Source organism: Melozone crissalis, unplaced genomic scaffold, assembly GCF_028551555.1.
Source record: "Melozone crissalis strain CALT ecotype California unplaced genomic scaffold, PUWL_Pcris_2 ptg000027l_1, whole genome shotgun sequence".
NCBI classification, from domain to species: domain Eukaryota; kingdom Metazoa; phylum Chordata; class Aves; order Passeriformes; family Passerellidae; genus Melozone; species Melozone crissalis.
Window position 1 is genome coordinate 62,308,440 of NW_026535805.1, and position 72,089 is coordinate 62,380,528.

The window sequence follows — 72,089 nt, forward strand, 5'->3', positions numbered from 1 at the left end:
CTTGTAAAATACACATAGTTAATCTCTGTCTTGTTGTCTTTTCAGACAGAAGACAGTGGCAACAAGGAGTAGTTGATGGAGTTTCTGACAGCAGATTTTTTTTTAATTTGACTGCTATAGGGGTCTTCAATATACTGGCATGATTTTTTTTTTCTTGTCTGTGAATTCATATGAAAATGAATTATGGAGCTGGACTGCATTAGGAAGTTGTTGTGCTTTAAATTAATTCTACAGTCAAATGGGACCTTTGGATGTTTGGAAAGTCCAACCACTAAATGCTTTTCTGTTTCGTATACTATGGACGGGAGTTCTCATCTTCATTCCTGCTCCAGAGATATTGACCCGCAGGATGAGGAGGTGGTTAGTTTTCTGTCATATAAGGAAATACATTGTGGCAAACTTGAAAGCTCATCTTCTTTTCTAACTTTTTCAATAATTTTACAGCTAGACAGGTAAAAATAGGCTGCTTTCTAGATACTCCTAGTCTCCAAATTGTGTTCATGGGTATTCTGAGCTACAGCTCACAATAACTCTTAGCATTTTGCAGTGTATGGGCAAATGGAAGTAGGAGATTTTGACTTTTTATGACTTTTATAAGGAGTTGGCACAAGGTTATATAGTTTAATTTGGTATATTTTGCTAGCTTTCGCACATATGGAATAGCATCTTTCTCTGCAATAATCATACCTATATAATTCTGTCAGAATCTGTCCTACCAGCTGGAGTGAGCTATTTCACACTGTATCTGATATTGTTTTCTTTTTATCTGTTGAGGCAGAGAACTTTGCTGTATATCCTGATATCCCATGACTCCCCTTTTGGGGCTCTGTTCACACATCTTGATTCCATCTGTACTCTTGAAGAGTCCTGCTAGGTGGAACATGTATCTGTCAAACACATGTCCATTCTGGACAGCAGCCCTTTACGGGTCACGCCTTGAAACATCGCTAATTTGATTTCAAAGGGAGCTATTACAAAATGCCTTTTGTGTTGTTAGCCCTCAGGAGAAGGACCTCAGTTGGACACAGTGAAACACTGCAACTGCTTTAGCCGTGGTGTTCCTTGTTGGAACAGATATAAGAATCAGTCAAGTCTTTGTCTTGGAGCACTGCACCTCTTCAGAAGTCCCCTGATGTGAGAGGGGATGGCTGAATATGTGCTAAAAGGTCCAGGGGACAGAATCTTAGTGATCCACAGCATCCATCAGATGCTGTTGAACAACCTCAGGAAATGAGTGGAAATCTGACTCTTGTTTGACTACCCTGCGTCCTGAGAATGGCGCAGTGGGTGCAGAGGGTTGACGTACACATCTGTGCGCTCCCTGGCAGTGCTTTGAAGATCTGTGTTGCAGCCTGTGGCTTTTTATGATGCAGTCATGTGCATTTTTAAGACTTAGAATTAGACACCTTTGTGCGTGAAGTTAAGCATGACTGTGACTCATTCAGCTGTCACTCTTACAGACTTGGTGTGAGAACCATATGGAAGGGAAGAAGTATCCCAGGCCCAAGATACAAGTTTATGGATTGCAAGACAGGAGGCCAAACACCAAAACAGCATCTAACAAAAGTGAGTACTTGGTAAAAATTTTAACTTCTAGTTGGTCAAATTTCCAACATAAAGTAAACCATTTTCTCGAAATAGTGGCTTTTCCCTTTGGTAAGCTGTGAATCTTCCTCCACAGCTAATTCACTATTTCAGTTAGTTACAGTTAGTGCTCATTGGCTGCACAATCTCTGAGCACATTAGAGCCATAGTAGTAGTCTATCTGGCATTTGTAAACAGGCAACACTTGGGACTTCGTAATACTCTAACTCAGTGCACTAGTGTGCCAAAATAAAGGTCATTTCAATTCCATATTAAGTCACACAGTTTTGAAGTGACATGTATTTAATGATTTTTCTCCAGTAAATGAATGATAGCAAGTATTAAACTAATATACTTTGATGATATGCCCACAAAAAAAGGCAAAATCTTTTCAAAAACATTAAACTGATATTTTACCAGAAAAAAAACTCCACAACCCATAACAAAGACTCAGACTCCTACCCAAAGCTTCTGCAATAAAGACAATCAGACTTCTCGGACCTTTCCAGATGACAGTTTGCACAAGTTTCACTGTAATTTTTTTATGCATGTCCATCACTGCAGAATGAGGCTAATCTTTTGATAGAGGTAGAAGAGCATGAAGGTTGCAATTTGAGCTTGTCACAGAAGCTGTATCACAAAGCTCATAACAGCACCACTAAAGGAGTGGTGGGAAACTGGTCCTTATGTGTATGAAGCCTGTAATTGTGCATAGACATGTTTAAAGTCTTTTCATTTAGCAAAGCCTTCTTGTGTTCCAACTCCGCATAGTGTTCCAGGTAGTTTCTCTCTGCCATCTTTCTAGCAGGCTATGGGCTCAAATAGGCACAAACTGGAGCACAGGAGGTGCTGTCAGAAGATCAGGAAGCACTTTTTCATGGTGAGTGTGGTCACTCACAGATTGCCCAGGAAGGCTATGAAGTCTCCATCCTTGAGGTATTCAAAAGCCAGCTTGACATGGTCCTGGGCAACTTGCTTCAGGTAGCCCTTCTTGAGCAAGGTGGGTGGGTGAGATGACCCCCAGAGGTCCCTTCCAATGACAACCATTCTATGACTGATTCTGTGTCTGCTTGATCTGGGCTGCTGACATCTAGTTATTCGAAGGCCTAAAGGCATGGAACAAAATCTGTTGGCCAGTCTTGGTTTTGGGAATGTTGCTTTTGGTGTTAGCAGTTGGTTGTGTGTCACTTTTAAGAAACTAACAGTTCCTTAAGCACAGAATGGGCGAGAGAACTGTTTTGATTCTTGGTAGTGTAGCTCTTGAGTGTGCGGGAGGAAAGGTTTTACTGGGGCTTCCTCTCCTAGGAGGATGTGTGAAGATTCCAGGAAACAGGATGAACACTAGTGAATGGCTGGTAGTGTGAGCACTGGGGATGTACACCTCACAGCAGTTTGTAACAAAGCCTTTATCAGCTGGTGCTTGCAGAAGTTGATTCTTAATACTCTATGTTGTGTTTAGTAGTCCGAGGATGAATTGTCTCTTGAGCTGGTAATACACCTAGGTGTGTCTTCTGTTTGGTCACTACTCCCATTGAAATAAAACTGATGATAAACTGTAGACCAAGAAGTCAATACTGATTGCAAAATAGATTACCTGTCCCCTTCAACCTCCTGTCTGACCTCACTGAGCAATGGGAATAGGAAGACATCAGGGAAAATTTGTTATTAGGCTGCAATCCTAGAATGAGACAGCTAAATTAATTCCAATTAATTTCCTTTGGTGACACATTTTTCTGAATGGCACTTTAAGTACTCCAACTACAAAAAGTCTGCAATGTTGCATACAGATGATAAACTTTCCTATGTCATTCAACTGATCAATTGCTTTTTTGGGTGAGTGGTTATATGGCATTGTTTAATAGAGGACAGCTAATTCCATATAAATAATCATTCAAAAACCAGAAAGAGATTGTGTACTTGCTGTCTTAAGTCCACTGGGCCAATGATGAAACTTAATAATACAACCATTCCTTACCACTCTTAATTGTTCTTACAACATGTCCTAAAATGTTTTACTATCAATAATCATGACAAATATAATATGATATTCCTGTTTTTCCAGTGCATGGGCATGGACACTTGCATGAGCTTCGATGATGATCATATTTGGCTTAAAAATTATTTTAATAAATTTTGAATTGTTTCTAGTCATATCAGATTCAATGCCAAAGGATAAATAAAATGGTTTCAGGAATACTTTTGATGCTGTGCTTAATGCATTCATAGTAATAGGAAACCAAAGTTGTTATCTTTTGAATGCACGTGTCATGGAACTGAGAAATATCTTAAGATAACAAAATACTATATCTTTGTTACTTTTTGACTGATACAATCCAAAAAAGTTGGTAGAAGCCCTCTTTTGAGTAGAGATAGCAGGATAGCACTGCCAGTTTTCCTTTCCACGATTTCTGTATAGGTGCACACACATCATATCACTGATTTTAATTGTCTCTGTTGTCTGTCAGGGTAAGTTAAGCTTCAGGTCCCGTTTTCCAGTCCAGATGATGTCACGGTGCCTCTGTACTGGGAACTGTGGCTGCTCAGCCCCCGGCGCTGGAACCGGGGCTGAGAGGCGAGGAGCAGCACAAGGGCCAGGGGTGTCAGAGCGCTGGGGCTGAGAGGCGAGGAGCTGTGCAAGGGCCGGTGCCGGGGGTGTCAGAGCCAGGGGCTGAGAGGCGAGGAGCAGCACAAGGGCCGGTACCAGGGGTGTCAGAGCCAGGGGCTGAGAGGCGAGCAGCAGCACAAGGGCCGGGAGTGTCAGAGTACCGGGCTGAGAGGCGAGCAGCAGCACAAGGGCCGGTACCAGGGGTGTCAGAGCCATGGGTTGAGAGGCGAGGAGCAGGGCAAGGGCCGGTGCCGGGGGTGTCAGAGCCATGGGCTGAGAGGCGAGGAGCAGGGCAAGGGCCGGTGCCGGGGGTGTCAGAGCCAGGGGCTGAGAGGCGAGGAGCTGTGCAAGGGCCGGTGCCGGGGGTGTCAGAGCCAGGGGCTGAGAGGCGAGCAGCAGCACAAGGGCCGGGAGTGTCAGAGTACCGGGCTGACAAGCGAGTAGCAGCACAAGGGCCAGGGGTGTCAGAGCCAGGGGTTGAGAGGCGAGGAGCAGGGCAAGGGCCGGTGCCGGGGGTGTCAGAGCCAGGGGCTGAGAGGCGAGGAGCTGTGCAAGGGCCGGTGCCGGGGGTGTCAGAGCCAGGGGCTGAGAGGCGAGCAGCAGCACAAGGGCCGGGAGTGTCAGAGTACCGGGCTGACAAGCGAGCAGCAGCACAAGGGCCGGTACCAGGGGTGTCAGAGCCAGGGGTTGAGAGGCGAGGAGCAGGGCAAGGGCCGGTGCCGGGGGTGTCAGAGCCAGGGCCCGCCCGGCCCTGCGGGCTCGGGGAGCGCCCCCGAGATGCTGCTGCGCTGCAGGACCAGCGCAGGTCGGGCTGCAGAGCAATGCTGAAGGGCTGCCTGTGCTGCCAGAGTTTTGGGTTAGGAAGTACTTAGTGGCGGCTTCAATGGCTCGTGGGTGGTGGATTTTGAGATTAATGGCAGGATAGCGAGTGTATTGATTTCAAGGCCGGTCCAGGCCATAATTCAGTGGTTACTTGAGATAGTAATGGTTGTTCCTATGAGTAAACTAGTGATGAAGATTAGTTTTGCCTGGGGGTTCATTAGCAGGGGAAGGATTTGAACCATCATTTTTGGGGAACAGGCCTGATAGCTTGTTTAGCTGACCCTACTAGAAAGTAATATAAAGGAAGTATGGAGGGTTTTGATTCCTCTAGTGTGGCTTCTATTCCTGCTTTTCTAAGTACTAGGAAATGAGAGGGCTGGTATACCTCCATGTTCACTTTATCATAGTGACCCTTAGTGTTCAGGCACATTTCTGGGAGGGCCTCAGGTAAAGGCGTAGGCCTGCGTTGCAAATTGGCATGCTAAGTACTAGTCGTGGCTCGTGTTTCACAAGAGAATTGCATGCAGTCTTTGGGCCTTTCATGTCTCGTGTTTTATCCCAAGACCCATCTCCTTTTGCAAATACTTTTAAAAGGTTCTAGTATGTAGGTGGGTAGCATTCTGTTCCTAGTAGGAGAAAATTTTTTCAGACCTTGCTTGCAGATTTTTAGAAAGAGGGAGCACACTGTTACATAAACTTGGAGCATGAGAAATGTGAATATGGTTTATAAATGATGCATTTGCTCGAATGACTGATCACAATCAAACAATTTTAATTGTTGTCTTTTCTATAGAGTAATCTTGCAGTCCTACAAGAAATAATAACATCATGAAAACAGTCTCTGAACTATTGTTGAGCTTTAAGACTTTAATGAGAATATGTACATACAGTTACTGTTACAAAATCAAAGCTATCACTTCCACAATAACCATAACTTTATAAAAAATGTAGAGATCCTATATCTATACTAATGGCTTAAAAGACTAATGGTGGGAAATGCTCTTAATTACTTGCCTGTAAAAATATGAATCACTGCCAAAAAACTTTTTGGCCAAAAAAAAAGTTTTGCCAAGTAAACTTTGGCAGAAGTTTACTTTTGACTTTTGCTGTTACGTAGAACTACTACTGAGTTGGTGCTTTATTTTAAAAATTAGGTTTTTTGGAGGGGATTCCCCAAACTTTCTAGCTTGCAGTAAATCTCTGTTTCCCTCTGTGTGCATCCTCTCCTCCTTAGTGGTTCTTTTAAATTCCAAGATGCTATATGCTGCCCCTGGCAGAAATGTGTATCTCCCAGTGGAACTTTCATGACACCTACATGCTGGTAGGTTTTGAGAAAAGGCAGTGCACAGTCTTTGTAGACTTGATCTACATGGCAGCAATTGTGACATTGGGATACATATCTAAGAAAATAATTCAGGTGGTATTGTAGTGTTGGAGGTGTTTTTGTTATACAGATTCATTTTCAGTACGTTATAAGAGGAAGAGACTGTTTTTAGTACTCAAGGAGGGATGACAGATTGGAAGTTATGTTTGGGATGGGCTCTTGTTGCTACTGAAAATAACTGTGGAGTCTCCAGGGAGTCTATTCAACTCTGCCATATCTATGTTAAAAGGAAAACACGTCAATTGTACTGAAGAACTTGGATAACTTTCACAAAACCACTTCAGTGTGACTTAGTTTTTTATCAGTTTTAAGGAGTGATGTACCTTTTTCAGACAGGATAAGGATATGAAAAGTAAATAAACCATTCCTGTATCCAGAATGAAGGAAAAAAACCCTGGATTAGCAGGAGCATGGAAAAATATACTGTAAATATAAGTTTTACTGCATGTAATATCTGCAGTGCTGGCTGTGGCAACCAGCTTTCCACTGTGCTGCTCTGTGGGCTGCAAAGTGGCTGTAAAAGTCTGCTCAGAGTGACCATGTTTCAGTCTTTGCATGGATATAAATACCCATTATGTGAGACAGCAAAGACTCAGACCAAGGTATGGATTGTATACAACTACTCAGTAGACTCCCTTCTAGATGCAGGGAGTTTCTCTGCTCAGGGCAAAGGAACCTCAGCTCACTAAGTAGCTGCTCCACTTAATTGTTCCATACTTCTCTTGGCCAAAATATTTTTCCCTGCCTCGGAAAGTGCACCTTTAAGAATAACCAATGAAAATGATTTTTACAATGCTTAATTTGCCCTTGACAGAAAAGCTCTCTACTGGAAGACATTGTCACAAAATGGGAGCTGTGGTTTAGGCTTGGTCATGCTGCCCCTGACTTTTCCCTGCATGACTGCATTGTAGCCTGAATTGATCATGGCAAGCAAGCTGAAGCTGTTAGTTCATTTAATTGCCAGTTCTGTGTCTGTGCAGTAAGTTAGTCAATGATTCCTCTGAAATGGCTGCTGCTACACCACACAGCAGCTCACGTGGTCAGTGGATGTGTATTGATGGGGCTAATGGAGTCACTGAGCCAAGCTCACATCTAGCAATGTCACAGCTCTCCAGATATTGGCCATGATGGTGACTTGTTCGGCACAGTGTCCTGAAAGCCCAGGCAGTATCAGAATCCAGTGTACTGGTTTGGATGATAATAGCTGCAAGACTGAGGAGGGTACATGAAACTTGAAAGAAGAGAGTAAACAGCAAAACCAATGGTGCTGATGGTGGTGAAGGATGCACAGACTATCTTTAGAGTAATTTAGATACAGCATGACTGGGGATACCTTGAGGAGTGAATTTAGTAGTGATTTTTAGAATATTGAACTTAACAATGACATTTTAATTAAAAAGAACTTTATGATGAATTTTGCTGGCCATTCTGAACCTAGCAAACATAGATGATGAATTTTTTATGAAACGGATAAAAGGGGAGTTTTGATTAATGTTAGAAAGACCAGCAGCAATCTTAGAAGTTAGTCTAGGGAAAATTTAATTTGCCCTGAGTGCAGCAATGGACCTGTTACTCATCTGAAAACATCTTGTAGAAAACAGCTGTTAGGTCACTAGTTCACCTCATCCTGAAGATAGGATTTCTCTTAACCGTATTCTCTCTTGAGATGTGTTAATGTTATTTTGAAAGTTAATATTTATTTAACCCTATTTTCCCTCTTTTGCATCTCTAATGCTGGTGTTAATAATCTCTGCCTCTAGGATGTTTTGCAGCATTTGCAGACTCACCACTTCTTATCACTGACTACCTTGGCTATATCTGAAGTATTGATATAGAGATGAAAACCTATGTGTTCCACTAGTAACCAGTCTCTGCCTCCTTTGCATCTAAAGAAAATTATCTTTTTTTAATGCCTTCTTTTTCTTCCAAGGTTGCTCTCTCTTTGCAATCACTTTCCTTAAAAATGTCCTTGAGACTTATCTGGGGGACCATAATGATCATCTTCATCAAAAAACAAGAAAGCAGAAGTACCTGTAGCATCAGAGAATTATTCCTCACATGTACAGTTGGATAAGTTGGGATTAATGCAACATCTCAAATAACTAATTTTTTCAGAGCAGAGTTATTTGATTGTTATTTACATTGATAATCATTCCATTATTCTAAGAATTTTTCTAGAAAACAGGATTCTGTATATAAACTGAGAACGTTGTATTCCTGGGGGAGAGGTTGGTGATGATACTTAGTGTTGTACAAACGAGCTGGGATAATGATAAGGAATTTGCAACCACCTAGTACTGTGTGAACCAGCCAGAGAAACGTGCCTGAGGGGTATTAGAGAGAAATTACACAGCTGCATTTTTTTTATGCTGAGATCAACTATGGGGCCTTGACCCAGAATTAGTTCTTTCTCAGAATGAAGAAGATTTAAAAAAAACCTGTGTTCCATTGGGCAGCACTGGAGCAGCACTTAGCTAATGAAGGTGCTGTAAGCCTGTGGAAATGTTGGGAGTTAGTCTTGTTTCCCTGCTGCTTTTTGCAAGGGAAAAAACCTGAAGCAAGACCATTATAGGACCAGTGCTGTGCATTCATGGGAATGTAAAACTCAACTTTAAGAAGCTCTTAAGAAAGAAACTGGGTTTTTTTAAAAATTTTTTCTTTTAAAGTAGTATTGGCAGAACTTAACGAACAGTCTAAAAATGCTACTTTATTAATGTATCTAGGGAACAATAGGTGTGTAATGGTACTTAAACAGGATGTTACATCTGGCTCACCCAAATCAGTGTTCTTTTGTAAGAATAAGGTTTGATAATATGAATAAGTATTTCAGGATCAGATTGCACTCTGCATTGGAAATTTCTCACAGTTAATGGTTCTTCCAGCTAGTCATTCACTGCCAGGAAAGGCCTCTTTATTGATTATTTTTGTATATTAATGGATCTATCAGATCTTTATTTGGCAAGTTTCTTGGTAAAATTTTCTTTATTGATTTCTCCCAGGGATAAATGAGCTGCAGAAGTGGAAATAGGCGGTCCTCTTCTGCTAGATCTGGATATTTAAATGTATTTTCAAAGTATCAGCTCTATTACAGGAGCATTTGGAACAGAGATTTGGATTCCAATAATGCAGTGGATTTCGAGACTTTTTATTATATAAGGATTAACTCAGAAAACAGATGGATGGACTATGTCAAGAATCCTAGCATGTAGGGAATCATAGGAAGGCAAATTTGCAGCAAAATTCTAGATTTCTCTCTTCAGAAATGTCTGTGAAGAAGTCAAAACTATGTGTGCAAATCAAACTGCACATTTTCAGCTACTACTGTTGTGTGTGCAAATGGAAGTTTAGGAAATGTAAGTTTAGTAATTTCCTTGAAATTGATTGAGCCAATGTCTGAGAGGTGATTGGATGAATTTATCAGTGTTCTAGATGTAGCTTTTCACGTTATAAACAAAGCCATTGACTGAAACATAGGTACATTCACTGAAATGAATTTCATTCATTGGAGATGTTGGGGCAAATTTAATGTCTTTTTGCTTTCTGAAAAGATGGCAATACATTTTTCACTTTTGCTAATATTTAAATCATGCTTCAAAGTTAACTCAAATGGCTACTTTGATGGAGGAGCAGGTTTTGTGCAAACCAAACCTTTTTTTTTTTTACATAAACATTTTTTATGGCAGGTTTTTGATAGCACCTTGTAAAAAGACATTTCCTTCAAGAAGAAACATTGGAATTTGAGGATTGTTTGAAACAAATGTATATGGATATGTTATATGTCATGACTGTGCAGCCTTATATGCACCTGGATCAAATGGAGTTACAATAATAATGGACCAAACCTGCAATAAAATTCTCTAATATTTCAGTGGACATGATTGCATGTGAAGCTACTTCAGAATGAAGTTCATGACCCTGGACTTCTTTTCTGAATATATGTATGAAAATGCTTCATTAAAAAAAATCATAGTAGAGGACTTCTTACAGTGTAGGGAATTACTCCCACAAGGCTGCACAGTAAGATGTAATTTAACCTTATACATGTGTACCAGAATTTGCATGATTCATTTTTACTGCAGTTAAATCTGATGGTAAAACTAACCTGTGGATCAAACAATAATTGCAATGAAAGGGGAAGTTCATGCAGTGTTTTTGCTACCTTGTCCTGCAATAAGATAAAATATCAAATGGACAATATTTGCAGAGTTACTGTCACTTCTTATTGGTTGATCATATTTTGGTTACAAACCTGAGAAATTTAAACTCAAGGTAACAAATTTTGGCATTAAAAACTTGTGTTTTTAATGTGTTTACATCTCAGTAATTGATCCAGAATAAAATATAATTTTGAACTGCTAGAGAATTAAAGCAGTTGTTCAGAATGTGTGAATTCACTAACTCCTGTTTTGGAAGCACTTGTCAGAGTTACTGTTTTTTACACAATCAGTTGCCACATAAAGGCAAAACAGGTTCTAAAAATTAAGCTAGTTGTTACCTAGCAAGAATTGCTGCAACTTTATGCCCACATTATCTTTATGCCCACACTATGAACTTCAGTATTCTACTTTTCATACAAGTATTTTATATGATTTTTCAGACAATGGGCACAATAATTCAAGGCTTGCTGCCTTCATTTGAAAGTTAATTTGGATGAAATTAAGGTTTGTATTTAAAGCACAAAAGCTCTTCCTGCAGAAGTGCATGTGTGGACAGTTCGAATTCAGGAATCAAAATGTCTTCTGGTTTCACTTAATCTACTTTTAATAGTAGTGTTTAGCTTAATCCTTCATTGAACTGGAACAGGTCTACATACCAGTCCAGCTCTAAATTATGTCAGAAAGAGAATAGCTTTTCTGAATAGCTACTATTAATGTTGGAAATATTTTTGCAATTATTTAGGTGTAAGTTTGATCTCAGCATGCATTGACATGTACTGCAGCCTTTCAAATCTCAAGTCTAAAATTTTCAACTCATCAAATAACAGGCTGCAATTTAAATGCTCAGAAGACTGGCCTCCAAAACAGAATTGAAGATGTATTGAGTATTTGTGACAGAAGTGTAGCTTAGATTTGTGGCTTTTACCAATCTCAAGCTACAATTGGTTCTCTGTTGGTATGGGTATAGTAATAGCAGTATTTAACTGAAAAGGAGGCCATGATGATAGTCATTAATTTAACAAATTGAACCACTGATTGTTTTGATACAGAGGAAATAAAAGCATGGGCACAAATCCCATCAATCTCACTTACATGGCGCTATGACTTAGGAATAATTTCTTGTGTCAAAACTTAAGGCTGTCAGCTCAAAGGAGCAAGTCTTGTTATCTCCAAGTGTCTGAACTGTGCTTAACCAACTAGAACTGTTGTATGGTTAAGAGCTTTAAACATAAGGGCAAAATATTATATAGGCATCTTTGTGGCATTTCAGTAGATTCTGAAAGTTAAAAATAAAATCTTTGCCCTTAGACTTTTGGGGAACTCAATTATTTTTCTTTTTTTTTCTTTATTTTTAAATGATCATTTATATTCCTTATGCAGCTTATAGAAAAGTGATGTGTATACCTGGGTTACTCTGAAGGTCAAATACTCTGCATATTGAACGTTTCAAGCTGCTGTCCTGCTTAAGTTCCAAATCATTAGCTTAGCAAATGGGAGCCTAAATATAAACAAAGTCAATAGGGAGAAAAAACCCACTGCATAGTATGTCTATTGATAGAAAAAGCTACAGAATGCAAACATAAATTTTTAATTCAACATTCTTTAATTTAAAAAAACAACAAGCCCACACCACCTCCACTCCCCTCCCCCCTGACAAGCTTGCAAAAACTAGGTCTGAATTCCCAGTGGGAATAATGAGCAACAGCAAGAGTGAATGCTGGGAGAGTAGAATGCGATTGTATTAGTCTCCATCACAATGGGAGGTAAACCCAAATCATTTATAAAACGTAAATGCTGGCAGAACACAGGGAGCTCAGAGCACCACACTGCAGGTGTGATTTATGAGGCTGGGGACTGGCTATAAATCAAACCCTTTTGTTTTAAATAGTACTGCTTCAACGCAGGAGATCATTTTACATGTAGAGGAAATGATGAAAAAAATGCAGTACATTGCATCCCAAGAATATTAGAGAATCAGCTTTACAATGTGACTATCAGGACCATGCTCAGACAATGGGTATCTGATACTCAGTTTAACGAATTCTCCCACTGCTGAACAGAGTGCCCTAATCTAGCAACTCAGGTTTGTTCCAAATGTATTAATCATGGGATCTATTTTGTGAGACCAGCTGTTAAAATTGTTGCACTTAGGATCAGGAATACATTTGGTGTTCTTGTTAACTAGCTAGAGGTGTCCTTTCATGCCACCAAAAGCCCTGCCTGTTTCTATGTTATTTGTATTTTTCTTTAATTCCAAAGGTTGATGGGCCTCATTATTTAGTGGCCTTGTCCTATGAAAATGGGTGAACAAAACAATTCCTAAAGATTCAAATAGAGAGTAGGCATCCTGCAAAGTTCTGCTCAATTGCAGGAAAATGCAGTCTGGCAAGGAGAAGTGCTTTTCTCCCTCTATTGGTTGTATAATTATCAAATGGAAGAGATTTTAAAGGTAATGAGAAAAGTGATTTCTTCTGCTCTGTTTTCTGGATCTGCCAGAGTTTATCTTGGCTGCATATTTTGCATTCATTTTACATGCATGCCACTAGAGCCTATGGTATATGCATAAAACCACACTTTATATATCGTGCAATATGGGCCAGAGAAGCACTTTAAAAAGCTGAGCGAACGAAAGGCCCACATAAAGGTAGGTACAGCAGTTATATTTGTTTTCAAAGAAGTTTATAGTGAGACTAAAGCTGCCTGTATTGCACTTGTGTGTATCTTGACCATTTGATGTGTTGGCCTTATCATGGAATTGTAGAATGGCCTGGGTTGGAAGGGACCTTAAAGATCATCCAGTTCCACCTGCCCGCCATGGGAAGGGGCACCTTTTATTAGACCAGGTTGCTCAGAGCCCCATCCAACCTGAGTTGAAATGCTTCCAGGAATGAGGCATCCACAACTTCTCTAGGCAACCTGTGACAGTACCTCAACCACCCTCACAGCAAAGAATCCCTTCCTCAATCTAATCTAAACCTACTTTTTTATCAGTTTGAAGGCACTCCCTCTTGTTCTGTCACTTTATGTCCTTATAAAAAGTTACTCTCCATCTTTTTTCTAGTCTCTATTCAGGTACTGTAATTTCACAATTAGGCCATCCCTTGTCTTTTCCAGGCTGAACAAACCCATTTTTTAAAGCCTTCCTTCACAGCAGAGTTGCTCTATCCCTCTAGTCATCTTGGTGGCCCTTCTCTGGACTCACTCCAACAGGTCCATGTCCTTCCTGTGCTGGGGAACCCAGGGCTGAATGCAGCACTGCAGGTGGGGTCTCAGCAGAGCAGAGCAGAGGGGCAGAATCCCCTCCCTCACCTCTTTACACACTGCCTTTGATGCAGTCCAGGACATGTTTGGTTTTCTGGGCTGCAAGGGCACATGGCTGGGTCATGTCCAGGCTCTCATCCACAGCACCCCAAAGTCCTTCTCAGCAGGGCTGCTCTGGATCTGCTCATCCCCAGCCTGGATCGATACTGGGGGTTGCCCTGACCCAGTTGCAGCACCTTGCAATTAGTGATGTTAAACCTCATGAGATTCACTAATGATTTAGCCATGTGAATGTAAAAAGTTGCACTGATTAAGTAGAGTGCCTTTATGTAAGCAAGGAGTCAAGAAACATCCTGCATTGAAATGCTTTATTATTTTCTGAGAGTCCAAACTCCACACACTATGGAAACACATGTGCACAATTTCCAGGTTCTGATGTTAATAAAGGCAATATCAGCTATTGCCGGAGGCATTAATATCAATTGCTTGAAAGAGGAAAGTATCATTTCACTGAAATAATTGGTTTTTTTCCTTACTTATTATTATAAAAACACATCTAGTGGCACATTTGTGGGGCACTCTATAAATGTAAAAACATATCCCCTGCTCAGTAGACCTTGCAGTCTAAATTAGGCCAATGCATGAAAAAGATATATTGATGATGAACAGAGAAAAGAAACAAGTGACTAAAATTGCTTTTACCAATTTCTTTCCAGCTGATATTGGGCCAGACTTTTAAAGGTATTTGGCCTTCTGTTTTCTGAAGATTAAAGTGCTTAAGTGTCTTTAAAAATGCAGTCATTTTACATGTAAAATCTAATGCACCACAAAAAGCACATTATGTGGGAGTTGAGTAAAAATGGCATTGTGTTTTTTGAATCTTACATTGTCCTGAACACTAGAGTCAGTTTGGATACACAGCCTTGAAAGAGGCCTGCCCCAGTTATGTAGTCCTCTCAGGTTGCAATGCCATCTGTAATCTTTGTATCTTTGGTGGTAGTGGTGTGGGGTTTTTTTTTCCCCTCTGCTTGTTTTTTGGTTGTTTTTTTGGTTGGTGTGTGGTGTTTTTTTTTGTTGTTTTTGTTTTGTTTTTGTGTGAGACAAACACTCTGTCTCTTTCTTTGTCTACTGTACCCTGTGAGAGAAATAGTTCTGTAGGTCAAAAGTAGTGTTTTAAAACCCATTTGTGCAAACTTTTCTGCCTTTTAGACAAGTAGGTCACTCAAGGGACCTTGTTGCAACACTCAGGAAAATATATAATTAAAGCTGGTTTAAATGTTGAGTTTCTTTACCATTATAAAGGTTAAATACATGAAAAAGTGAAAGAACATTTATATATCAGAAGTGATAATGAAGGGTTTAGATCTGCAGTCTCGATGAACAGGGGAGGTTGTGGCTTTTCCTATGTAGAATCATCAGGAATAGATAGTAATTACCAAGTTCAAAGCCTACTGTCTCCTCTAAAAAGCCAACTTGTATTTTTGGGGTTGTTTCAGAATGACATGATGTCTGATGGCTCTATTCCTTTTATAGGACTTCTTGATATGCGTTGAATTCTGACCAGGGATGGAAAGTAATTTTTGGGAACATATTAACAAAATGATGTGTAATAGGTCTAGCAAAGGTTGAATACAGATAATGGTGACTGGTGTAGTACCACAGAGAAAAGAAATCTGAAGTCTGTTCTCTGAGGAGGCCAAGGGAGGAGTGAGGTAATAAGAGGTTTCATTGCCCAGTTGGGGTTGACAGAAGGCAAATTGTGCTCAAATTGTGCTCAGAGGATGGGAGGTAGTGTATATTTACATACATGTGGTAGGTGATAGGAGAGACTTGTCCAGAGATGTAGGAGTCTTTGTGATACATACAAAGGTCTCCTGCAAAGCTGATGAATACTTTTTCCTGTTGTGGAGCTTGACACATTGAATGCCTCCTACAAATCTTGAGTCCAGCCTTGATGTGTTTTGCTTGCTATATAATCTCATTAAGCTGATGAGTATGGCACTGAGGTAAAATCAGAGGAGAATTTTTTGTGTTCCGTAGCTGACAAAGGGAATGTTCTGGACATTTAGAATTTATTCTAATGTGGTTATAATTTCTGGTAGGTGTTGGCTTGCACAGCCTATTTCAAAATGTCTGCTGCAATGGCTGCAAGCACAGGCTGTTCCAGGGGAGCTTGCATAGATGCACCTGCTGTCTGTGGGCAGGGTGTGTAGTGTAAAGTGGGCGATTTGTGACCTTTACTTTTTAAACCATGCCCTTCCACATAGGAAGCTCAAGTAGGTCATGTACTGAAGGGAGCCAGGAAATGTACATGCATATGTAATGTGAATCTGATAGCCTGTCTAGTAACCAGGAGTGGCCACAGATGTACATCCCAGTTTGGCAGATGTGTTTATACATTTTCTGAGATGTTGCACATCTAAAGTGTATATCAGAGCTTACAATCTGACCTTAAAAAGTAGATGCCTTTAAAGATTGTATTCAAGTTCCTTGTGATACAAATTAGTTTTCCAACAATCAGCATTTGTGAATTGATTCAACAAAGATGTACTTATGGCAATCACCATTCAGCAAAATTTTAAACTTTAAATACATGCTGTGGGAACACAGCTTAAAATTAAATATGGGTTTACGTGTGTTGCAAAGCTGGGTTTCGACTTTGAGCCTCTGAATGGGAAAATTAGTCATGAAAGTTTGGTTCATAGTGTGGGATTTCTCCTTTCTTACTCAGGAGGGAAATGGCATAAGAGGTGCTGCTGGAAACCACGGCTACTGGTGAACAGTTAGCAGGATGTTTTAGCATCCCTTTCGAAATAGAAGCTAAACATGTGAGTAGGTATAAATTAAGCAGAAGCAGGTTTATTTTTTACATTTGGATATTAAAAGAAAATTTTTTTTGAAGACTGACATTTCAGTTTCAAAATTAAATGAAAAATTTGTAATTCAGAAAGTGTGCTGTCATTTGCAGCCCTCAGGGTCCATATGCCTGCAGACAGACGCTCCTTTTTTAAAGGCATTTTCCCAACATCCTGGGTTTGTGAAACTATGAAATGTATGAACAAATAAAGGCACGTGTGTTTTGATATGCTTCACTCTTTTTCTGATGTTACCCTGTAGGATGTAATAAAGACATGGAATCAGGCTAAAGAGATCAGAAGTATCAGAGATAAAGTCTTTCTTTTATTCCTTGTTAGAAATATAGACCTGAATCAGCTTCTTGGAGGGTGCCCTGTTATTGGACCCTATTGCAAAATGGGAATGCCATCTTCAGCTCAGCTGCTAGTGAACTTCTGCAAAGTCTGCTCCAGAACGTTGTTTACAGGCTGAGCACAGAACCTCATTTCGCTTCAATGTGCCATTGGCAGCAGCAGTATCTTGTTACCTCCCCTGACACCTGCAAACCAGAGTCATCACTAGCTCCTAGCCAGGAGCAAACTGGAGAACCTGGTCATTGTTACCTGTTCTCAAAAATGTGCACTGTGAAGAATGTCACAGAATTAGTAACTTGTTGAAGTAACTCAAATGCTCCATCCTGTCATCTGCAGATGGCTCCTGAATTTTTAAGCATTTGTACACTTTTCTTTAGCATTGATACGTAAGGTGTTCTCTTACAAAAGAAGTTCATTAGTTGAACAGTGCTCTTTTATAGCACTGTAGTAATTAGTGCTCCAGATAAGAGCACTTTCTGGCCTGTTGCCTATTTTCAGATTTGCCAGAGAACATCACTGTGTGGCAACAGGATGATTCTTTCTTATTCTGTCTTTAATGTACCTCTGATAAATTATTATCATAGTCCAGTGATTTAAAGTAGGCTGTCTGATGGGGACTGTGAGAAGCATGGAAAATCCTACTGGACAGCCCATTTCAAGTCTTCTAAGTTGCTGGAAGTAAAGTTTCAGAGTAGGAGTCTGAGTTTTTTCATAATTATGTATATACATTTTTAGTTTAATAGGTATGAAGAGTATAAGGGAAGGTAAGCAAGCTATTGCTTCAAAGGGAAGTGTTTAGAAAAAGTTTGAGAGCACCTGTTCTAATTATTGTGTATGACATTTTAATTTCTAATTAAACTCAGAGCTAGAGAATATCTTACACATATCTGTTCTGCTGGTCACCCTCACAGTATGGGAAAGAGCATGCGTTGCTATTTTTACATGATTTTTTTTTTAAAAGTCCTTGTAAAATTTAATTTCTCTGTCTTTAGTTCCAACCCTGGTAAGAATTTATGTTTTAAACCTCATAAAATAGAGGAACTTGCTATTAATTCTTCAGTCATATTCCATGTTAGTAATACCGGTCCTTATGTATTGTGTAATTGGAGATTGATCCAGTTTGGTTCTAAGTATGAGAAGAAGCAGAAGTCACTCTGATATCCAGAGGCTGCTCCACAACTTTGTAGACTCTGTATATTCCAGTCACAGTTTCTATCTGTGCAAAGTTTGGAATAAATGTATTGAAGTCAGCAAAGCTGTTTTAGTTTAACATAATTTAATAATATACTGTCCTCAAACTTCATCATCCTAGCACTCATTAGGCATTCTGGTTTTGTTCACACTAGGACCCTTCATAAAGAAATTTATTTCCCTCTGTTCTCTCACCCAATTTATTGCGGGAGAACGCCATGTTCATTTGCCCACTGCACAGTGTTTTGTGGGGTGAGAAAGAAACAAGCCAAAAGAAATCAGCAGAAGAAGTAGTTATCGTGTTGGATGAGGCTCTGCTCACATTTATTTTTGGTATAAATGCAGAACAGCTCCACTTCTCCAAGAGAAATTTATTTGCATTTGGTGGGTGAGACTAAATCCAGATTAATACTCTGAGCCCCAAAATTCACCCTTTCTACCCCTATTAGCTGCTCTGAGTTACAAAAGAGACTGCTTAAGATGATGCAGCATATATTTTATGATTTCCATTATTTCTGCAGTTCCTCCTCCTCCTTCATTGCTAGTTGTGTTCCCCAAGTTGGGCAGCCAAATAAAGTGACCTCCATGGCTGTTAAAATTGCATTATAAATAGGCCGGGAAGAAATATTGTTGGAACAAAGCAATTGGCAAAGTCCCTTTTCCTCTCCCCAGTGTCAAACTGTTGATGACCACAACACAATTGGTGTCTGTTATCTGGAGAGTGTGACCATGCTGTTGTTTCTCTGGCTGGGTCCCTTGCAGGACTGCACAAAGCACAAGCATTTCAGTCAGAATGCCACCATCAGTGTGCTGGACATTGTAGAATGACAATGACAGAAAATGAGAGCCCTCTCCTCATGCATTGCTCCATGCTGTGAACAAAATGGCATTCTTGGTGCAGCCGAATTGAAAACTTCTGTACACTTGGCTCAGTTATGAATTTGCAGTGAGGAGCGTGTTAGCTGGTAAATCTGTAAGCTGTGAATTGTGTTGAGACTTGATATGACATTAGATTAAGTGTTCCAGTAGTAGTTTTGTTTTCCTTCTGTGTCACTCATTGTCTTCCTGTTTAGCTGCCCCACATGAAATATTCCCAGCTCCATATTCAGGGCCTTACAGATGTTGCCTACACTGCCAGGTCACCTTCCTATACTAGTTCAGCAGCTTAATTTCTGTCCCCTGCCTACACCTTTATGCTTTGTCCCATATATTTTCTATCCCTGGTACAATTTTTCCCCAGAAGACTCTCCTGCTCTTGTGTGTCAGTAATTCTTTGCTCATCTACCATACCTTTTGTGCCTTCCTCATCTATATCATTAGAACTTTGAGTAATGAAATAGTTTATTTTGGCTTGTCATGGATGCTATATATTTATACATGTTGGGTGGTCTAAGATCAATACTATTCTTGTAGCATTGTGCTTTTGAAAGCTGTGTACAGGATCTCTTTAGACCATAATAAAAAAACCTCTGAATGTATCTTAATATCAATGATGTGAGGACAGGGCCTAAGACCAGTACTTTGTGGCATGATCTGCAGCTAGATTAATTACAGCAGTCCTTTGCAGCTAAACATGTAGATATTGTAGATAAAGTGTTTATGCATTTTGTGTGATTCTGGGACCAGTATCTGTTTGGAAATTTGGAAGAACAGTTTTGATTAAATTACTGTTGCAGAGACTTTCCCTTTGGAATGATTTGTCAGTGGCTTAGAATGAATCAAGTAAGAATTTTATACAAATACCATACTGTTATTTAAAATGTGTCACAGCATTGGTAGGGCACCTCTGAGCTGGTGCTAAAGTCAGCTTTCAGACTTATGGTGAATTCCCAAGCTCCATTTTGACTGGGTGGTTTGAAACATGGTCTCTTCTTTTGGCTCCCCTGGCTGTTTTCCAATAAACAGTCTGGCAGCCTGTTATGCTTTCACAGCTGTATTAGCCCCTTTGGTCTCCCCACCAAGCTCCTGACTAGTGTCAGCTCATCTTCGCTGAGAATGTTGGCCCTACTGGAAAAGTTAGTTTACAATTTTTTCTTTGGGCATGTGACAGCTGATAGCAAACAGACAAACACTCTTTGCACTCTTTGCACACCAGTCACTTATTTCCTGAAATAGCACAAGAAATAACACATGCACTCACGTACATGTAAGGATATATGGCTGTACATGCATGTTTGTGAACACAAAAATGTGTATTTATGCACAAAACGGTGTATGTGTATATTTCTGAAATGAAGAATATATATGATCCTTGCTTTTTCTTTCCTCTGTTTTCCCTCTGCTTTCAGGAGCTGTCTATGTCCAAGCCTTCCTGTGGTGCACAGCTCTTCATGGGCTTGGTTTCATTTGGTCCCTACTTCCTTAGCTGGCTCACTGCCCTCTCCATTTTTTGGTCTTGATTTCTTTCTTACTCAACTTGCCCTTCCCAGCTTCTTAATCTGTGAGATTTTATCAAGGCAAAGTATGTGCGTCTGTAGGACTGTATCAATGCTTCATTTCATTCTTCTGCCTGTAGGAAAATTCCCAGGCTCTAGCTCTGGCAGCCAGTACAGACATTCTGCCTTTCCCTAGATTTGAGTCTTCTCAGTGGCCTGCCCTTGTGCCCAGACAATAACCCTTACAAGAGGCTTTTTCAATGATAGATTTTTTTGGCCCCACTTCCCTGATTATTAATACAAACTGTAATGAACCAAGGTATGGTGAAGACAGATAGACATAAAAATACAAGTGATGCCTACATTGAAGCCAGGCTTTTGTACAGTGTGTGGACATGTCCTGAATAACTCCTTAGAGACAGATATGAAGCTTTTGGAAAAAAGACTAACCTAGGGGAACTGAAAGGCCCAAACTAAGTTAGCAACTCAGAAAAAAACCTCTGAGTTTTGAGTATTGAGGTCTCAAATTACTAAAAACCCCAAAGTCTTAAACAATACAGCAGAAGGATAGTTTTCATTTTCATGCAGTAAACAGCAGTTTCAGGAGTCACTTGGTTTCAAATGAGCTGTATTTGACAGAATAACTCAAACTGAAACCAGAGTGGACTGTTTGTGAATGCAAAACAGTCTTGGGCTGAAACTGAAGAAAAGCTTTCCATGAATTGCTATAAGTGGAAACTACTATGTTAACCTAGATGAGTGCCCTACTTCCCAGCTGGGGCACCTGTCTACTTACTCCCTGTGGACTAGCAGGAGAGTGGATGACCCTGAGTAAAGGGCTCTGCCTCAGATGAAACAGTGTGAAGGAACTATCCTTCAAACACAAACCACTTTTTGCTCTTCTCCCCTGTGGGTTGGAAGACAGGGGAAATATAAACCATTCTGAGATGAGCTCTTTCTTTCCTCTGCAAGGTGTTCTTGTCCCCACCCTGCTGATGCTCTTGGGTTGTGCAGCCTATGTGGGCAGCAAATTTCCATACAAGCCATTGGCTAGACCTCCCTTAGCAGACCTCACTCATATCTTCTCTCCCTAATTTTCTGGCAAGTACCTTCTCAAGGATATTTTAGTCTCATTTAATTCTTTCACATCTTCATTTTTTTAGAAAAAGTAGAAAGGTTACAAAGTGCTTCCCACACCAGCTGATTTCTTGCAATCTGAAGCCATTCCCCAAAGCACAGCCACTCTTGGATTAAAAAGTGGGGGTAGTTTAACAATGCACAGAATCCTCACACCATCTTTATTGCCATGTTGCTAAGGAAAATTGTATCTTGTACTGTAAGTCTATGGCATAGCAAAGGATCTTTTTTTCTAAACTTATGGCAAATTTTGATTTTTACATAATTTTTCAAACTTGTAGAGTTACTAGATAGCTAGATATAGTTTTTATGTTTTCCATTGTTGGATTGTATTTCTTTCTGATTGAGAATTTAGGTATTTGTTTCATGGAAGTTTGGGAACTTCTAGACCTCCAAGTGATTTCGCTGTTAATTTTCATCAGAACAGACTCCAATATATGTCAGTTGTTCTGATTTGTGCTGGTTGTTGAACACCAGCATCAGTGCTGACTGAATGAAATGGAAAAAAACTCAAAAACTGATGACTTTGAGTGCTGTGATAGTGACTGCTTTATTGCTTCCTCTCTTGCCCCATCAAATCCCATGAAATCTACCTGAAATTAGATATCCAGCCTGTTGTTGATCAGGCTTCACCCCAGGTTCTATTGGAGAAATTGTTTGAAATTTGTATGTGTTTCCTCGCTACTGTCAGCAAAGTCACAAAGGGAAAATCTGGGACAAAAGAAAAAAAAGTCAAAACCCAGTAGTTTCTGCACAACTGGACTCCAGTCACTTCACCATCTTTGTGACTCTGCTGGATGTGCACCAGTATGTCTGTTTCTCTTGAACCCGGGGGCCCAGGACTAGACTCAGCACGTCAGATATTTTTCACCAGTGCTGAGCAGAGAAAGATCATCTTTCTTGACCTGCTGGCGAAACTCTTCCTGATGCAGCCCAGGACATTGTTCACCTTCCTTGAGGCAAGCGTGCATTGCTGGTGTGTGTTCAGTTTTGTGTCCTCAGCAAGATGTTTTCCTGCCAATCTACTTTCAGCTGGTCAGCCCCCAGCATATCTTTGCACATGAGGTTGCTCTTCCTCAGCTGAAGAACTTGGCATTTCCCTTTGTTTGAACATCTTGATTTTCTTGTTGGCCCATTTCTCAAGCTTATTGAGGTCCCTCTGGATGGCACCACAAATATCTGATTCATCAGCCACTCCCAGTGGTTGCAAACTTGCTGTGGGTGCACTGTCACCCCATCATCCAGGTCCTTAGTGAAGAAATTAAGCAGTACAGATCCAGGTATCAAAGCCATAATATTCCACTAACAACTGGTCTCCAGCTGGACTTTGAGCTGTTGGTCAGGGCCCTTTGATCCCAACAGTTCTGCCAGTTCTCAGTCCACCTCACTGTCCATTTAATCTAGTCTGTATTTGATCACTTTATCTATGAGGCTGTTACAGGAGATAGCATTAAAAGCTGGGCTAAAATCAAGAGAAAGCCTCATTATGGTCAAGACTTTCAGGTCTGATTCTGCCAGGTGAGACCTTTTTTTTCTCCCACGTTATACCATTGTTGAGGTCTTCTGTCCTGGAGAAGTCACTAAGCCTATTTCTGTGCCATGCTTTATGGAGCTGGGCCTGCAGTTATATAGAAAGAAGGAAGGAATGATCTTGCATAGAAAGTATTTTAATACTGCTAAGTATGATCAGTTTACATAATAAGATTCAAAAGCAAGAGTTAGGCATGGGCCATTCATATTAAATATTTTAAATATAAAAATAAAATAAAATTGTTTATAGAATCAGGGTGGTTTGTTAAAGCTTTTGAAATTTAGTGAATTTAGTATCCACAAATATTAAACATGTAGAGTTTACTTTTAAGAGGAAAGGCTCTGCCGTGGGCATTTAGCTAGATTTGTACACCTACACACTGCAGATGGTTTAGTTTTATAAGAGATGAAACTGCATTTGGTGGAACTGATTAAATATAAAAACACCACCATCTGCCATTTATTCTAATATAAAATGGTTTGGGCAGATGCTGACATCTTTTGAGATGATTGATTCATCTCTGACAAGTGAAGATTCTCAGAGGGTTCCAGCTGCCCACTGCTCACACAATACCCACTTACGAGAGCAGGCGCCAATCACCGCGCTGGTGGTTTGGATGTAGCAGGTGAACGAAGGGCACTCTAATAGCCAGCAGCCTGGAATTCCTAACTACAGCAGTGGAGGGTTTTTTCCTTCCTTTTCACTCTCCCCCTACACTTCTGGTGCACATTAAACTGGAGGATATTTATGCACACAGTATACTGTATTGGAGCACAGCGATAACTGGAAGAATGTCAATTTCTGGCACAAATAGCTCTCTTTCTTTTTTTTAGAGTGGAAAGCCATCAGATACGCTCCACATATGCTATTCATTTTAAAATTATTTTTGCTAAGTGTCCATCAGGATTACATTTAAACTTCCTGGAATATTATTTATTGAGTATGTCACCAAATGCTTTGTAATAACTTAAATAACAGATGTCTATCTTGTTTTATTTGATAACATTGTCACATTCTCTACTGGGATATTTCCTTAGGGTAGTTTGCTGTAGTATCATCTTTTTTATAGGTTTTGCTCAAACTTTTAGAACATGCACAAAGAGTTATGGAAGAATTCTTAAAAAAAATTCTCAGGACTAGACTGTGACATTCATACCCACACTGAATAGCTGCTTGCACCAGCAGCAAGTCCTACTGCTGACAGACTATTTCTTATGAAATAAGGTCCTGACCCCAAGCTAGATTTGTGATAACTGCAGTGGACTTTTGGTCCATCTCCAAGTGGGAGAAAGTGCAGCATAATTAGATTGTCATGCAATAAAAAGCAGATCCAGTCAGTCCTAATACTGCAAGTATGTGAACTGCAGGACTTCTTCAGAATAGATTAAAATAGGATGCTCTTTTTGTACATGTTGAAGTGTAATCTCTGACTGTGTCCTCCACTCAGAAGTATCATGTTGACCATCTTCTTCACTATAAAATATTAGTTAAAAAAGGAAAGGGGTCTGTTTATATGAAATAACATGAAAATGTGACAATTTAGTGTTGGGCTGGCACAGGATCACATGGCACATATATAAAAATTTGGTCAGAGGGATACTGAGTGATTGTACACTCATTTGAATGTATCTGGAGTAATTCCAACGAAGTCTGGAATAAGCCTATTGTACAGGGAAATAGTTGGTGGTACAATATGGGTAAAAAACCACTCTGCAGGGCATTTTTGAACTATTGAGAGATGCTAAAAGCTACATAAAAAGTATAGATTCTTCTTATTGGTACACAATCTGTTCTGCTCAGCTGTTACTGAAGGTAAGACTACAGAGACTGTCATTCATTGTTTAAAAAGGTAAGGGGTAAAGTTAAGTCAGGCAGATTCTCATCTGGTGTAAGCTGGGGTTTGAAGTCAATGAAGCTAATCTTATTTTTTGTTGGTAATGCACCTGGGGCAGAGGATTCGGAATTATTTTTTACAGTTCTTTTTATATTAACACCTCTTTTACTTATGATGTTTCCTTCATTCAGATATTCCCATTTACCTCACCCTCTTTTTCTCCAGGTGCTTTTTCTGTAGGAAGAGGCAATACAACATTTTGCCTCAGAAGAATCTTATTGGCCCTTCCTGGATACTGGTTTGTAGGAAGAACTGATGAATGCTCCCTGCCGTGAGAGGACGACTCTCCCATCAAAGAGAGTGACCGTGGTATTTCATCTAATGATCTGGGAATCTGGGTGCTTGGAATTGCCTCTGCAGTTGGGTTTACTGCTGGGAAAGAGCAATGTTTATGTTAAACTCAAAAAGCAACACCTTAATTTGAATGTTCCAAAGGTTTGTTTTTAAACAACGAAAGAGAATCTGGAAAAGAAGTGTGTTTTGGAAGTCAAAATGGAAATCAGAAGCCTAAGGAATAATGAATATAGAATTACTCAATATATGGAATGTATATTTGACTTCAGGGAAAGGAAATTTCCCCCCCCCCCCAGTTTAGCTCTTATTTCTTCTGATATAGAAACATTATACAAACCTAAAGTGTCTAATTCAAGAAGCAGGCACCAGAACCTTTATAATGCAAATGATCTGACTGTTCTATACTGTCTTTCTTCCAAAAGGGTCCCAAAGTGCTATACAAATTACATGTGGCCACATGAATTAGTTCCCACACCACTGAATTGCAGGCAGCTCTAGGGAGCAGAACATCTTCCTACTGTTACACAGAGGCATTACTCAATATTTTGTAGTGTCAAGCAGAAAATACAAAGGAGGCCAAATAACAAAATAGCAAAAGATGAAGCAGATATTGAAATTAAAATTCAAAGAGGACTGAGGAAAAGGATAAAATCAGCTCCATGTTTTTCTTTGATTGCTTCAGAGCTGGTGATGCTAATATTGTTATTGATAGTTATAACTGACTTTCACAATATTTGTCAGGATCCTGGTTCCCAGGACTTGGCCAAGGGTATCTGGGCACGGCTTCTCGTTTCTGGCTCATAGACCGTTTCTCTCTGCAGCCCTATGCGTCTGAGGTTCCACAAAGAGGCTTCCTAGTACAAGGGTGCTGGGCTACCCTGGCCAGATGTGATTATTTCAGAGAATGTTCTTGGTTTTCCTGAAACAAGGGGTGACTTTGGCTCCTTGTGCCACCTGTTCCACTCCCAACCACCCCAGCGTCAAGCAACAGGGTTGACTCATGGAGCTGGAGCCTGGCTCAAATTTCCCTGCTGCCATTAGCAGGGGCAATCTCCTGGCTGCCACTGCTCCAACCAGAGTCCCTCCAGAGGAAGAGGCACCAAAAAATAAGAAAGGATGGAGAGAGAAAAAGAAGTGAGTCTCCCATAAAAACAGTTCAATAAAAATCAACAATCCTCCAGAATCCTTAATTTTTTTATTTCTTTAAGCAAAATGATTTGGATTTTTTGTAAACGTTTAGAAAAGGATACCTTTTCTTTTCCTTAGGCTATTAGCATTGAAAGGTGAAACATGAAAAATCCCTTGATCTGTCTGATTTTTTATCATTTGAAAATTTTGTTTGACAATGCTAAAATTTGCCATCATCTGAATTTTGAAATGAGGTTTTCTGTTAATAACACTGAAGTATTGTCATTACAACTGCTGTTTCTCACCTGAATTCTGTTAAATGTTGTGTTGAAAAGAGGTTTAGTGGTTTTTTCCTTTTTTAATGGATAGCTTGCAATTCAGTCTTGTAAGACATTATGTTGGGCTAATCATTTCCAGAGTCTGCCTGAATGCAGTGATGGTGACTGTTCCTCTGTGCACAATAGTTCCTTCATTTGTGGGAGACATGCTTGGTAATTAAAAAAGTCTGTAAACAAAAGCTGAGGTGTAGCTTCTCAGCAGAGTGATGTGGAGTGACATTGCAGTAGATGATTAGTCTTGGGAGCAAAATCAATGAAAGCAGCAGTTAGTCAGATGTCTTCTGATGTAATTTTTCCTGTGTGCAGGTGAAGTATTTTGCAGTAGTCTTAGGAGCTGTTGTTATTTTCTGCTGGCTCTAAAGTCAAAATTTGCAAAAATAATTGAAGGATTTAAGTGTGCTCCTGTGGGTGAAACAGTTATATGGGATTTACACAGGTAGGAAAAATAGAAAGGGACAAAAATCTCATAATTTTCTCACCACAAACTCTCACTGAAACTTCCTAGGTTTCTTTTGTTCCTGAGGACTCCTTCCTTCCCTCACATGCTGCTTATCTGGGTGAAGAATCATGGCTGGAATTTATAAATGCTTCTCTGTTGTGCAAAGGAGCTTTGATAGCATGAAATGAATAACAGGTAACGTAATAAGAAAAAGTATCTGGCTACAGCTTTGGAAATGTAAATTCTTTTATCAGTCCCCCTGCTAATTGGAATTTCTGTTTGTTGTTTCACATTTAGTGGATTTCATTATAGTTTCCTTGGTAATTAGATATTTTAACTATAAATGAAAAATACCAGACCAAAAAAACCCAAAGCAAAACAACAAAATCCAACCCCAAACTATCAACAAAAAACCTTCATTAAGATGCAGTCAAAGTTGCATATAGATATGACTTTAATTAAAATATTGTTAGAATGTACTGTTAAGGAAAACAAAGGAGACAAATGAGCCATAAAAAATTGAAATGTGGAAAAAAAGGACCCTATCCTGTCCTTCCCAGTCATCGCAAAGGCACTTGCCATCTGCACTGTGCTTGGGAGGAGTCCACATCTGAGTGAGAGCTTGAACTGGGGGCCAGGTCCAGGAGGTATTTGCTTCTCTTGCTCAGCATCTTGGTGGTGCCTCTTTTGGTCTGTCTCACTCCAGTCTGTATCAGCTCCAGCAGCAGCCAGCTCCCAGACTGATGGGGGCTACCCTGCCTTGTTTGGATACAATAGAGAAGGTGTCAGAAGAGGATTTTTGCATCATTTGTTATATGTCCATGTGGAAAAGTCTTCCCAAAAATTATGTTGCTCCAGGCAGGTGGAGAAAGGACTTTGTAGACCTGGGGAGTTTTTTAAATGGAAGGTCTTGTGATTTTTTTTCATGCTTTAGGGATTTTTAAAAATATGCGTGGTGGTAAAGGTATGATGGAAGTTTTTTTTTAAAAAAACTCTGTGTTCCTCCTTATAATTTCTTATGTGAAAAATGAGTATGATCCATTGTACTCCTGTGCCCATAGCACAGAGGTATTCACAGACCTGCCCCTTACACTTTTATTGATACTGTAGAGCTAAGTGCTATTGAAAATGTATTTTGGAAGGCAAATGAGCCTTTCTGCATTTGCAGCTTCACTTTTAGAGGTGGGCTCAGATGTGAAGGAAGGAAAACCATTTCACAAAATGTTCATTCTTTCTGAGGCTGATTTCTGTCTTATTAGCCCAAGGAAAGGAAATCCAAGGAGAAAGTATCATAGACATAGATTTGGGTCCAAACTTTTCACCAAGGTTGACCTCTGCTCTGTAAGTGAGGCCTGCCAGACAGAGGCAGTAGTGTCTGAAAGATTCTGAGCTCTAGATGCCAGTATGTGAAAGCAGTTTCTCTTTAGACAGGTGGAAAAAACCCATCATTCCATAATCCCTCATTTGCTTATTTGTCCAGTGGGATCTCCCTCATTTATTAAGCTTTCAAACCAAGTTCTTTTCTTTTTTTGAGATTAGATTGCTTTGTACTGAAAATATTAGATAAATATGATATATACCAAAATCCAAGTGAATAAAAAAGAATGACATTTTGCTCCAGCTGAATGTCAGCAAGAACACTGCGTGCATTGCCATGCTCCTAGAATTGCCTTCTTAATTTCTAGTGTCTCTCTGCAACTCAACCTCCTCCCTTTTTTATCACCCTTTCTATTAGTTTAGTAATATGCTGTCATCCTGATTTTTCTTAATTTCGCTTGTGATATTACTTCTCCTTTTCCTCCTCCTATGGGAACAGATTTCTTCTGCCATATGCCCATTTAAACCTGATTGTAGTGCCTGAACATCTTGTGTGCTTAGCCACAGCATCCCTTGGGGTTCAATTGAGGCAGAGTATGTGTGTGACCTTTAAAGCCATGTCAATGTGAGACTCTCTCAGCACATGGGTCTTTAAAGCCTGGATGTCTTTGCTTTATACTAACAAATTTGACCAGCATGCCTTTTTATGAGGATATCATCATTTTGGGCAAATTCCAGGTTCCATATTTTAAATCAGCATGTGGAACATTTTTAAAATCTCAATTTCCCAAAGGTCAAGTTCCAGTAGATTAAAAATGAAAAAAATCAAAGCAGTTATTATTTTACTTATTTATTCCAGCAAATTTGTATTAGCAACTACTTGAACATGACTAATTGGCAATTTGTAAAGTGGACTGTTCTCAGTAGCAAAGTTTTAAGTAAATCAATGCTGTAACTGTTTCCTTATTATGACAATTCTTTAAAAGTGTGACAAGGTTGTTATAGGAAACAGTGAAAAGTCCCTACATTTCTGGGGATAATAGATTTTGTATTAGTAGCCTAAATAGTCTTTATTTTCACACTTTCTTTTTGCATACACCAGAAATAGGACTGTGCTGGATAAACAGTAAGCTGCCCTAATAGTCCTGCCATAATAATGCTTTACTGTGCTGAAGTCTCATAAAATCTCTTTGGCTCAATGAAAGCTGTTTCACAAACATCCTTAGCTTGGATCTTATGTCATGCCACAGCATCGTTGCTGAGCTTTGCCTTCCCAGAGAGTCTCTGACGGTTCAGCACATAAATTGTCCAAATTTCAGTGCATTGCTAATGTAGAAGTTCTTAAATATAAAAACTCAGGTGTGTCAGCAATACATATAAACCAAATTATTATAGCACTTGCCTTATGGGACAACAATATGTGGAGTCTTAGGTATTTTATTATGCAGCTTACTGGAGAGACTGACAGAAAACAATGATTGATTTTTTACTCTGAAGTAGGAAAAAATGTTAAATTTCAATTAAAATTGACAGTATATTTTAGTAACATAAGCAGAGCATACATTGGACATGTATTGAAATTAACCCTACATTACATAACTACATAACACAGGAAATTTAGTACTAAAATGAAACATTTTAGGCTATGAAAATACATAATTATGACATCCATCCAAAGGATATTCACTTTTTGCTCAATAGTGCTATATATCATGCAATTGGATTTTGACTATTAAGCATTTTAATTCACCAATTAAAGTTAGGCATTTCAATATTCATCCTCCAGCTTAGCTTGGTTAGTTTCTTTACAAAATATAGGTAATGACCATTTATGTTACTTTCTAATCCTTCATTAAATGAGAATTCCTTATCTAAAAGCTCTGAGCTTTGAAATATTTCTAAATATAGAATTGGTCCCAAATCTAAGTTTTGTAGAGTTGAATGTTTTCTGCTGAAAATGTAGTAAAGGAGGAATGAATAGCATTTAAACAGAAGACAAAACCAGCAGCTGGAATTGGCAAATATTGTAAGCTGATTTTAGTCCTTTCCTTGTTTTAGCTCAATAGTGAGGATCTGGGAAGAGTAGTAGCCTTTGTGGTGCAGATTACCAACAAAATTAAATGCTAGAGGACTTGTCACTAATGTTCCTAAATCAGCAATCTTTTCAATGCTAATCACTTTCTGAATGTGATTATAGCATATTTCTGTCTGAAGAACTCTATTGATTTTCCTCTTTGGAAGCAATTTTTGTGGGGGGTTCGCAAGCAGAGGAGCTTGACCAGCGAGTGAATCTTTTGAGAGGGGCAGGCTTTGTAGATTCATAATGTGTGACAGCCAAGCTCATATGCCGACTGTTTGCCCTATTCAGCTACTGTTAAACTCAGAATTCCTGGAAACATCATCCAGTTGCAATAAAAGTACCACCTTTCCCTGCAAACACTATTATTTATTTTACTTTCCTACGAAAATCTTTGAGCTGCATTTTTTTCTTATGCATATTCATTCATATTTCTTATTGCCTTGAAAAAACAAGACATATTTCTTGTTGCCTTGAAAAAAAAGGGCATCAGAGTTTGGGCTTTCACAGAGAACGACTAACGGGAAAGACAAACACCTCTTACTTTGAGAGAATACCCAGACACAAACTCACCAGAGCACAGCTGCAGGTGATGTATAGGTGTGTGTGTGGGTGAGGAGTGGGTGCTTCATATTATTTGTGCATCAGGGTTGCCACAGAGAGGACCCCAGAGTGAGTGGCTCTTTTCCTTCTCCTTGTTGGCAGAACTCAGGGGGATTCTGGGGCAAATGAAAAGTGCTTGTGAGTGGGCAAGGATCCCACCCTGCATTCAAGTGATAACACAGCTGAGTGACTGCATCTGCATCACAGGGGAGAATGCTTATGTTGTTGATACTGGCTCACAGCTACACTTTGATTTTACTTGCTGCCTATATGATGAACTACAGTCAAGATTTTTTTCTTCAATGATAATATATTTTTATTTGATAGTAAATCAAAAGTATCCTGCCTTTTAATTAATATTATATTCTCCTACACATAATTTTCTGGTGTAAAGAAATGTTATCTACAAGGTCAAGGGCCAGAGAGAAAGATAGTATCTTGTAGCTTGAATTACTCTAAAAAAAAAGAAAATAGATTTTTAGAGAAGAGAACAGTATGAGTCTGGCCTGAACTGGATCAGGCCCAATATCCTTCTGAGGAAGAAATAAAGGGCTTGAACCTTCTCCCACTGACAGCAATTACAAACCTGCAGTTTACTATAATAGCTATATGTGATAGGGCCATAATAAATCTAAGGCCTGAGATAATCAAAAAGGACTATGTAATCTTCTGCTAACGCTTCTGAAAGATGCTCTAGAAAATGCTAGGCAGGGAGAGCCCTATACTACCTTGTTACCAGAATAAATAAGTTTAAGCCATTTGCTTGTTGCACTTGGCTATAACTGGTCCTATGAGCCTGGTTTTAATTTGACAGTGATTTAGACTGAAAAATAAAATTTATGGAATGACATTCCATAAAATTTGAAAATAAAATTTATGGAATGACAACTGTGAATGCTGTAACGAGAGTGGGGAGTATGAGGGGAGAGGGAAGAAGTTTTGCAAAGATACCTGTTGGATTTTCTGTATAGTGCATATGAAGGTTCAAAGGCCATTTTAGACAAAGGTTCCCAGGTTGGTGTCCTGTTTTTGACAGAGGATGACAGAAGATGCTGGTGGATGGTACAGGATCAGGGCACTCCCACAGTGTGCAGTCCCAGCCTCCAGCAATGCACAGCTGGGACATTTTACAGCAATAATGTGCTCTTCAAGGAAAGCCTATTGTTATCCATTTAAATGTCTTCCTAAAACTCACCTGATTCAGAGCATTGCTTATTCAAAGGCATTCATCAGGCATTTGCAAAATGTAAGATTCAGTGAATATAAGTTGCTTTATAACTTTAGCTTCAATAGGATAGAAATATTAGTTCTGATCCAAAGCACCACTGCAGCCATTACATATCTTTCTGCTGCCTTAGGTAGGATTTGGCTCACAATTCCTGTGCCCCCTATTATTATCAATTTAAGCAATTGTGACAATTTCATTTGTTATTCCTTTTCCTATACTGGAAAACTTGTGAAGGTGTTGTTGTAGTCTAATCTCTTTGGTTGATTGTCCCTAGTTATATCTTAGCTAAAATTTAGATTTTAGATTTCAGAAAAGAAACAACCTTTCTTTTTGTCCTCTGTTTTGAATTCTTTAAAATGTTAGTAGGACTAGATTGTAGGATATTGTCAGTATATAGTATGAGAGTAAAAAATATATATAGCTTTTCTGCTGTGGAAAACCTATTAAGTACAATTCAACTATATATAGCATGGTTAGCTACCAACAATAGGAGAGTCCTTTGAAAAGAAAACCTAGTAGTTATTTTAGCAGAGGCTGTATTTTCTGCTAAACAAAATATGTTCTGAAGACACGTGTTCAAATGGCATGAAGACTGTTAAATTTGAGTGAGAGGGTTGCATAAATTCTTATGAATTATTTTGATAATATTTTTGAAAAAATCTTATAAATTATTTTATGGTCTTTGTTTTTTCCCTTTTACATTTGCAGCTTTTATATTTCAATTGGTATAATTTTTGAAAGTACATGTTGGATCTCTAATGAATAGCTGATGAATAAGGAAAAAAGTTTCATCTTATTCCAGAGAAAGACATTGATGTCCTAAGTTAACACTGAGCTAATGTGCTTTAAATTTCAAAGGTGAAACACATATGAGGTTGTATGTGGAAGTGCTGCTGTGGATGCAAGTAGTATAAACAGGTTTTAACCTATCGTGTTTCATACAGGCAAATTCTGTAAACACCTGGCTAACAGGCACATACTGATCCTGCTCTCCTAATAACAATTAGATTTTGCTTTGAAAGTGAAATGAAGCATATGAAGCCATGCATTATATGTCATGAGTATATGTATCGATTTGCATGCACATCAGTTTTTGAATGGTCATTTCTCATTAAATTTTCTGAAAAGATTTAGTTGATTCACATAGTTATTTAGCAATGCATTTGTATGAACCAGGATTTTATCTGCAGACTGAGAGTCTCCATTGCTAAAGGAAAATACTGACAGCTAAATGTCTAAACCTGTTTCTGGTTAAATGTTATCCTTGGTTGTGTTCAGGAGCACAGACTTTGCAGCCAATATTTTTTTCTACAATTTTCCTAGTTTGTGCATCATGCTTTCCTAATCCTTCCCCAGACACAGCAAAAATGGGCTCAGTTTTATAAACACAGTAGTCAGCAATTCCTAGAAATGTGAATACTTGTTTTAGAAAGGAAAATATTGTGAGTGAATTATTAAAATTTCAGAAGTTTCTTATTTTCTATTAATAACTGGAAAATTGAGGTTTTTCCATTGTCCGTGGTGTTATAACTGAGAACAGCTAGATTGTTATTTCTTTGGCATATTGCTTTGGACCTTTGGGGTATGATATAAGGCATAGAGCATTCAGAGCACTGCAGCAGCTTTCTGCTTACTGAATAACCAGGGGAAATAGCTGTAGGATGGAGTCAAGGGGAATGATGGTCAGCAGTAATTCTGACTGCACAGTTTTTCAATGGTAAATGTCAGATTGCTGTAACCCCAGGATGCCTTAACTGTGATGAGTTTCTGGTCACCTACCCCAGCCTGTACCCCAGACTTACCAACAGCTCAGGGCTTAGATGTGGGCAAGAAATGTAGTTCTATGAAGTCACCCCTGAGCCTTTTTGTCATGGGCCTCTCACTTCCATGAAAGGAAATTTTTCTTTAGGAATCAGGGAGAAAAATAGGGACTTTATATAATGAAGGACTCCACAGTAGGTGGAAGATGATGATTGGAATTCCCTTTCCAGTTAATATATTATTGCTTTCACAAAATGAAGTTATTCCAACAAGGGAGATGGATAGTGCTTATCCCAGAACAACACTGTGCTAGCAGTTCAGACATTCAAAGGATGGCAGAAGATTAAGATTTAATATCCAGCCTGTATCTGACTTCTAGATGCCTCAAATACAATTGTACACGTGGTCAGCTGCCTTTTTCTTTTGTTTTGTATGAAAAAATATTCAAAGTATATCAGTGGTGCTCAGAGATACAGAGCCTGTGTTGCTTTGTGCCTGGTTTTTGGTGTGAGCCCTGTGAGGCACAGGTGTCTGTACAAAACAGCTGCTCTTCTAGATGCCCAGATGGCCAGACCTTGTTTCCCTGATTTCCCCAGACATAACAATAAGAAGAGAACTGCCAATAGTACAATTAAACAAAGAAATACTTGCCCTGCCACCCTTGTATCTCATATTATCTCCTGCATTACTGGGTAGTTTGCTCTGTGGTACCCTTGGAGGTGTGTGATCCCCTGGCCACTGCAGGGGTGGCCAGCACCACCCCTGCTGCAGGATCACCTTGTGGCAAATGTGGACAGAGAGCTTGGCCATCTCTGTCTCTTGAGGCTGTTGCGCAGATTTGGACTGCCCATCATCCTCTTCAGTGGAGATAAGCTGTCTGCTTCCCACAGCAGGTTTTCTTAGCCTTAGGTCAGGCACCTGACCTCCCTATGTACTGTTTGGAAGATGCTGAAGCCCCAAACCTTCCTTTACAGAGATCAGGACCTAAAGACGGCCTCTTTCCACTTAGCATCCTCTGTCAGCCTGAATGTTGCCTTTGGTAAATCGGGGTATGTAACTCTGAACAGCTTTCCAGGTGTTTGTTTTATCTTGGGAAAACTGGCCCATTCTAATTTTTAGGAACCAGCTATGAGGAAAGATGGTGACAGGTAAAGACAAACAAAGCACAGGTGGTGGGTGGGACCTTCTGCTTCTGTCTCCCTCCATGCACTGCTCAGAGTCTGCTTGCACTAGTTTCAGCCCTGCGTCCACATGAGTGAGCAGTGGGGTACTCCTCACCTCTCTGACATGCTGAGTGTGTTTTTTGAGGATCCCACTGTTCCATGTAGGACTGTTTCGTTTGTCAGGCTCCAATAGTGCAGGCCCGTATAGTACCTGCACTATTGGTGCAAAGCTGGGCTCTGCTTGGCTTGCCTTTTGCTAAGAGGAGGGTGTTTTTAAGTACCACCTTCATTCAAGGGAAGGTTTCGGGTTTTCTTTCTTCTGTACATTTGCCATGTTAGCTGTAAATGATAGCATTGGGTAGTGAAAGCCTCTAAATGACAGAGCAGCCAAATCAAACTCTCATGCTAGAGCTACTGTCAGTTTGTCTCCATTTGCAGAATAGGGACAGTTTGGAATTCTTAGTAGTAATATCACAGGAGCATCAGTTCCTGTCCTCAATAAAAGAACTGTTGAAAAGACCCTTGAAAAGATTTCTCTGCACTACTTTTAACAAATCTGGTTAGTGGAGGCAGAGTTCACCCCTGTGTGTTTTCCCAAATTGCAGCACACCAAGTTGTGATCTGTTGGCAGAGTCTGTCTGTGAACTCTGTGCCTGTCCAGCAACCTCTGAGAGCAGTGAACATGAACACACTGAAGCAGTCCTGGTTTATTGCTGCTGGGGAACTGTAGCTTTTTACCCTGTGGGTAGTGTGGGTAAAGTAATTCCACAAGGAAAGAATCACAACTGGATCCCAGCTTTTGTATTCAGGGGATAGGGGGATGTTTGCATTTCATTAGCGTTAAGTTTGCTATTTCCAAGGATTGGGAAGAAACATCTCTTCCCTCTTCTCTAGAATATAGAGTGATGTTTACTTTCTCATTTTGAAATTTTCGCATCTTGTGTAACAGCTGTGCTAGGGCAGGACTCGCTCTCTGCTGAACTGCTGCTTTTTTCCTTTGGCCTTTGTTAAAATTTCTGATAAATAACAGACTGTCTACAGCTGTTCAAATGATGTTGCTTTTTCTAAGTGTCACTTCGGTGCTCATTCCCACCAATGTAGGCTTTGCTTTAGAAGGTAAATAAGGGAGAAATAGGGCTTGCTGTTGAATAAAATTGAACATGTGGGCAGTGGGAAAAGAATCTGAAATGTGAATTGCCCAAGCCTACGGAAGCCATCCACCTCCAGCTGTGATGGAGACACTGTAACATCTTGGAAACATTGCTGTGTGCAATTTTCTTTAAATAACTAGTGGGTTTTTTGTTTGCTGCAGTTGGTGCAATTTCTTCACATTTTCTCATTTGAAGGTAATCTGCTTCTAAGAAGTGATTAGTGTGATTTGTGCATGGAAGGCTTCACTGGGCTTTGAATTTTTGCAGTGGCATTAGCTATGCCAGTGCTACTGGGCTCACCACTGTAATAAATAAAGAGAAGATACTATGTGTGGCTTAATAGTATACTAATCTATTGTTGTAAAGATAACTTGTATCATTTATATTAATCCATGATTTAATTTATCTGGAAGCTTGCTCTAAGAACTTTATAAAATCACAGTTCTTGAATAAAAGGATCTTATGAACAAGGATTTTGGTTTTTACATGCTGTATCTCTCCTTTACACAACAGTTGTTCTGTTCATATTTTCTTCTTATCCTTATATGCCGATCTCTCTAAGAAAGTGAAGGGCAGTATTTGATCTGGATTTGAAAATCATAACAATTGTGAAGAAAAAATATGAGTGCAAAGTTTCATCTGTGTTTGAGATTAGAAATTGAATTTCTATAGTAATATTTAGATGAGGTAAATATTCAGATGAGTTTGATTTATTTCTGGTTGCAAATTTCTTATAAAGACAAAAATATATAATTTATAATTCCAAAGAGAGAGGAAAGGGAATGAACTGGAGTAACTCAACTCTGTCCTTTCCACAGCTGAGGACACAAAGCAATAATTGTTGCTTAGCTAAATTATCACACAAAAGAACAGCAAGTCATTCATTTCCACATGAAAAAGCATAAAAATAGGGTTTCTATAAGACTGATTGGAAGGTTTAATATGAGAATGTCAGTATGAAGGTTTTCTTTTAAAGGTGTTAGGTCTGCTTGGGCTGGAATTGGTCTTGCTTTTGCTCAAGCATAGCTAGAGTAAACCTGCAGCAGTTGAATAAATGGAGAGCCAGTGCCATTGTTTAAACAATTTTTTGACAAATATGACAGTCCAGAATCTCAGGTCCTCTAGTTTTTTAAAACCTTTCTCGGGGTGTTTATCCTTGTAACAATTATATAAGCCAAATACATAAGCCAAATGTGTTAGTTCCAGTATAGTACCAGCACTTACTGAGAGACAGTAGATCCAATGGTCCTGTAATTTGCTCAGTGACTCTTTAAATACAGGATCCTGGCTTACAGCAGAGCTGCAAGAGAAACAGATATAATTCAGTTGTTAGACATCAAATTCTGGTACTTTTGGAAAGAAGCTGGGTTTGTCAGTTACGGGGAGTTCTCCAAAAGGAATTTGAGAATTTTGTGATCATGTGTTTCAGGTTTGCTTAACATTTTGAGGCAAGTGTAAATCACTTCTAAGTAAGCTGTGACGAATGAAATGTTCCTAATTACAAGCTGCTAGCCAATCTTTACACTATTTTTGCCTTAGTACTGCTTAAATTTCTACAGCATATTTTATAGACAAGAAAGTGTGACTAAGTACCTGCAACATCAGTAGACTCATGTAGGAATAACAGCGAGAAGAAGCAAAACTAACTCCTCTGGTTGAATATGTTAAATATTTCTTGGATTAGAAGTGAGAAATTGGGAATCTCAGCCCAAATCTGGGTGATCAGCCACTTCAGACATTTTCCACCAGCTTGGCAGAGAGGCTAGGGACTTAATAGAGGTAGAGTGTGAACTACACTGGTTTCCTGAGATGGCTCCATTTCTTGAGGTTTATGGGCAAAATTGTGACTAATGAGAAATGCGTGTCCTGCTGGAGCACAGCTGCTGGGCTTACTGGATGAGTGAAGACCTGCAGGCCATTTTTCAGTTGCAAGTATTTTAATGGTGTCAAACACTGGATTTTAAATCAGCTTTTCAAAAAGCAGCAAAAAATGCACGTGCAAATTGCTGATCTTGGTTGATCTTGGGACCCATTTTCCCGTGACAGCTGGGGCCATCTTAGAAGAAAGCAAAAATAACAATGCGATAAAAGCGTTTCTCTAGACCTTTGTAGTTGGTGAGGGAGGATGTTCAGTTTGCCCCAGATAGTGGCCATAATGTACAAACAGCAGGGCTCGTGTGTGCTGTTTTCTGATGTGTGGTTCAGGAGGCTGACCACCAGCTGCTGCTCATGGGGTGGGACAGCCACACTCGGAGCGTTGGGCAGATACACATCTAGGCTCCGCCACTGGGAGCCAAAGATGTGTGGCTGCAGCCACCCGGTGAACCTATCTCTGCTGCTGCTCTTGCTCATCTCTGACAGTTGTACTGAGGCCCTACATCTGCAACGAATGGGATTTTTGGTTCAATATTTAAATGTCTTTGAAATGGGGCTATCATGTGAAAGAGGAACTAGAGTTCTTCACTGTTCATGCAAAAGGGTACTTGGAGAATTGGAAGATTTTCTATGTTTACAGTGTCACTTACTTTATTATAGATACATTATATTTGTGTCGTAGAGTCACTTTATTAGCTGACACATCAACCCTGTTCAGTCTGAATAACTTGTAGTTTGTTTTGAAAGCAGAAATGAAGCCAGGAATACCAGCAGTGGTAGGAATCAGACAGGGCTTTGCTGTGTCAAAGCTGGTGTTGTTTGGCATTTCATCTTGAACTGGCTGGTGAGAATTTTAAATGTGGAGATATTAGTCAGCATCACAGTTATGATATTCTGCATTTTCACTGCCATATTTTTTTCATGAAAGGTGGCTTTTCTGTACCTACAACTGGAAAGCATTCATTCCTTATGTGTACCATGTGGCTACAAATATTGTATCTGGAGACTGTGTCTTTAACAAATAATTACTTTTTCATAATAGGTACAATAGATAGAGAAGGTCTGCTTGGGCAGGCAGTCCTTTGCTTCTACACAGAGGTAATCTACCTTTTTGCAACTGAATCATAATATTTAATTGTGTGTTCAAGTGAAATGCCCAATGCAGGATTTCTAAATCCAGAATTAGAATTCAAGGGTTCCTGATTATCGTTCCTTTTTCACTTGAATTGTTTTTCACACCATTTCCTAAAAATCTTGCTAAAAAAAAAAGGAAACAAAACCCAACCACCCCCCCAACCTTTTACTGCACTGATATTTGTGGAAGAAAAGCTGCAAAAACACTTTATGCAGAGCATATGAAAGGGAAATGGTTTTAATTTTTAACCATAATATTTTACTTTCCTGAAATTTGTATTCTCTCTTGGCGGTTCTGTAGAAGGAAAGAGAATCTGTAACCCCTATGCTAGCATTATTTGGAATATCTTCTACATTTTCTATAATTACAAATGTCTTTGATACACTGAGGAAAGAATTTATTGGAACAACATGTTCAGTTAAATTATGAATATTTTGGCTTGTGCCGTATCCCAATTCTGTTTTATTTGCCTATTTTTTGCATGCACATAACATTCCTATTAACTTCCTATGTCATTATATTCTCTGCTTCCCACAGTAGAATAGGCTTTCCTTACTTCTTTTGATTACAGCAGTGAGCAAAATGTGCTAAAAATGTACGTGTGTGCATGTGCCTGTGTGGCGTCCGGTGTTTACACTTGTAGTGGACATTTCACTCCCAGCCTTTTCCATCCTGGATGCTTTATGTGGTCAGCTGTGGCTCTGCAAACCTGGCCAGCGCCCTGTGGGAAGGCATGAATAGCCCTTGTTGTGCAGCACACCTGTGTTCTGTGCACAGCTGTTTGGTTCACAACAGGGTTGCTGTTAGCAGTTATGAAACGTTTTCACACCACCCACCCACTATCCACTGGCTTATAACATTTGCTGGCATTTCTGTCCAGCTTGAACTTGTTTTTTGTTGTGTTTTTTTTTTTTTTTTGTTTTTTTTTTTTTTTTTTTAATTTAAAGGACACCAGGATACTTTATGCATAGGAATAACAAGCCAAATTGGCAAGGCACCTTATTAAAAATATTCCCTCTCTCCTATGTCAAAGATTGCTCTTTTTTTGCCTGTGGTAAATCTCCAAATATAAGAAAAAATGTTGCTATTTATTTTGCTATTTTTATATAGTTTGCTATTTTAATTTTTTTTTCCTAGTTATCAGACAGTTTTGTGCTGGCCCAAATTTAAAGAAGCTGGAACATTACTTTTTTTTTTTACATATTATTTGAGATGCAGAGTCACCCATCTTGTTGTATATTTTTTCTCTATTTTACAATAGGAGGTTAAGACAGTGAGCAATAAAATTCTGCCAGTGTAGCATTTTTAAACCCCCAGAACTGATTGGATAATTTAACTCTTCTGAGAGGAAGAAGGCTAAAAGGCTCACTTTCCTGGTACTCAAATCTTCAAAATGGAAAACCGAACTACAAGAAAAAAACTAAATACAAAATGAGGTGGCTAAGTGAAGCAGGTGCTCTGTATGGAGGGGAAGAAAGACAAATTAATGTACAAACTGCTTCACTTCTATAGGAGAATGCTATTTAAATATGTAGACTGGAAGACAGCTGAACTCTTCTGTGCAGTTTTATCAGCTGTGTTTTGTATCTCTCCATGACACAGTATGTGGCTCTTTTCTGAAAGCAGGACAATGTGTTTTGACAGCCCTTGGCAGTGAGAGCAACAGTGAGAAAAGCAAACCAAAGTAATTCAAATTAACACGAGTTGGCTGTTGTGAAGCTGGTCCATCCAAATTATTTCCCATTAATAGAGAACCTCAGATATTTTAAGATGCAACATAGCCAACTGGGTTAGAAGCACTGTGCTAATGCTACCCACCATGCTGCCGCCTATGGAGAACTCCGTTTTCCTTTGGTAAGGAAATCTATTGGGGCATTTAGCCCCAGTCCTGTTTGACAAGGTAAACAGGTCTTATATTGAGCTTTATGTAGGTCTGCTGGGAAAGCAGCATCCAGCAGAGAGGCAAATCTCAATTAAAATTGCTTTGGGTAACCTTGACCATTTTTGTCAGGGATGGTTTGCATGGGAATTTGTTGTTTTCATAGATTACACATGTGTGTTTGTTTATTTTGCCATAACTGCTGATGATTTTTATTTTTTAAACACTTTTATGCTGATCAGAAGGCAAAATATTGAGAATTTCCTATACCTTATTTGTTTTCTAAACACTTTCTAATTCAAAAGAGGTAAAAGTCTTAGAATCAAAGATTTTCTGCTCAAGCTAGAGCAATTTCCATGAGGGTCAGTTCTGCTGACTTTATTCAAATTGACTGGTTTGAGGAATTCAAAGTGGTCTAGAAAAGAAAACCTTTTAAAGGGCATCAAAGCTGAAAAATCTGGCTTTTGTCATTCATGTCCATTTTTGGCCTTGCAGGACAATAATTTCCTTTCATATTCCTTTGCTGATGGTAAGAACATGTTATTTTTTGAGATGTAAAAATCTGTGACCCACCTCTCTGTTTTGTGTGCCACAAAGTTACTTTCCTGCACATTCTGACTTCCTAAGAGTACTCCTTTTACTTAAGATCCTTTCATTTTGCTTCTCTTCTGAAGAGGCACTCGCCTTCCCCCACCTTGTCACCAAATAAACCTTAATTTAGAAAATTCAAAGTATCTGTTGTTTTCTTCTTATTCCCACACCTGCTCACATTCTACTTCTCATATCCAGTGCCTTCTCACTCTCTTTTCCAGCTGGAAGACCTCCTCCTCCCATTGTAGTAAATTGCCCTTATGACTTATGAGGAGGAAATTAACCTTCCATCAGTACTTCAGACCCCCATGATCCATAATAGATTTTATCTGTTCTGCGCCCTGTGAAGAAGAAATTGTTGCAGATGCAAGAAATTAAGTGATTTGTCCAAGGTCATCAAGAAAGTTATTGGATAAATTAAGAGCAAATCTCGTGGATCCTTATTTGGGCTGTGGAAGCTGTAATAGCAATGGTGAGGAGGGTGGAAAGTCCAGGCAGATGATTTGCACTTCTTACTTACGGCCAAATATGACACAAATAGAGGCAAACCCCATTCCCAATGAGGAGAGGCGGGAGAGTGGGACATAATTCAAGCTATTTAGATTCTGCTATTTAGCATTTGCCGATCACTAATGTGATATTTGCAAAGTATAATATTTTCTAACAGCTGTAAGAACAAGAGAGCCTAAAATTTCTCCCTATACATAATATCCATGAAATTGCATTGAATATTGTAATGATGTGTTATGCTGCCATTAGCTCCCCGTGAATACCTAATTTGGAAGGTTAATGAAATTGACAAATGTGTGTACTGTATGTGCATTGTCAGTACTAGTTAATGGCAACTCTCACATTTTTATTTGGAAAATTATATAAAACTGAAAGCGACAATTACTGTAACTTCATCTTTTTTGGAATCTAGCAGAGTGTGCAGTTTATTTAAATAGGGTTGTATGTGTTTTAAATTTGTATACCATCATATGAAGTCCTTTGCTCATCATGTGATTATATACTTAATTTTTGCATGAATGAATGCGTGTATTGTGGTCTTTTACAGCATATTGGGCCAATTTTTTTTTCTTTTTTTTTTTTTGTATGTATTCCACACTAAAATACCATAAGTCCTTGTCTTCCTGTTGGCTCAACAGTGCTTGATTACAAAACTCATGCCAGTTAATTCAAAGAGATATCACACATTCAAAATGAATTTCCCCAGGCAAGGAAAGTATGCTAGAGCACAAAGAAAGAGTATGCTCTTGTATTTTCTGAACATGGTCACTTGCAGCTGCTGCTGCTTCCATATATGAATTTGATGAGATCCTTGAAGTTTGGCCCCTAATTATTTCTGTGGCTTTAGAGAGTACTTCTTCAGGTCAAGGTCACATTTTTAGGTATATAGAGTCCAATTTGATTTCTTCTTTTGGTTTAAAGCTGTTCAATTAGACAGTTTCACATAGTGAATGATCCCTTATGGTCCTGGAGTTTTCAGTTTCATCTCCTGGGAAGTGAGAAGAGACATTCTGGTAATCCTGTGTGATGCACCACAGAGTGGATAATGTTGCCACATCCGAGCCTTGCAGTCTAGAAAAGAGTGTATGGATGGAGTGATAGCTGCACAACCCACTTCCCCTGTTACTTAATTTTTGGGCATCTCTTCAACTCCTTGTGGAATTTCTTCTGGGGAAGCAGGTGTCGCAGAGGAGGGTGGCTGCCCTGAGGAGACCATATGTGTCACTTCCAAGAACAAAGCAGTCTTTTAAACCCAGCACTATATTGAGCCTGTGAGTCATGAATCTTCAGATCAATAACCAAAATGTTTTTAAATGTGGGGGCAGCCCTAAACAGAGTGACTCAGCGCCGCAGTTCCACATTCAGGGTGCCTGGTGCAGGTTCTCTGGTTTCAGATAACTGGTCATGGAGCAGAGCCAGGTGATGTGTAAGGGCTGAGGTGCTGATGTGGCCCAGCTGAGCAGGGTTTGCTTTTCAGTGCTCACTACACCTGCTCGAGGTCAGCTTCAGGCAGGAGCTGTGCTCTTGGGCTGTCTGAGGGTCAGCAGCCCCTCTGACTTTCTGGCATTTTTTATAAGGTGATTTGGAGTTGCTGAGGCTTAAGACATTCTTAGGCTTAGATTCTACTGTGGCTTCTCCCCCCCCCCCTTTTTTTTTTCATATTGTATTAATAAATATATGTCAGATCTGCTGGAAGAATACATCTATTCAGATCCTCCGTTGCAGATGCTGCAGATTCCTGTAGCCTAAAACTCCGAAGAACTATTAAATGCTTGTCCTTCTCACACTTAACAAGGACTCTTTCTGCTTTTGCTCCAGGCCTGGTGGCCATGTCACATCAGGCTCTTGGTAACATTCAGGGAGAGGCTGGAGTGCATTAATCATCCCACAGACCTCTACCCCAAAAGCACAGATCATGCTTTAATGTTAGCATCAGCTGTGATTGTCTATCTATATGCTGATTTGAAGTAAGAAATTTGGAGCCTGGAAAAGCTTCACACTGAGATTTGCCGTGATAAGTGGGAGTGTTTTGCTCCTCTGTGGATTAATGATTTACTGATAGCTCAGTAAAGGATAAGAGATATTTGCACCTGGCCTATTGAAGGGAGATTTGCATTTGAAAATGTTAGGCCAGTAAATAATCCAGGGAAATGACATTGAAGCCAACACCTGAATGAAGGAAGGGAGATGAATTTGAATGAACCTTTGTGCGAAACTCCAAGATGGAGTACAAAGTTGTAAGTTAGCCTTCTTCCTTGGTTGCAAGTTCCCTTCTGTGAATATATATATTTGTGATGGAGGGTGTACACCAGCTCTGAGACAATGTCCCTGTGGGTCAGATGTGGTTTAAATCTTGTTTGGCAGTTAGATACAAGGTGAGACAAGAAGGAAAGAGATGATGATGGGCCTCTTGGACTTGATTTTAGAGAAAGTTTTCTTTCCTTTTTGCTAGCCATATGTTAAAAATTTCTACAACTCTGTTGCTTATTTTGGATTTTATAAATAAGTATTTTTCCTTGTATTTGACTTGGCTTATGCAGAGGATGATTCTAATGTTGGTTAGCATAAAAGCCCTATTCTGAAAACTGGTATATAGGCAAATTGTAGTAACATCAAAGTCCTCATATCTCCCATATCAACAGAAATTGATATCTGGGACAGAAAGGCAGCTGTTAAAGTAGGAAAATTATACTAATGTAAAATATTTTGTTGATCAGCACAAGGCAGATGGTCTTGTGCACACACAGGTGACAAAAAGTACGTTGAACTTCAAGTTTTATGTTCCTTTCCAGGGTTTTGGGGGAGCCCAGAAAAAGCAGTTGACATGCTCTAGCTTTCCTTGAAGAGCTCTGGCTCTTGTATATGGAAAGATATTTGTCAGTTCCTGCAAGCCAGAGCATATTTGATAGGCATATGCATTCTTCTGTTCTTTTCTGACCAATGTGCTTCTGTACTATGTGTGTGCTAGAGGGAGATAGATAAAATTTCTGCTGATGGATCAGATTCCCTTCGAGGTCAAGAACTAAAGTTAAGTACTCTTAACTCATGAAATTGAAGGAACTCAGAGAAAGGAAGTAATAATGTTTCAAATTAAATGATTTTTCCTCAAGAAATATAATAGGGCCACCAATTTTTTTCAAATTTTTGACATTTCAAGCAGAAGTGAAAGAAAATGAATGGTGAGTAACACTGAGAGATGATGATGCAAGGCACCATAGGGGATGGGCCCAGGAGTCGCAGGGGTCTCCCTAGGCTGGGAATGAAGGAGTTTTACCATCCAGGACTTGTTCCATCACCTCCAGCAATGATTCCTTCTAAGAAGCTTATTCCTTCCCACCCAAAGGTAACAGGTGTGGGGCCCTGACTCCTCAAAGAACCCTGACTTTGTCAACAGCTAAGATACTGCCAAGAGAAAGAAAATCTCTCTAGAAGAATGATCACTTTCATTAAACAGAAAAAAATTCTGCTGGAAATTTGGCTACAAGCAGAGAGTGTCTACACATGGAAGTAGGAAAAAATGAAAGTGAGTAGCATAGGAGAAAATTCTCTTAATATCTGTGGAACATAACAGAGGTCACATCTATCAAACAACTCTAATTAATTATTGATTCATTATGATGTATTTCAACATTCAGTGAAAAAAACCTCTCACTGACCTCAAAAGATGCCAAGCTGAACTCAGTGAAGGATTAAATAATCCCCATGTCATTTATCCAGTAACATTTTGAGAACTAAGGTTTAATTTGCTTTCTAACAAAAACCACCAGGTATAACACACAGAGTCATTTATTTTCTAATAAGACCCACCAGATCTAACACAAAGAGAACCATGTTATAACTCTCTTCAGCTTGAGACACACCATTAATGAATGTGTAAATGTGTGATACTTGAGATGTAAGAAATGATACTACACTAGAAAGGGCAAAAATTAGAGTTCACAGCTCTGGGAAGGGCAATTATTCTGTTGCTTCTTGAATGTATGTTTTTCATCATATTTTCCTAAAATGACTGTGCTATTAATTAAAAGAAAGAGACGGGACGCCATTTCTGTAACTGTGGTTAGCACAAGCCATAGCTCTGCCCATGCAGCTGTGTCCCAAGCTAGAACGAAACAATGCTTTGGCACTCAAGAGCAAAGAGTCTTGATTAAAAAACTCATGGTTTAACCTCTGGCTTGCTAACCTTAGGTTTTAAATGTAAGGGGGAAATATCTTACCATTATAGTTTTATTGAATCAAGTGGATGCAGTCAAAAGACATTGGTCTTTTTCAACTTTTTTTTATGTGATTTTGTGTTGTGGTACCTTCTAAGTGGGAAGTAAAAACTGAAATATTGCTTCTGTCTGAGGCTGGGGCCAGAAATCCTGCTAAATCCAATCTATCCAGATTTCTCTGCTAATCTTATGCTTTTGCATCTGATGAACTACAACTCAGGATATTTAGCTTTGTTCAGACCCTGACAGTATGGAACTTTTTGTGGCTTTCATGGTTCTTCTGATCTTTTATCTATTCTTTGATTAAATGTATGTTACTCATAACACCCAGCTTTAAAAATTTCCCTGTATTTCTTCCATGAGTAGGTTTGTCATAGTTGAGCTGGAATTTCTGCCAGGTGGAAGTACCCTATTCCATTGTCTACTCCAAAATGGTTTAGACTGTGTGGAATTAACTTTCCATTATCACAATCCAGGGTTAGCAGTGTCTTTCACAATCTCCTGTTCTTCCTTGTTACCCTGATATAAAATCATCTTTCTGGATCATACACGAGGAATTCAGGTGTCACGGAGGTCAGAACAGAATTGCCAAAGAGACAGAGGAGACTGACAGCACTCCCTGTTGGGGCTCAAGTCCTTGCCTGAGTGTTGTGTGCCACAACAAGCTCCTCTCTGAGCTGGTGTCCAGTGTGTAAAAACTGGAAATAGATAACTGTGCTTATCCCAGTCTCTTTCTTTCTTATGTGGGCTCTGTGGGTTTAGCTCACTATGCTAGCTGAACTTTGCTGAACTAATCTGTTATTGTTTTCAGGACAATGATTGCTGTCTGAACAGGCTGGCCTCGTAGGGACAGGTTTCAAGTGGCTGCTGTGTGGGATACTGGCAGCATGTGGAATACAGGGCCTGAAGGAGATGCTGAGCACCCAGCATTACAGGATTCTGCTTTTTTCTTGACTTTGGTGAGTCTGCCTGGGTGAATGAGGCATACCTGTGGGAGTTGTAAAGTATGTTGCTAAATTTATTTTTGGTGTTTCTTTAAAAAATCTTCTGTGCCTGTTGCCAAACATAAGACGTTTGTTTTCAGACTCTTAACTTCTCAGGTAAAGCTGTCATGTTTATTCTGACTCACTACATCAACACATAAACATGAGGTCTTTGTTTACATTTATTGTTCTTTGTGTATCTTTATATAGCCTGGAAAAATTTTTTCAAGGCTTTATTAATTTCCAATGTATGAAAGACTGAGGGAAAAAAAGTGTCACTATATAACCTAATCTGAGAAGTTGTGTTTGAGCTATGTGTTGGCTGTGACACAGTAGGATACAGTTAAACCTGAGGCAGGTTTGGGTTTGCATTTTCTAGCCTAGCTTTGACCATCACTTGACATTAAAAATAATTTTCCACTTTTCAACACGAAAGCCGTGAGTAATCCCTGAAATGAGTGTTGCCTGTGTAGTGCATTTGAGGAATGGTTTGGGGCAGGTTAGTTTGCATTCACAGGTTCTATAATCTATCATCCACTTTGCAGTACTTTAATGTACTAACATTTTCACAGGCTGCAGACAGGGGCTCTCTGCTCAGATTAACCACAAGCTCATTCTGCCTCACCACGGTTTGACCTCTCTGATGAGCAGCACATTAATGTGTTTGCAGACTGTGTATGTATATTTGGCTATAGATGTGTCAAGACATGCACAGCACAGAAATTGTTTTTATTTTTAAATGTGTTTGTTTTTGACTGTGATCTGGCTGGTCATTTATTGCTGGTAAATGATTTTTGTGGTGTCACTCACTTGTGGAGTGCTGTTAAATATTGGCCTGCTGTTTTCAAAAAACCAAAGACTATTTATGGAGGGTGTTACAGAATCAGGTCAGAAAAGACTTTGCCAGGTCATCTAGTCCTGCTGTGTTGCCTTAAGGTGGGTAGTCTGAACCAGTTAGTTTTCCCAATGTCTGCTCCAGCTCCCTCCTGGTATCTTGTCCTGCTCCCTGCTGTCTGACTGTGGGTGCTCAGCATGCTGTGACTCACATCTTATTGGAATGGACCTCTGTTTATTTCACAAAGGTCAGCTGCAGGCATGTGGAAACGAGATGAACTATCCTGCTCAATCTCCTTGACTAGGGATGTAGAGAGAGGCAGAGCAGGCAGCTGAAGGTCAGCACTGAGCTAGAACAGCTGAAGCTCTCTGCCGTGGTGCCTGCATTCACATCCTTGGCCAGGGGTTGTAATTGCTGAGTTTGGGCACCTGCTTCTCATCTGCACCAGGTCCTTCTCACTGACCTCAGCAGAGGCTCTTCTGAAGTGAGGAGCAAGCTGATCCTGCCATCCATTAAATTAGTACCTGCAAGCAGCCCCTATGACTGGATAAATGACCAGATGTTTGAGGGAGGCTGTAGCATGCCACAGGAATGTGTGTTCTCACCCAAGGCACCAGCCACTCAGGGTCTTTGCCATGCACTGCAAGGCTGGCACCTCCAGAGGAGGATGAGATCTCTCACCAGATCAATGCTGGTAAGGGATGCGGTTACTTCCAAATGCTCTTGCAGTTGTCTCCTTCCTTATTAACCTCTCCACACTGAAACATGCTGGGCTGTTGTTGGCAGCACTTTCTCCCAGTGATGGGCAGGAGGAAAACCTGGATGTCCATCTTGCCAGCCTGTCACAGAGTGCCAGGTGGGCTGCATTCTGTTGCTGTGTTCTGTGGTGCTCAGCCCCACCAGGGTCTGTGGGGAGGTTGGGCTGAGGCTAAGGCCAGGCTTAAAGATACACCCCTTACACAATACCTTCTTATCCAGCCTGGTTTTTAATTTTCATTGCTGTAGTTTCAAAGGAGTTTGTCCAAGTGCTCAAAGAGCACTCCCAGGAGCTCCTTCAGGGGTTTCAGATGGTTTATTTTTGAAGAGCACTTTCTCACTAGCTTAGACATGAGACATGCAAAGGTAATGTGCTCCTCTTCCTTTCTGTCTGTTTTTTCCCCAGCATGTAGAAACTTGTTATCAGTTTCACTGTGCAGATGAAAAACTATATCTTGAGCAACCTCTATAAATGTCACAGAGATAGTTTTTTTCAAGTGTTTACTGAGAACATATTATGTTTAAGTGTCTCTATCATAAATACCTTTTTGTTAATCTTTCACCCTCACTAAATCTATTACAAGCTTTAATCAACCTTTCTAAGAAGTAATAAAATGTTATCAGCAGTTAGCAAAGATTATAAGTGACAGACCCTAATGTTTTTTAATGATTGTCATTATTTAAAAGGTTGTTTGTTTTTTGAACAAGTTTTACAGAAAAATAATTAGATCTATCACAAACATTTGAAGAGAGGGGAGTGTAACTCCTTGGATAGTTTACTCTCAAGAAGTGTAATTTGTAAATAATTACTTAAAAAGAAATAAACCAAGAAGCTAGAGCTGAATTGAAATTCAAGATCTATCTAGGCAAATGCAGACAGAAGAGAGCATGCTTTATGCTTAAAAGGCAAGACATTCCCCAGGTGAATACATACAGTTCAAATTTTTCACCTACAGGTCAACGAGACCTGAAGTCTGAATTTCTAAGTCTACAGCAGCACCTTCTTTATCATCTTGCTACATTGTTGCACACATAAAAAGAGGCTTTGTGAAACTGTTACCTTGTATTATGCAAATTATTTTTCCTTTTTAGAAACAGTCAATACTGTTTTACTTACATGACATGTTTCTACAACTGGAGAAGTGAAAGGTTTGAAATAAATGAAGGTGAGAATTTCTTGGTCTTCTTAAAGTTTAAACATTTTGGGTGAGTTTCTGTAAATTTGTTTTATTTTGTTTTGTTTGATTAGGTTTCATTTATAAGGGAATATCGTCCAAACACTATATTCTGGAAGAATTTCAGTATTGATGTATTCAAACACAATATATTTCCATGAATTCTCAATGCTGTGACTATATTTTAGTTCTTACTGTCCTGATCCAGGTTGTTGCTGAATCTGGAGAAGATGCAGCCCTAGGCTTAGCACAAGATAAATTTGGTATGTGCTCCACACATGGTGTTCAGTCAGCTGTCCCACACCTCCTGTCTCATTTACCTATGCCCTGTGATGCAGCAGCTTCCTGCCTCCAGGTTCTGCTGTGTCCCTGAAGCCACAGAAGTTTTTACTGCACCCCTGGTACAGCCCTTGGGCCTTAAGAGGACCAGAGCCAGGATCTATTCTTGGGCAGCAGTCCAATGGCATCTTCTTCTTCCCTTTTTGTTTTCCCTCCTGTTGTATGACCCCCAGACGTGTGCCAGTAAAGAAAGGCCACCTATGAAGCAGCACAGCAAATACTCAGAGTGAATATATCTACAGTACTCCCCTGTACTTGCTTGTGCCACAAAACTGAAATCCTCACCAGCACCAGGCAGGGAATGTTTTATAGTTTAATGTTGTTTCATGCCCAGTGAATGCTCACTGCTGACCTGCTTTCAGAGGGTGTAAAAAACATCTGTGCAGGTGTTTAGGTCTTATGGAAGTGTTCCCAGAAGCAAGCACGCATGCACACACAACCCCACCCCTTCAATCCTTAGGCTAAGTGATCAGTTTAAGCACAAGTGTGGGCCAAATCAGATTAGTGTAACTGAGCTAGACCTTAGCTTTGCAGTTGCAGACCTCATCCTCAGTCTGCTTTTAAGCCTCAAAACTGAAGCTCATTGCCTAAGTACACCCTTTTCCCTCATATCCATTTTCCTATTGCTCAGCATGTGGATCAGCTATGCACTCAAAATGCACTTGCAAATGATTATTAATTTCTGTGTATTTTTTGAAAAGCTTGGTTTATTTCTTGTGGTGGGTTTCTATTGGCCAGTGCAGATGTTGACTCTTTATTCCTGTCATCACTTCTTAGACATTTCTAGAGTGTTATGCTGGCTGCCATTTTTTGTCTCTAGTGATCTCTGTTTCTGCATATCCCAGAAACTTTCTTGTTTAACTCTGTTAAAAAAAAGAATGAAATGTTTAAAAAATTAAACTGATTTTTAGCTTCTTAGTAAACACTACATGGTGAACTTTTTCTAAGCAAACTAGGCATTTTTAGCAATTAATTTCTTTTCTCAAACTCTCCATTACTCTGGAGAAGGATGTGCATCCTAAAAATTTTATAAAGTAAGCAGAAAACCCAACTCGAAAGGACTGGTAGTGTTTTAAGTTAGCATTTGCAGTATATCTGCAAGAAGCAGCAGCAATGTTTAAATGGGAAATGCCAGACTATAAATTCTTTTTCAGCTAGATTATATGCAGTACAAGTGTTGACTTTCAATTTATACCTTTGATATGACTCATTGAATGTTCTGATTCTTAGTTTGTTTGTCCTGTCTTCAGCAAAATGGATTGAATATCGGGTTATCCAACCATGATGCGTTGTCTCTGTGCCTCAGATGTTATATTGGTGAAATCTTAGTGTCTGGCACTATCTAAGAGGAGTATAAAAATTTGATTTGGTCTGCAGCCAGTTTTCCTCCCACTCTGGAACAATGATGGAACATCTGGAGAACGCTGTATTCATTAACCCAAATCCTGAACACTTCACATAATACCTGATCCTGTAAGAATCTGCTTAGTTTTCCAGCCTGTGCAATTTGTGCTGGATGCAGCTAGAGCATATTTAGTCAAAGGACCTTGTCTCTTACGTTTTTGAGCTTTTATGTGACATTATGTTTTGTCATAATTGATGATAACAAGATTCCCATTTGTTTTCTGATTTTAAATGCCTGTTATATGCATGGTGGCTCACTCTATTCTCTCTCCTCCAGAAATTTCTCTTTATTTGTCAGTTGTATTTTCAGCTGAAGACCTTGGGGTTTTATTTTACCCAGGGTCTCAGCTGAAGCCATATGCCAAGAGGCCTCTTAACTTTCGTGAGGATGGATCTTGGAATATCAGACTGGCACAGTGTGCCACCTTTATTGTTTTTCCTGCTTTCATAATCTCCCCTTCTCACAGTGACAGATGCACACCAGTATTGTGGCTGTCAGAATAGCCATTTTCCTCCTGGGGTTTGATGCTGTGCTCTGGCCAGCTGCTGTGGGGTATACAAAAGGGATGCAGTTGGTACATCCCAAGGTTTGAATATCCCCTGTGATTTTACATTCTGTGCTTGCCTAAGAAAGGGATTGTGTTGATGGCTTCTCATGACCTCAGATCCTCTGCATGGATTTGACTTTTGATGAGACTAAATAAAGCTAAACTCCTTAACTGTTTTTTTAAAATGACTGTCCTAATGCAAAACATGGGAGCTCATCTGTCTGTTATAGGAAAGGAGGAAGGAAGCAGTGGTTAGAGAACAGTGGAACTTTTTTCTCTCTTTATAGTATAGGTATGATCTGTGCTTGACCTTGTGCAAGTTACACAGGCTGAAATCCAGAAAATACTTATGCACCCAAATCCCACTGTGGGTTTTAGCCACTTGGATAGGAGAAAGGCCCAAATTTAAAAAAAACCTAAGGTTTTCAGAGCACCTCATCTGCAAAATGCACTTGGAGGCTCATAGTTTTCTTCAGCAGGCTGTCATGAGAACAGATGTACCACGTTTGTAACATGTAAGCCACTCATCTCTATTAAGGCCAAATGCTGAATCAAAAGGACATAAAAGTCTATGTTATCCCACTGCCCACCTTTTCTTCTGATGTTTTTAAAAAGTATCATTTGCTAGTAGGATTTGGCAGAAATGGAAGAGGATTTGGGACCAAACCTGAAAATTCTATCTCTGCATTTCATTGATACAGCCTCCAAAGGTTTATATAAAACAACTCAGATGGGCCACTCTTCAAGGCCTTGACATCAGTATTGCTGATAGAGTTAAGGCCATTAGCTGGGTGCCATAAAATACTTAGTATCTCTCATCTTCAAAGCAATGTACAAATATTAACTAATTAATCTTCAAAATAGCCTTACCTCCACACCCCACAGTCAACCCTGATTAAAAAGTGAATATTCCTCCTGCACATGTAATCAAGGCTCAGAGCTTTATGCTCTAAGAGTGTAATTGACTTGTTCCTTGTTTGTGATTTTGATAAGCAATTCAGACTAGTTCAAAGGATGCAGAGCCAGAGGGAAGGTCAGTAGCAGTGTTCAGGTATGGAGTGGGAAGTGCTTCCTCCCCAGACATCATCAATATTTCTGGACTTTAGCTTTCTTTTCACTTTGATATGAGAGAGAAAATATTTATGGTACAAAATGCTGTGCCTAGCAAGCCTGAACTATAGTGACAAGAATGGTACTTTACCATGCGTTTTAGGTACCTAAAATTTCAGCTTGCCATTGCTCAGTGTTTTTATTGGTGTGCAGAAGTGCACCAAAAGTCAGTCCACTTGCTTCGCTTCTTTCCTGAGAGTGGACCCATCACTGGACCCGTCCAGTTACGAAGTGTAATATTGAAATTGATGGATAGTGCAAAATTAGGGGAAATTTCTGTACTTTAGAAAGGTATTATTGATTCATCTCAGATGAGGTTGTGTCTCTTAAATCTCACCCTAAGAACAGATATATTGGAGATGCTTCATCACAATTGATTTGTCTTCTGCCAGTGTGACAGTGACATTTAAAATAAAACCACTTTGTGAACACTTACTGAAAATTTTTCTCATCAGACCTGGATGCTGCTGCATAAGTGAGACTCTTCAAAGAGTTTTTACTACTTTTAAATGTTTTGGTAGAATAGGGGTGTACAAAATCCCATTGTGATAGCCATGTATTTACATCTGAAGCATCTCAATAAATAAATACTAATAAATATCAAAGATAGCCTCAAGCTGTGCCAGTGGAGGTTCAGGTTGGACGTCAAGAGGAATTTTTTCACTGAAAGGATGGTTTAACATTGGAGGTTGTCCAGGGAGTTGGTGGAGTCATTGTCCCTGGAAATGATCAAGAAATGACTGCACTTGGTACTGTGGTTTAGTTGGCTTGGTGGTGTTAGGACAAAGGTTGGGCTTGCTTGATGGGCTTGGAGGTCTTTTCCAACCTTAATGATTCCATGATTCTGTGTGGGAATAAGAATGTCCAGGCTGCAGCCAGCACCAGGCTTACAGATTCTGCATGTGGCAGAAGGCGGGTCAGTGGCCCTGTGGGTCAGTGCAGGGAAGGGGGTGATTCAGGATCTATAATCCACTTACAAATCTGTGGGATCAGTCAGCTGTAGGATCAAGATACTGCAACAATTCGCTACCCTTGTGCTTATCCTTGATTTTAGAGCCTGGGTACTCTGTCTGCTGAATATTAGACCTTTTTTTTTACTGCAGGTTCATGTTGATATCTTGTCTGGCTGAGATCTGAGACTTAAAAGATGCCTTTTTTGTTTGTTTGCTTGAGAGCACAGTCCTCCTGAATTGAGGAGAAGGTTACTCTGTTCACTCTGTTGCAGCATCTGGTTAGTTCTTTTCTACTTCATGCTTTAAGGATAAACATTTCAGGTGCTGAAGTCTATTACTGCTGGGGATCAGAGATTATTGTTGTACATGAATTTAAAAAAAAGTCTCAAGTCAGGCAGTTGAAAATTGTGTAGCTGAGTTGGTGGGGGTGGATAACTGCATGAAGAGATGAAATGTAACTTTTGTATGCAGCAAGTTTAGGCAACAGCATAGTTGCATTGTGACCATGGTGTTTGGTCTTTGGAGGGCTTGGCTTGGGACTGTGAATTACCATTGCAGTGCCTTTATCAGCAAAATGCTGTGTACTTACCAGCCCAATAGTGTTCTGATTGTCTAGACACATAAAGCACCATGTATATCTTCTTGAAAAACCAGAGTTTTAAAGATCACAAAGCAGTTCTAGTAATGAATAATACTTATAGAAAACTCAGCAAATTGGAACACTTGATAAAGTATTAAAATATGCTGCATGAAATTGAAGTGTGGTTGGTTAAAAGGGTTAAAAATAATGGATTCTTGCTGTGCCCAAATTGAGTTTAGTTTGCAAGATATGCCTGGTCCTGCTTTTGAATATTAAAAATTCAGCATTTGTCACATAACCACTTCAGCTCAGTTCAGCACACCTGGGTGCATGCCACAGTGGGATTAACTCTGATTTAATCACTAAGGAAAGTGGTCTTTTCAGGTCAGAACTGAGGTCATGATTAGACTGTAGATAGAAAATTATTCCTCCTCTCTCTGAATCATGCTTATTTACAGTATCAGGTGGTGTTCACTCATGTCTCCTGATTTCATCATTGAAATGCTAATACTCATTCATCAGTGTCACTGATACTCCATGCGTGTGTGGGAGCATGTTTTATATTCTCCAATAGGCATTGCAATATAATTTTCAAAGGTAGACCTTTGTTAATACATTTAGGTAGCTCTATATATTTAATTAGGTCAATGGCTTCAGTGGACATTAAGTTTCCATCCATTGTAATAATATTGAGCCTTTGTATTTAGCTTGTCTTTAGTGAAGCCAGAAGGTGCATATGTAATGGTCTAAGCAACTGTAAAGCATAAATAAAACATAAATTCTTATCTTTGTGTTGAAATGTTAAATGTTCACATGTCATAAACATCCATGTACCAAGGATGCTCCAACAGTATGAGTGAACTGCTTGTCTACTCTGCTTCTGGTTTACATCTTCCCATAGCCTTTTCAGCAAGTAATTGATTAAAATACATGTATTTGACAAGGACAGCATTCTTATTAGAAATTAGATAAATATTTTGAGATAAAATATTGGAAACAAGTTGAAAGGCAGCAGAAGGTAATAGCTGTAAAATCTTTTAATCCTTGCTATCACCTTGCTATCACTTTCCTGGATCTGTTTTGGTATAGAAATATCCAGAGGCTCTGTCTCTCACAGCTCCTCTACTCCTGCAGACTATTACATCAAAATAGATGTCATTTCACTCAGCTCTTTGGATGTCTCCTAGTATCAGCTTGGTGATTCTCACCTTAGGATTTAACATCCTCTGCAATGCTAGAGACAAGCTGGATGTGATATGGAGACAGGTTATAGTGTGTTTCTTCCACTGGCCTACTCATCTGCATACAGAATGTAACTGATTTTCACTGGCATTTCAGGATTTTGAGACATGGTGCACTCATCAAATTATATTTGATTCCAAGCTGACATGTGAGGTTAATCACTACTATCTACCTTTGTAGAGGGATGTCTCAAAAAGTGTGTAGTTCCAGGCAAAGTGGAAGCTGGATAAAGATAATATCTAAATTTATTAAAACTGTGGCTGGAAATAGTAAGAATGCAAGAAAACCAGGGCTTCAGCAACAATGTCCATGAAAATGGAAGATAAATTGGTGGAGAACTTGGTAGACCATAGATGAGTGCACTGTGACTGCTCAAAGTCAAAGCTCATTTTCGAGACATACTTAGCAGTCCTCAGAGAGACATAAGCACTGCTGGGGCATGATTGGTGTCACCCTGAGGCTGGCATCTGATTTCAGATTAGTGTAGCCTCTGTTCCTCTCTAATGACTGGAGTCTAGCCTGCTGCATCAGGCACAAACACTTTATAAACAATCAGAAATAGGTGAGGTGATTTGTGCTCTGACCATGCTGGAGACGCAGCACATGATTTTCACCTATTCCACTGTGAAGGGAGGGTCTGAAAGAGCTGTTTTGTTCTGGTAAATAAAAAAGGAGAGAAACCCTCCACAAAAGGCCAGGTGGGTTTTCACAGTATCTGGAATACAGCAACATGAACTTCCCAACAAACAGTGCAGTTTATTTTCTTTTTATTGACATCAAAGAAATTTTGCTGCTGCATCTGGTGAGGGAGGGTACAGAGCTGGGACCAGAATTTCCATTTTGGGGCCCTTATTAACCTCCTTTTGGAACAGGTGAAGAGCAGAATGCAGGTGTTGCTGGAGAAATAAATCCTACATTAAATATTGCACATGTATCTTTGCATTAGTCCTGCTGACATGTACTTGAGGGACAGTGTGTGTGTTGAACTCTGTGCTTTTTCTTCAGCAAAAACCAGTAATTTGGGCACTCACGTCTACCTCAGGCCCCATGAACACCTAATAGAAAACATAATCCAGTTTTGTCATCCAAATCAGAAAGAATATTTTTTTTAAAGCTGGCAGAAAAAATGTTCTTGGTTTGTGAGTGTACAGTTGTTTGAAAGGTATTTGATAACAGGAGACTTGTTTTTTTTCCTTCCCCAGTCTTTAGTTTCTGTAATGTATTTTCTGCTCACATGTATCGGGCTCATCTGAGCCAGGGTCAGCAGTAAGCACTTAGAGCAGCACGGCTGCAGTGCCTCTGAAAGCCTTCCTGCGGCTCTTTCCTGACATCACAACAATGCAATGCACTGACTCAGGAACTGCTGGTGTTTCAAAGGTGCTCAGTGCTTTAATTTTCATTGCCTGTGATCATTTGCTAAAAAAAAAAAAATTCCAAACCATTCTGTTTTGCAACTGGAAAACCTTTTTCAAGTGGAGCCATGTGTTCCTGGGGTGCTTGGATGAGTAGCTAGCCCTCTCTTTGTTTGTAGACACGTGTTCAGCTGGTATGAATCTCCTTCCACATTTAACACCATCACAGCTTAAGTAGTATTCCAGAGCAAGGCTCTGTAATCAGGCAGCACAGTTTGCTTTGTGCCTAAGAATGGGGAAGAGTACCTGTGCTCTACTGGAATATCTCCTCAATATTTTCAAGGGTAATCTCTTTAAAAATATCATTACTGTACAAGGCAAAAATCAGTCATCAAATTTAATTGTCAAAGAATTTTTATATCCGACTAGCACGCAGATCCAGACTGTGTTAAATACAATCTTCTGTACACAATAGACAGGTAGGGTGTGTAATGGTTTGCTACAATGTATTTTTCACATTGAGTTTGGTAAAATTAAAAACTATAGTCGGTTAAGCAGACTCCTGCTCTGAGAAATGCAAACTATTTTATTCGTATGTGAAGCTGTAGCCAGCTGATGTATTGTAAAATTGTACTTTCCTTTTTCTGTCTGTAGTACAACCACTGCATGGCAAGTGCTTGCATGCTGCAGAAATGAGGACCATTTAAATATTTAGCTGTCTTACACCTTGGTGTTTCTCTGCCTGGGACTCTTATACCTGAAGGCATATATTCCCAGAGATCTTTTTTGCCCTGCAGTTTGTACCTTCCTATGCACATAGTTACTGACTAGAGAAACATATAGTGGTTCAGCTGCTTGACTGTAAACTTCTGATTCATCCAACAGAACCTGCAGACACAGTGAAATCAAATGTGGGTCTTAGGGTCACCGAATGTTAGTTTATTTTCACGTTTGTTTAGGCCAGATATGCACTGGAGAGGATAACCACAGGTGTAAAGCTCACAGGAGGGTAAAGATACCTTGCTCCCAAGTGTTGTGTACAGCTACCACTTTTGCAAACATATTGAGAATGGTTTGTTATGTCTGGGGACCATTTGGATACCACAGAGGAGTCTCTCTGGCATGCATGATGCTTGAAGATGGCCCAGGATCCCAGCCCAAGGTGTGCTGTAAACAGGTACATGTGGGACATGTGAACAGCCCAAAGCTGTGGCCCTGTGCACTGAAAGCAACCTGCAATCTCTGCCTTTTTAAAGCCTGGAACTTTTCATAGTTGTTTGGAAGGAAGAAGGAGAGCTAATATTACATTTGTAAGAAACAGTAAGATCTGCCATGCAGCCTTGCAAAAATTTTAACCTGACATGCTTTTTTCATGGAGAGTCACCAAAGATGACTCTCCATGAAAAAAGCATGTCAGGTTAAAATTTTTGAGAGAGAGGGCTCAAATGTCAAGAACTGCTATTTACCACAGGGAAAAAAAAATCCATAAGTGAAACATACATCTCAATGTGAAGCTTTTCATAAAAGGATTGATATATGGTGTGATATAAAAGAAGAAATAAAGGGTTAAACTTTTCCTAAAAAATGTGGAGATTTTTTTAATGCCGTGGCACTTGCAACTTGATTTTCCTCTGTAAAAGTCAAGGTTTGATTATAGTTCCTGCATTATTATTTATAGTTTAACAGTTATACATGCCACGTCCTTGGCTGTGGCATTGCAGTTTGCACCATCTATGTCTGCTTCCTAAATTTATTGATCTCATTAGAAGATAAAAATGACAAAGATAGCTCATAATACTTCTGAGAAATGTAAAACCATTAGCAGGTCATTGTCAAAGTTATAACATGTCCTTTTAAGCTGCTTAGCAAACTGGTGGCAGCCTATGATACAGGGATTAACCTGTGCCAGGAGTGACTGAGAGGATCGCAGTGGATGGTTAATATTCAGCCTGCCTACAAAGCTTTGAGACTGCCTCACAAAATGATACAACAAAGAGATAAACAGAAATATATTAAAAACAAAGGGAATAGAAGTTTTCTTTTCATGTCCTTTATCCTGGTCTCTGACATATAAGAAGCAGAATGGGTGTTAGAGCTTCTGTCTGAAATTAGGAGTTACTTTTTAAAATTGGTTATGCTCCCACTGGGCAAAGGAGCCTCTTAGGCTTTCCTCTGAGTGCAGGCTGACCTTGGCCAGGACCCCAAGCCAGCTTTTTCCTCAGGTGGGACCTTGAACTCTCCTAGAGCCGTGTTTAAGTGCACAGACACACAATGCACCACTGTATTTTGAAGTCAGCATTTGTTGCCCCAGACATTCCATGCTGCCCAGGATGCCCACCAGAGCAATGGACATAACAATTGCTACTTTTTTTGCAGAAGACCTATACACCTGCATTGTTTTTATTGTTGTTTACATTTCTTCCCTTAGAGAAATGGCTGCAAGTACTGACTGATTGCTCTGTTACTTACAGAACTGTCTGGATTTACAGAGAAATAATTTAAACTGGCAGAACTCATACTGCTGTGTAACATTTAGGCTGGAGGGCTGGGTTTTCTGCATTGGTTCTCTGGGATGGAGCAGGATAGGTGGTTAAGGAGAGGAAGATGTCAGCAGAAAGACTGATACCTAATGGGCCTTTTCAGCATCTCACCTGACCCTTCACTCACAGTGGAGGGCACGGCATTAGCATGACTCAGTTACTGCTAAATGCCTTTGGGGGTGATGGAGCATGCACAGGTGGGCTCTGACAAGAGGAGTAGGAAAAAGAGAGAAAGAATAAAAACCCAAACCCCCATTCATTGTTGTTGAGCATCATGTGATGTGATTTATACCAATGCATTGTTCTCTTTTAGGAGCAATTTATATGCACATTCCAGTAACAAGTAAACAAGCATTAGGACAATGATGAATTAGCCTAGAGCAACAGTTTACAGATTACACAGCAGAGAATAAGGATAATAACAGTATTAATCATCTCAGTTATTCATTCTATTTTTAACCTATTAATGGCTATTTGTTGATTTTATCCATCAGGCAGTCAGAACTACCAGGAAGGGGACTCTTGATTCCCTGTACACAGATCTGTCTCAACAAAACTTGTTTCTGTTTTCTTTTTCTATGTTCATAGCAGTAATTTCAATTTGGTGCAACAGTACAATTTTGGCTGGACCACATATCTATAAATTAGGTGTGATAGTGTTCTATTGTCTAAATCACCAGGGTGGTTTTGGGTTAACTGGTGAATTTCAAATACTCAGAATACTCCATAATCATGTTGTATAAATATTAACGTATATATGTGTTCTCGCCCATTAATTGCCTTGTCATTGGAGTCTGGTCTGCTAATTTTTGACTATAATAGAAATCCACTTGATTTAGCAAAACAATCTGTAAAATTTAAAGAGATATTTTCCCAGTCACAGATCTTGTAAATGCTGTCATGGGATGCAGTCAATAAAGAATGAAAAAAAGCTAGTATCTTTAATGAAATTGTTGAGGAAAGCTGAATCAATTTCCTAGACCTTTCTGAGCTTAAAAAAATTGTTTAGTTCTAGTTCAGACTGGAAAAAAAATCCCATAAATATAAATTCTCCCACTGAAGACTAAGTTCTAGTGGCTCTGGCTCTGAAAGTTTTTGCTTTTTCTCCCTTCCAGCCACTGGGTCAAGAGAATTTTTCAATTTCCATCATAAGAGCATCCTCCCAGCTTGACTTATCTGGGGCCATGTAAAAAACTGATGGCCCCTGATTTTAATACTATCCCATCATTGGTGCTGCAGAGTTATGGGTGTTTCCCATGGGTTTCTATCCCAGAATCCTGTAATCCTTTTGCTAAATATCCTTACTTATGAAGGATTAAGGCAAACTTGAAAGGTTGCAGAAAAGAAGAGCAAGAACAATTGAAAGTCTGAAATCCTGCCTGACATTGAGAGATAAAAGAAGATCAGTGTACTTAGATTATCTGAAAGAAGGTTAAGAGATGGCTTGATCATGGTCTCAAAGTCCCAAGCAGAGAAACAGTTTTCCAATACATGGGGAATCTCTAATTTAGCAGACAAAAGCCACAGCAAGGTCCTGTGATTGAATGCTTAATCTGGACAGGTTCACACAAGATGTAGCACTTTTGAGATTGTAGCAGCTTTTTTTTTTTTTCCTCAGGTATTGTTTGATTCTTAGTAATTTTAAGATTTTAAAACATATTTTTTCTAAAAGCTAACTGACTTTGACCAGAAATTGTAGGGTCTGTGCTGAAGTCATTGGGTGAAATACGATGGGTATGTGTTGTGCCCAAGGGCAATCTCTATAGTCATGACTTCAGAGTTTATTAATTCTTTATTAATGTTCCCTACTACTACATAAAACAGCTTCATGTAGCATACTATCATTTGCAGTTTTCTAACCTTAGTGTCATTATTCAGAAGCTATCAAAGCTGTTTTTGTACCCCTGTGTGCTTAGCCCAAAGAAGACGAAAGCTAGTTAACACAAAAAGATATTTTAGCATTTCTGAAAGCTTCTTATGCCAATCCCTGAAAAGAAACAAGAAAATTCTCCAAAAATGCAAATGCTCTGTCTAGAAGCAAGAGTATCATTTTAACTACCTCATCATTATGTGTCACTCCCTATGTATAGTAAGTGCTGTGTGACAGCTGTTTCTGAGAGACAATCGGGGACTTTTCCAATAACTAGGTAATTATATTTCATAATATATATATATTTGTGAGGCATAGGGCTTTATGTGTTTGAAGCACTTAGGAGTCATTAGCTAATGCTCACAGCACCTCTATTGAATAGGTAAGACTATTGTAAGGGCAGATGGTCCTCAAGGCCACATAAAACACTGCAGCCCAAGAAAGAAATAGAGGTTAGTACCTTCCCATTTCCAAATTGCATGTTCAAGACTCCAAACATTGTATTAGATATACAACTACAGGAACAGTGCTTTTAACAGTATGTTCTAACCGTCCATCTCTTGATTTTATTGACCTCCTAAACTAATACATGGAGTAATGCTATGACACTCTACCTAATTTGTCAAGATCAGCAACATTAGCCTCTACAGTTCTTACAAGGTCTTGACCTTACTTACTGAGCTAGTCCTACTGAAATTAAATTGCTGCATGAAAAGTACATTTCATTTAAAATTACTGTGAAGGGGAAGTGGTACTACTTCTTTTAAAGTTTACCTTTATTTAACAGATCAATGACATTATGGTTTGGCAGTAAAGTCCATGGAGCAGCAGGGACTAAGTGCTTGCTCTGCCAAGTCCAGTCCTTGCTGTTAAAAGAATGCTTTATGAAAGGGTCCACTTAAGAAACCAATAACAGGACAGCATAAATAAAATTTATGAAAGAACTCCCAGACTATTTAGAGTCCATTCTGTCCATTTTTATGTGCAGAAGGAAAGAATATCTGTCTGCCACAGATGAATAGCTTTTCACAAGGGATTTCTTGGGCCCGGTACCTGCCCATAGCTTTTCTCTCCTTCACCTTGCATGTCTGACAAAAGCATCTTGGAAGCACATGTAGCTGCTGTGATAGCAATGCAGACTCCAACCAGTTCAGTCTTATTCACAAATAAATCTCATGCATGACAGACTTGGAGGTGGAGCTGATTCCTATCTCATCCAGAAGCTTTCCAGTAACATGTTATGTGTTCTTATTATGTTTTTCATGGATTTGGGAAAGTGATTGGCAAGGCAAATGTAAAAGACATGGTTAGGTTAGAAATTTGTGGAAGGAAACTATATGTTCAAAGCCTGACCTCTTGTCTAGATTCATTTTATCCTGAGTTTTGGGCTCCATCAGGCATGGTGGACTTCCTTGCTCCTAGGGATTGTCACTGTACCTTGATGATTAGTCAAAATAACTTCTGAGTAATGGACAAAGGGGAAAACAGAAGGATTTCACCTCATAGCCTATCACAAATATATATTGCTATATTTCAGAGTTGGATGGCCAGATGCAAAATTTCACACCAGGCCTTTTAATTTTGACCACTTCTGACCAAGACTAATAAAAAAAAAACAACCTAGGAAAATGCAAATTCTACTGAACTGCTAATCTGTGTGTTTTGAATTGCAAAAGGAAAAACCTTACCTCCAAAAAGACCAAGTTTCTTTTTTTCTTTTTCTTTTTTTTTCTGGCAAAAATCCATGCAAATTTCAGAGGGACAAAATATCTGACTCAAAAGAGAGTCTTGTGAAGTCAGCAATATAAAAAAGAAAAGTTTATTTAAAAAACCAAACAACCAACAAACACAAATTCTGTGTTTAACTATAAAATTAAGTGCAAGGTACAGAGAAGGCAGAAATCACAGATCTGTTACTTTCATTTTTTTAAACTTGCCTCATTCCAGAGAAGTTCTGGTCACCTTGCCACCTAGGCTCTTCTCAAAGACTTAGACATGAAGAGAAGTAGAACCACAATTTTTTCAGAGTATGATGGCTGCATGTGGAAGGATCAAGGACCTATGCAGGCAATGATATACAGAGCAAAAGCAGATCATCAGCTTTGTAATTGAAAAGAAAAATGGAATAATGATATTGTAAAATGCAAGACAACTTTGTAAGATGCACACATCCTCTGCATTTACAAATGCTTATTTAAATGCCATCTATATTATGGTATCATTTTATGGCTTGCCAATGCAACTTACTGATCATATAAATGCCTTCAAAGGAATCTGATCATTTGCAAAAATCAATAACTACCAATATTCTGCAATTGAAAAGGGCTGGATAATAACCATTCCTAGTACTTCCTGTAGAAGGGAAACAGGACATTTAGAATTTCTAAAAATGTACATCTAAATTACTTGTTAAACTGCTTGGTAGCATTAGAAGCCCAGATATTAGATTTCTTCTAATTTATTATTACTCAGCTCAAGAAAAATTAATAATAATGAAAAATTTAAAAAGCACAAGAATTGAAAATAGCAGGAGATGATTGAGTTTTTCTACATGTATCTTTCAGCTATTTTTGAAGGGCAAGTTTGGGTCTGAATATTGAAACTCCATCATTGAACTTTGTGGCTGTGGTGCGCACTGAGAAATAATATCTTAGTACTTAGCTAGAGTGCCCTGCTCAGACACATGAGAATAAGGCAAATCATATACAACTGCTGTTAGTCACCACAGTGGCACCATTTACAAATTTAAGCACTTTGGGTCTGGGGAATTTTTTTTCAGAATATTGTATTTCCAGAAGAAGTAGATGTTTTTGTAAAAAAATGACAGTATTCCAATACAAAAGCCTTTCCAGAGCTATTAATGAGAAGTTTAATGAAGGGCTCTCAGCTAAAAGACATTATTTTTAACTTTATGACATAGCTGCTTGATCAAAGATCCTTAGTTCTGTAGTGTGGAGTGTTTTTGGAAGAACTTTTATTTCATGGACCTTATAACACAGGTACCACAAGAAGCACCAATAATGAAACTTGCAGCACTGCATCCTAACAGATTGATTTTTGATAGTTATTTAATCCTATTCTTCTGCATCTCTGCTTCTTCATAAGGACTAATTAAAAGCATAAGAGTAACCAGTCAGCTTTTCCAACAGAAAATCATCAGTGAAGTCCCTCAAAGATATAAGCAAGAGGCAGTCAGTAGAAGAGCTGGCAAAAGAAATATTGAAATAACAAAGTTTTCAAATAATATAACGCTATTAGAAAAAATATATCCTGGAAAGAATTGCAGAGGAGTATGATGATACTGACTTACTGACAAAATGTCAGGTACAATTCAGTAGTTAGAACTGTAAAGAGATGCTAACATTATATACTCAGTTGTGGCTTTTGAACTGGCTCTTACCACTCAGAAGGAATATCTGAGCTCTCCAAAACCATCAGCACAGATCCCAACAGTGATGAAGTCAGGAGAGGTTGTCAAGTGTGTGGGACAGCTTCTTCAGAGGGAGATAAAATAGGCTGTGGGTGTTTGGTATGAAAGGAGCAAGTGAAGGGAATGCCTGAGATCACAGAGCAGGGAGGTGAACACAGAATTATTGTTTAACCTTTTTGGTAACACTGGACCTAGAAAGCACCATAGGTAAACCACTGGATAGCAGGTTTGAAACAAATATCAGGTGCATAGTTGAGCTGTGCAGGTCATTATTTCATGAATGCAAAAGAAGTTTAGACATTCATAGAAAGCTGTGAAACATGTTCATGGAATAAAAATCCACTGAACTATTAAAATACCTTCTTATCAGAGAGTGCCTAACAACACATCATGAAGGGATGAGTGAGTCAGTCAAGAAACTCTGAGTATATATTTGCCCTGTTCTTTTGCCCTTCCTTAGCTCCATTGCTGGAAATGAGATAAAAGGCTGGAAAAGCTCTTGGTCTCAAGCAGAAAAATTGTTCTCATGTTGAAGGGTACTTTCTGTTGTTCTGCTTTGTAATCTGTATGATATGCAAAGCCCACTTGTGAATGTGTGTGGTAGCTGATGGCAGTTGCTGTGACCACAGTGGGGAGATGCTCAGAGCAGGGCCACTTCTTCCCAGTCACAGCTTCCTCATTGTGCCCCTTGCTGCCAATGAACCTGAGAAGAGAGAGGGGAGTTCAGAGACTGTCTGTGTTTCCTACTTGATTTCAGAAAATTTGTACCAAGAAATAGTAAAATTATTTTTATGAAATGGGGAGGACAATATTTTGTGGTTTGACTATATTTTTTCCCCCTGTCCTGATTTAATTTAACCAGACAGTCCAATTTCAGCTATCCTTATCACTTGTTAGCTCCTTATTTTCTGTTGATGTTTATTCATATTCTCCTGCTTGTAAAATTCACCAATTCCCTCTCCTTAATGTGTTGATACCAATGTTCAGGGATGATATAAAAAAATCTGGAGGGAAACACGGTCATTTACTCCTTCTTGTCTTGTTTGTTTGCTTCAGAATTACTTGCGCTGACACAAATAGACTTTCCTTGTGCACAGCAAGAGATAAGGTTGGGGTTTTCTGCTTTATTTGTTCTGTACCACACATATTTCCCCCACCCACTCCCTCACTTGCTTTTGTACATGCTCACACACAGATGTACTTGCATACTACAAGGTTTCAGAGAATTTCACTCAGCTTAGGAGAATGTGACCAATGTCTGGGATGAAAAGTTTATATTTTCAGCATCACAAGTCATTTCCACTAATCTTACCATCACAGGTGGGTGTTTCTGGGAAGGGTGCTAAAGCACCTAACACTCAGCATTTAAGACACTGAAATACAATTAGTGAAAGCAGTGCTGTGAAAACATGGGGTGTGCCATGTTGTGACAAACTATTTGCTGCCTGCAAGGTTTAGCTCCATGTTCAAAAGTAGAGAAGTGATTTAGCTAATAATGATGCAGTTGTCTGTGTTTATCTGCTTATTTCTTGCTGGAAAATGTTGGTATGGCTCATAGCTCTGCCTCATTGCTGTATCTTTGACTACTACTTCTCATATGGGAAGCTGCACACAGATAATTTGGGTGATTTTATGAATAAAGGGATTTTTCTGAGCTTGCTGCATTTTGCTCATGCATTCTCCCAAAGCTGTGTGTCTCTGCTGATAGATGAGTGCATCTGCAAGTTTCAAGATGTGTGGTTTCTGTGGGTGGAGTGGGATGAGTGTGGTGGGTTGAAAGAGGAGAAGAAGAAACGGTCTCCAGCATCAATAAAGTTTCTGGTGCCTCATGAATATCTGTTCTCTTGCAGGTTCTGCTTTTTAAACACTGACCCCAGGAAAAGCTCTGCAGCATGAGAAGGTTATTATGCGACTGGACACCTTGAGTCCCTTGGGGTAAATTGCTACAGTGTCTCAGTTATCAGTTAAGTCCTTGTGTTCTGGTGAAAACAGTGGAGCTTGTTCTCACTGGTGTAGTATCTGAGCCATCCAGTTTAATGAATCGTTACAAATAGTTTAATCTGCGCTTGCAGGTGCTATTAAAATGGGTTGTTTGGTGGTTTTTGTATTTTTTTTTCCAAGAGAATTTTCTTACCTTGGAAAAACAGTCTTTCTCAGGCACAATGGTTTAAATATGAAATAGTGGGATAGGTTTTGCTCATTAGAAAGCCTGATGCTGAATTCAATATTCCCTTCTGCTAAACTTACCTCCTCCAGGATTTCAGACTCTAAGTTGCAGAGGATAAAACATAAGGCCCTGGTTAATTGCAAATAAATAGTGCCAGAAAAACATACAGATGGTACCTGAAGTTCATTTCTGAAGACTATCCAGTAAACTATATATAATTTACATGAAAAGTATGTAGAATAAGGAGGAGAATATTTTTTTTTGTGTTTTCTTACATTCGTAAAACAACAAAACAGCAAAAAAAGAAATAATAAATGAATACCCTCTGTCAGTGAAACTTCTTGTCTGGGAAAAGAGCAACCTGTATTTCTGTTTATTTACCTTAATCAAATTAATTAATTTAACAAGTTTGAAAAATTCAGCATTCTACAGGATACAGGTATAAATATCTGGCAAGTAGAGTGTATATATTAAACTACATCTACTAGGCTAGTAAATATTTTGCTGCATTAGTTTGCTCATTCCCAAGCAATCAGTTGTGAACTCCAGTGTTGTAACGGGTCCACAGGGAACATTTGTGCTTTGGTTGGCACTTAGATTAAATTCATCAAATTATTTTTTTCCCTGTTCAAGGCTGACATTTCAGAATTTTTTTTAAAAAGGTTGTGTGCCAACTGCCAAAGTCAATTAATTAAATGGTAAATCTGAAATTTGTAGGGGAAAACTATTATTCCCTTTTGCTGTGCGACCTTGGAAATGTGAACATTTAATCCACAAAACACATGGTTTACCAGAGGGTCCTGATCTGCTTGCACTGAAAGTAAAAAGCAAAGCTTACTGCTATGTTTTGGGAGATTAGGGATTACCTCAAGGATGGCATTTTACCCTGCATTTTTCTTCTGATTTTGATACTTGGTAGTAATGACAATATCCTTTGAAGTCCTGTTATGCTTGAGAGCTTAAAGTATTCAGCACTTAGTAGGAGGAAGCAGTGCAAATTTGTGGACTCATTTTCCATATATTTGAGAGACTGCAGATGAAGGTAGGATGTACAGTCCTAGAATTTGCTGGCCAAAGAGCTCCATCTTAGATCTGTAAAGGAAATCTTAGAGGCAAAATTCAACAGACTTGAGCAGATGGTGATCATATTCCTACATAGCAGAAGTTTTACAAATCTCTTCCCAAAACCCACACCTTCCAAGGAGTGTGTCTACCCTCACATTGTCAGCAAAGGCAGTCTGATTTCAAAGACTGGATTGGATCTTGCTCTTCTGGCTCCTACACTGTATATCTCCTTTTTGTACATCTCAGTGGACTTCTCATCTCTTATTTGAAGCATTGTCATCTCAAGGTGCTTGAAAATGAGTGCAATGCACTGACTGTTCCTCAGGTGTTAATTCTCTGTCATTAGTTTATATTGACTTGTGTTTGTTTATTTGTTCCCTGCCTGAAAACTGGTGCAGATGAGAACCTTGTATTTGGGGCCCTGTATATGCATTGACTAGAAACACAGCCCAAAACCAATGTAAAAGACAGTAAAAACAGTGAATAGGACACATAGGTTTAGGCAGACCAGATACATGACCTAGTACTCCTCTTCCTTTACCATTTGAAATTCTTTCATTCTGTGTTTTGCTATGATTCAGGATTTTTTTTCAGCCTTCTCACTCCCCATTTTTTAATAAAATTATGTGTTATTTCTTTAGGAAGATAAAAGATGCCTAAATAGATCTGCTTCCTGCACATTCGAAATTTGTTAAGATTTGGTCCTTAATTTGACAGCTTGGCATGAGGGGGCTACAGTTTAAGGAAAGACCCTGATTAGCCCTCAGTAGTAGGGAAAATGGTGGAAACTGCTAGTGCCAAGGGTGTTTCTTAAATACTGGCCTTATGGGTGTGTAGGCACTATGCATATCAAGATACAGGAATATCATATAAGATATAGGTAATTCTTAGGATTCATAATCTTGTGCCCTCTCCTACCCCTTTGCTTTATATAGTGAATATATACCAGTTATTTCTGTCAAAGCATGAAGTGTAGTTCTTGGAATTATCCTGCCTGTCCAGATACAGGCCATTTTGCAGAAAGGAAATCTGATGTTTTCCTATGGAAAATGTTCCTCCTTGTGAAAGAGACTTACAGAGATGGTGGCCCAGAGGGACCAAGTCACCTATGTATGAGCAGAAGCGGGAGCTCTTCAACTCTGCTTATCTGAAATACGATTCCTGTATTTAATCTTGGGGATATTTGATGTAAAACATAAGCAAGAATGCCTTCAGGAAGAAGATAAATTAAGGATGCCAAGCTGTGGATAATGCTTGGAGTCAAAGCTATTTTTGATTCCTGGGTTCTTTATACTGTAAAATTGAAGCATTTCTATCTATGTCTAGAAGGAGAATCACTGCGATGACTAGGGAAACTTTAGTCTTAACACTTGAAGAACTTCAGATGGTGCAAAGGCTAAGCATTAGATGAGGGAAAATTTAGAATACTGAATTAAATACTATCTGAGGTATCTAAGTGTTGGATTTGGTCTAAAACTCAGCTAGTGTGTGTCTAAATTTCCTTGCTGGAGGATGGATTTGTTGATCTTTATCTCAGAACAATGTTATGCAGTGAAATGTGTCAAGTGATCACTTATTACAGTAATAACTGTACCATGTGTGGACTTACAGAGATAGAACTGTGTTTTAAATGTCTTGTAAAATTTGGCAGAGGACCAATCTGGGAATGCTTCTAGATGATCACTAGATTACCAAGTTTTCCTTAACCAATGGTGGTTATCTATATAGTTTCTGTGCAAAATGCCTGTATCTCCCTGTGATATGTGGATCCAGTTTTACAGGAGATAATGAAACATGAAAGAACAAAACATTGTAGATTTTTTTCCCCCTAATGTCGTATCTCAGCATTGTCTCCATCAGTAGCCTTGTCCGCAGGAAGTGTAAAGTTTCCTGCTATGATTGTTTGACTGCTGCCAATTATCAGATCTGCTTTTGGCAGCTTTCCCTCCCAACCTGCTGATTAGCTAATGTGTGGTTACTAATACAATATAGGAAACTGGTGTAAATGAAGGAGCAAAAGATTTATTAATTTCATGTGCTAATTACTGTTTGTAATATAATTATCAATACTGCAAAAAGAAATCCTGGCTTAAGAAATAGCCAGGTTTCTATGTCTTGTGAAATGAGGCACAAGAATTTTGTGCAGTAAACAGGTATATTTTCCCCTAGATGCATGCACATAATTTTCATTAGATTCATAGGTTTCAAAGGCAGAAGAGAGATCATTAGAGCTTGGAGTCTAACTACCTGTAAAGCACAGGCTAGAGGATTTCATCCAGGTACCCTTTGCCCGAGTTAATAGAAAACAGGAGCCAGATCCTGGATTGGATGTACAGCAGTTTTACTTCACTAAGCTGGAATAATGGTGATTTACACCAGCTGAGAAATTTGCAGTAGACTTAAATGACAATGGATTCTTTTTTGCATAAACCTAAATGAAAATGGTCACTTATATTTTAATAGCTATGTTGAAACAGCCTTGCTGTGAGTCAGTTTTTGAAAAGTATTTTAAGCTTTAGAAGAAAATGAGGGCTTTTCCAAACCTTTATGGGATGATTGTATTCCCTGCTGCAATTTAAACTTGTCCCTTCACTGAAGAAAAGACATAAATTTAGCAGGAAAAAAATTTTCTCTTTAAATTGAAACATGTGCCAAGAGTCTTATTTGTAATTAAATCATTCACTAGGATTTTAGTGGGGGAAGGAACAAGAAAATAATGTAATAAAAAACTGAATATTCTCAGAGCCATGAGAAACTTGAACTCAAATGTTTAAAGATTAAAAGTCTCAAGAGCTAAAAAGTAGTCTCTGATTTCTTTCATTAGGGTGTATATTTGGCAAAACAAGATGTCTCATTACTCTTCTGTAGCCATTTGTATGTGTGTGTG